This window comes from Notolepis coatsorum (assembly GCF_963971535.1).
Source record: "Notolepis coatsorum genome assembly, chromosome: 13".
Taxonomy (NCBI): domain Eukaryota; kingdom Metazoa; phylum Chordata; class Actinopteri; order Aulopiformes; family Paralepididae; genus Notolepis; species Notolepis coatsorum.
Window position 1 is genome coordinate 8,537,283 of NC_140177.1, and position 72,089 is coordinate 8,609,371.

General features: G+C 44.3%; 1 protein-coding gene across 1 annotated transcript; it reads left to right on the forward strand.

Moving 5' to 3' along the window:
• The first annotated feature begins 3,760 nt into the window (after nt 1-3,760).
• ago2 (argonaute RISC catalytic component 2) lies at nt 3,761-54,781 on the forward strand. The gene is made up of 20 exons (XM_084326934.1): nt 3,761-3,847; nt 5,845-5,895; nt 7,889-8,069; nt 8,181-8,301; nt 10,214-10,395; nt 13,596-13,732; nt 23,118-23,252; nt 26,880-26,967; nt 29,162-29,309; nt 30,606-30,725; nt 32,995-33,117; nt 34,955-35,088; nt 37,502-37,686; nt 40,283-40,442; nt 46,658-46,748; nt 47,640-47,834; nt 48,786-48,920; nt 50,074-50,175; nt 51,897-52,096; nt 54,646-54,781. The coding sequence occupies exons 1-20, from the start codon at nt 3,826-3,828 to the stop codon at nt 54,752-54,754; spliced, it is 2,619 nt and encodes an 872-aa protein (XP_084183060.1). The 5' UTR covers nt 3,761-3,825; the 3' UTR covers nt 54,755-54,781.
• The last annotated feature ends 17,308 nt before the right edge of the window (nt 54,782-72,089 follow it).

The window sequence follows — 72,089 nt, forward strand, 5'->3', positions numbered from 1 at the left end:
TCGAAAGAGTGCCTAAGCTTAACCGGTGTAGAAACAGGCGTCGGCCAATAAGAGAGCGTCTTGCCAGAAATGCGGCTAGGTTTCGTAATCACGCGGACGAGGCTGTTTCGGGCGCGCGAGTGCATTTCTACCAAAGGTAGCCGCATTTCTGGCAGACGCTCTCTGATTGGCCGACGCCAGTTTCTACACTGGTTAAGTTTAGGCACTCTTTCGAAGTTGGTTAAGGTTAGAGTTTGTCTTAGAGCAGGGCGATAGAACGCCAGGTAGTTTGCAGGCTGTTTGACGTGGAAATGGGCAAAGACACAGCTCGTCACGGATTGGGCAAACATGTCACATGACCAGAAACGTCTGCCAGAAATGCGGCTACGGAAAGTATAGTAGGGAGCTCAGCGGCGCGTGCGTATGACGTCACCACCAGTCCTCTTGTAGCCTCCCTCAGCGGCGTTATTTCTAAACCTAGCCGCATTTCTGGCAGACGCTCTCTGATTGGCACTGACTGACGCTCTCTGATTGGCCACTGACGCATTTGCCCAATCGCGTGACGAGCTGTGTCTTTGCCCATTTCCACGTCAAACAGCCTGCAAACTACCTGGCGTTCTATCGCCCTGCTCTAAGACAAACTCTAACCTTAACCAACTTCGAAAGAGTGCCTAAGCTTAACCAGTGTAGAAACAGGCGTCGGCCAATCAGAGAGCGTCTTGCCAGAAATGCGGCTAGGTTTAGAAATAACGCCCCTCAGCGAGTAGGGTATATCTGCAGAGCCGCAAGCCCAACGTCTGGGCGGGGCTTCGGGGCTTGTACTCTGTGTTGTTTCCTGTAAAACCCGAAAGTAGTCAGTTTGTGCTGTTTATTTTTAACCCTAACCATAACCCTAACCCTACTTAACCCTAACCATAACCCTACCTAACCCTAACCCTGAAGACTCTGGCAGAATGAATTAATGAAAACTTCATTTAACAGATTACAGAATGGGTACAATACAGTACGGCTCAATGGATGCAGACCAGAGAAAGACGTTTGTCTTGTTTACATCAGGGGGCCCCATTTTCAATTCATAGTGACATTTATGACATACACAACATACATGACATCATGACATTTATGGGACATACATGACATATACGATATGCAAATATACAGTACTGTTACCCATAGATCCTGACAGAGAGTAATGTATGACACTTTGGTTGGCTCTCGAGCTTTTAAATGTGCTCTATAAATAAATTACTTGACTTGACTCTCGCATTTTTTTTTGTAGCCGCAGTTTGCGAAGACGCTATCTGATTGGCCACTGACGTTTCTTGTCATGTGACATGTGCGCCCAATCGCGTGACGAGCTGTGTCTTTGCCCATTTCCGCCTCGGACAGCATGCAAACTACCTAACGCCTACGATCACTGGTTAAGCTTAGAGTTAGAGTTTGGAATCAGGGCTGGTGTTCTATCGCCCTGCTCTGAATGAATGAATGAATGAAAACTTTATTAACAGATTGCAGAATGGGTACAGTACAGTACAGCTCAATACATACAATTGTTAAGGGGATGCAGACCAGAGAAAGACTTTCGTCTTGTTTACATCAGGGTCCCCCATTTTCAATTCATCGTAACATATATGACATACATGACATACAGATAGACAGTACTGCTACATCTATACATTTATGACATACCAGATTTGCAATTACAGTACTGTTTGTGATACAAAAAGAGTCCAGAAAGAAAAGAGTATATACATTAGGCGTAGAAACTGTACATTGGATTGGGTAGGTGGGGGTGGACTGTACATTGGAGGTGGGGGGGGGGGGGGGGGGGGGTTGGGTAGGAGGGGTGGGTGGGGACTGTACATTGGAGGTGGTTGGGTGGGTGGGGGGGGGGGGGTTGGGTAGGAGTGGGGGGGGGGTGGGGGTTGGGTAGGAGGGGTGGGTGGGGGACAGATCTGGGGGACAGATCTAAGACAAAAGGCGTGTTCGAGATGGGATAGGCGGACGCAGATCTGCGCAGGTTTTACTACGGCCTCGCCAAGCGCGTTGCATGACGGTTAGAATGTTGTCCGACTTGCTCTGAAAATCTGACGAGGCGAGGCGCGGAACTCTCGCGGGAGCGAGCCACGCACAGCCTTCAGAGCGAGGCTCCACAGTACCTCTCACTCGGCTGCTCCCGGCTGGGAAGCGACTTGCTACGGTCGCGCAAAGCACCTATTCTCGAAGACACTCTGATGTCACGAGACCGCCGCCATCTTGGTATAGGGGGACCATACGGATTTCTACCATCAAATCCATGCATTGAGCTCCGTTTTTATTACATGTTTTATCACATTCTTGTTCATTTCATAACATTTTCATACGATTTGTTTTGAAAATATTGAGGCCAACATGGCATTTCACTATTTCGAAAGCCTTTCTGGTGATTCTAAGGCGAGATATGAGTCACAGAAGCTCCCCCTGATTACCACGACCACAACATCAGAGCGAGTTAGCCGAACGTTAGCCACCAGCCACTTTTCCCTCTGTGATGGTATAAAACTTCCGATTTGGATTTCTGTTTTTGTCATTAGTATAACGCGTAACACAGCAGCTCTTTGGCATTGTGAAGGACTGAAGAAAAGTCTGCTTGATTGTCTTTAATTTGCTGCTTTAACTATCCGTTGCTCCACTAAATAGTGTACACAATGTACCAGGCGGGGCAGTTTCCCCCCACGCTGCAGTTGCGTAGCAATAACAGACAGGAAGTTGACTTCGAGAATTGGCTCAGAAAAGTTGTCAGTCACCAACCACGTGACAGCCAGGGAGTTATGAGACGTTTGATTGATTGATTGGTTGAAAACTTTATTATGTTATGCGTTATCATCATATCATCATGATAAACTTCAAGCTGTCAGACACACACACACACATACACACATGCGTCGTCTGTTTTGCCTCAATACTGTATATATAATTCTGTTTTGCCTCAATATACATAGTATAAATATATATATTGATGCAAAACAGAATTATTCAGCAGTGTGTTGTGTGTGCGTGCGGCCAGGAGCGAGCAACAAGATGGTACATACATTATGGTATATGAGTATATTCCACTATAGCAGTATATGGTGTGCTGTACATTTGAATCTGATCTAATTTTGCACATGGCCATCGCATTATAATGAGCTGGACAGGTGTGTAATGTGTGTGTGGTGACGTGAAAGCGTATATCTGCCATGCGAGACTAGGCGAGAGGCTCTCGTGAAATCGGCAGTGTCCGCCTTTTTAACTCCTTCCCCGGCTTCACTCGGCTACTCTCGTCTACTAGTCGAGGCAAACCGAAATCCATCTCGAACAAGCCCAAACTCTAACCTTAACCAACTTCGAAAGAGTGCCTAAGCTTAACCAGTGATAGAAACAGGCGTCACACGATTGGGCGCACATGTCACATGACCAGAAACGTCAGTGGCCAATCAGATAGCGTCTCCGCAAACTGTGGCTACGGAAAAAAAATAACGCCTCCCTCTCGCGTAGCCTCAGCGCGCGCCTCTGTGTGGCGTCATCGCGTCATCACGTCCTCCCTCAGCGCGCGCCTCTGTGTGACGTCATTACGTCCTCCCTCTCCTGCCTCAGCGCGCGCCTCTGTGTTCATGTTGGGGGGACGGGGCCGAGCTGAGGATGAGAGAAGCTCGTTTGGATATTAAACAAAAAAAAGCATTTTTTTTTTTTTTTTTTTTTTTTTTAATAAATAATAAACCCCGTAGTTTTATACAGAGAGGTATTTTCCAAATACGCATGTTGTGTTTTCGAGACACTTAGCCTCGAATAAAGTCCACGGCACACACATCGACAAAAATCGACAAAATGTACTCCTCTCCTCCCGGAGGTAAGTTGTGGAAGCTAACGTGTTAGCTCGCTGTTAGCTCACTGCTAGCTCGCTGTTAGCTCCTCTATAGCTCGGCTCGTAATAAACCCGACATGGCGCCGCTAGTTCAACGCTTCTGTTCACCCGGCGACTCTGTTGATTGTTTTGTTATTCATTTGAGTTGTTCTGCATCCAACACTCGACATAGCCTCGCCGGAGAACATGTCGTCCCAGTTTAAACTGCGTTAGCTTAGCTTAGCTCGCAGCGTCCAACAACAACAAGCGGCTAGCTGCTCAGCCTCGCCACCAGCCCCGACCTTGTTGTTGTTAGCTGCTGTTAGCTCACCGCTTATTGTCACATTCCGGACCAATCAAACTAATAGTTTTATATCTATAAATGCACACTGCTGTGTAAAGAAGCGACACGTACCGAGTTAGAAAGCTGTATTGGGTCAAAACTGATCACCTTTCTCCGCCACCGTTAGCTTGTGTTAGCTAGTAGCTCACTTTATAGTTGGCCAGCTTTAGCTGCTCTTAGTGTAACAACATCTAATGTTTAACGTTTAACTTTAGCATCCTGTGGATCATATTGTGACAATGGTCCCATTATATACGAGTAGGCGTGGTTAGAAGACATTCGAACTAATAATAATAATAATAACTAATAATCCTGATGAATTGAAAATGGGGGACCCTGATGTAAACAAGACGAAAGTCTTTCTCTGGTCTGCATCCCCTTAACAATTGTGTGTATTGAGCCGTACTGTACTGTACCCATTCTGCAATCTGTTAATAAAGTTTTCAATCAATCATGAACTGTAATAATGATGGACGTCTTTTGAAATTAGTCTCTCTCAACTGATGTAGAAACATTAGCTACCCTGATATCACTTTAACGTTAAACTAACAGCTTCTTATTTTAGAATGACACGGTACAGACGAAAGTCTTTCTCTGGTCTGCATCCCTTTAACAATTGTGTGTATTGAGCCGTACTGTTTGTACCCATTCTGCAATCTGTTTTCATAAAGTTTTCATTTATTCATTCATTCACAAACTTCTGCCCACCACTAACATTGGTGCATTATGGATACTGCCTCTCTAAACACCTTTAATAATTAACACATACTTAATACATTTATTTGCTCTGTTCTCTTCTTTCATGTTGAAATGGGAAGGATGATGCACTTGCCCTAAATATATTTTCTGTTAACCCCCTCAATACTATTCATCATGATGGCTAGATTAATAGTAATAGACCAATTCCTGGAGAATGGGTGGTTTTGAGTTCGATTGCCAGGTTGCTGTGATGCTTGTGTGTGTGCAATATTGATAAGAGTTTTGAAAAATCGCCCTACTGGTGATCGGTCATGTTCTGTGGTAGATAAGGGAGGGGGACACTTAGGGAAATTAGGCGACAAAGTTTTCTTTTATATATACGAAACAAGTGTACTACATGGAGAGCTGAGCCACGCTTCTCTGCTTTGTCGTGGCTATTTATTATTACTGCACAGCACACATCTCTGAATATCATAATGCAATCTGTAGAACTGTCCTCAACTAAAGAAATTAAGTCAAATAATAGTCTGATACCTTGATTTAATTGACACGTCTGTAAAATTGTCTTTCCGAATTACAATCATGCAGAAGTACCTCCTTTTAAATTGAGTAACTTACCAGAGATGTGTTTTTCAGGAAAATAGGCTTAAGTCATAAGCATCATGGAAAAAGCATAAAGACTCACAAAATCTTGGTTGATTTAAGACCAAACAATACATTCATGAAGAGGGGGTAGACTCCTACTCGCCCTACAAATCTGTGAATTATCACCACGCATCCTGGAAGCCAGCCCTCCCTTGAATTAGTCATAATTGACAAGTGTCAAATAGAACTCCTGTGCGTTGTGTTGTGTGGTGGTTTTTTTTCTTCATACCATCCATGACCAACTATCTCGATGACTATCAGGACTAGGTTATTTGTGAGAATGTGCACAACATCATGTAATTTTTGTCTTCTTTAGCTGCCGAGATGCCTAGTGAAGGCCCCCATTCCTCTGGGTCAGTTGGCTCTGGTAAGTAAAAAAAAAAAATACATATATACATGAATACAGTCGTGGCGTCAAAAGAGAATAGTCCCGCACACTGTAAGTGAAGACTGTGTTCAGGACTATACATATGGGCTTGAAGGCCCACTGTTGGTTTACCTTGGTGCTGTAGTAACTGAAAATACAGCGTTCTCTCCTCTCCTCTCCCGCGCCCTTCAAACATCACTGACTGTGTGCACTAGTCTTAAATACACTACGTCCCTCTGGTGGAAATGAGGGGATTGTTGAAGAAATAGGACAAGGTTGATACATTGCTTCAAAAGGGAACGATTCCATTCAGTCAGTGCAGTACATATACTTGATTCATGACATGTTAACACATCTTATACGTGTTTATGATCATGTTAACTGGATGTAAATATACGATTTTCAACCGTCAACGAATCTAATCAAATTCTATTGTATCGTAACAAAATGTGTGATTACAGAGAATCAAGATTGTATCGTATCATGGTAAAGTTCAAGGTATAATACACCTAGAACTGGGATTCTGAATGAAATACTGCTGCAAATTCAATTATCACCCGATTGACACATTGAATAAGATATTCCTTTATTGATCCCCTTGGGGAAATTTGGGCAGCATGGGAGAGGGGCAGGTATGGGCAGGGTCATGGTAGAAAGACATAAAAATAGGCAATACATATTATATCTGAATATAAAAATAAACAAAAAGAAATTAGCTAATTCAGATGAGGGTTTGTATGCCCCATCGGTTATATTTTATGTTACAATAATTATAGGCAATAAAGAATTTTTATCTGAATATATATATATATATATATATATATATATATACTAGTATGAGTAAAAGTAAACAGTATACACAAGGTACACTATGTCGCTCTATTGGTTGGACTCTTATTATTATTATTACTATTGTATTATGCACATTGTTGCGGGCGAGACCCCCTGCATTTCACTGTATACCTGTATGCTGTGACAAATAAAACTCTTGTATCTTGTATCCGTCCATGTATGTTTTGGTGGTTACATTTCCACTGGATGTTGGTCTTTATGGGTGTTAGTTAGTCCCTTTGGGTAGGATTTTTGGCAGAGCTGCAGCATAAAGATAACATACCAAAGGGAGTGGGCGCTGAAGGTTCAACCCCGACTCCGCTAAGGTCTCGCTGCTGCTCGCATGTGACGGAGTCGGGACTTTGTTTGTTCACTTGTGGCCAAGCAACGGCAAAAAGTCTAGCCTTGTGTTCCACTCGGTCTGAGCACGTTGAGGATGAGACCTCTTTTGACCTTCTCGGGCCGTGAGCGTCTCGTAAATGGTTTCTCATGTCACTAAATGGCTTTCAGTGAGTGGCCAGTAGTCGGGATGTCCCGGTAGGACAGATCGGAATCGCAGCGAATCGCACCACAGAGCATATTCTAATTGATCGGTATTGACTATATTAAGCCTGATCAAATTTGGAATGGATCCTTTTTTGTTAAAACATAAAATGAAAACCATTAGGGGAAAGCTGTGATGGAGGGTATTTCTTCTTTAAGCAGAGCTATTGAATTTCCAAGCATATTTGACCTACATTGGATTGGTTTACTAACTTTAAATATACTTGAAGTGTGCACTGTGCTGCTATATCATCTAGGTCAGGACAATACACATATCAGATCAGGACTCTGTATCGCCAGATACGTCATATATTAAAATACTGTTATCAGGGGTGGGGGGGGGGGGGGGGAGCATCCCTAGCCAGTAGCCGTTGTGACATCATCATTATAGAATATTCAGTTCCCAAAATGTTAATCTCGAAAAGGGACTGACTGATTCTACTCTTCTTTTGTTTTGTGAAGGAAAGTTCCCTCCTCGTTCGTTGGCCCCCCAATGGATTTGAGATGATCTGGAATCTGAAGGAATAACCCTAGGAAACTTGACGCTCTGATGAATGAAAGCCATCGTTAATAACCTCATGACTTGTTGCTGCTTCTCCTCCCCTCTGACCCCCCTCAGACCCGCCATCTCCCCCAGTGCCAGAGTATGTGTTCAAGCCCCCGTCGCGGCCAGACTTTGGTACCATGGGCAGGACCATCAAGCTGCAGGCCAACTTCTTCGAGATGGAGATCCCCAAACTAGAGGTCTATCATTACGACATCGACATCAAGCCAGAGAAGTGCCCCCGGAGAGTCAACCGGTACACACTCTTTACATTTCATGCCCTCTTTACACCATCAAATGAGAAATAAAATCAACAATGTCCTCTGCAGAATGGCGATTAATCTGTTTTCATTCTTGTTTTTGTCAGTGAAATTGTGGAGCACATGGTCCAGCACTTTAAAACGCAGATCTTTGGGGATCGAAAGCCAGTGTACGACGGGAGGAAGAATCTCTACACAGCCATGCCCTTGCCCATAGGTCGAGACAAGGTATGTCCTCTTTGGCTGGGAACACAAAGCAATTGACCCATCTCAAGCCCCGCCCTCTTTTCTTGATCCTCTGGTACTGTCTTTTACTATCATGCACCTTGCTAAGTAATCTTCCTTACCTATATTACTACCTACTATGCTAATGTGTCTATCTATACTACTATGCACTCAACACTGTAGCACTCAAGTTCAACACTGTTTGACGAACATTAATGTTACTTGTTGCCAGAGTTGTACCCCTTCCCTCCCGCTGACCCTGTTGTACAGAACTTGTGAGTCGCTTTGGGTACAAGCGTCGGCTAAATGACTAAATGTAAATCCTCCAATCACAACTGTCTCTTCCCTTGGGGCAAAGGATGGAAACAAACTTGGTTTGGCTGAGGGTTTGCGATCGGAGGATCAAGAAAAGTGAGCGGGGAAACACGTTCCCTTAATTTCAAGGAGTTTCCACTTCTTTTTGCTTTCGCCCATGTTGTTTTCTTAAATTATGTTTTTGGTAGATTTTTATTTGTTTGTACAACCGGGCAGTCCGGTAGAGACAGAGGAAGAACGGGAGACAGAGCGGGGGGAAGACATTCGGCAAAGGGCGCCGGGTCCGGGAATCAAACCCGGGTCGGCCGCTTCGCGACGCAGCGTGTTACATGGGTCGCCACTTGGGTGCCCTCGCCCATGTTGTTTAACCCTTTCTCTACCACACTACAGAAGGTTAACCTTTCACTACCACACTACAGAAGGTTAACCTTTCACTGCCACACTACAGAAGGTTAACCTTTCACTACCACACTACAGAAGGTTAACCTTTCACTACCACACTACAGAACGTTAACCTTTCACTACCACACTACAGAAGGTTAACCTTTCACTGCCACACTACAGAAGGTTAACCTTTCACTACCACACTACAGAAGGTTAACCTTTCACTACCACACTACAGAAGGTTAACCCTTTATCTACCACACTACAGAACGTTAACCTTTCACTACCACACTACAGAAGGTTAACCTTTCACTACCACACTACAGAAGGTTAACCTTTCACTACCACACTACAGAAGGTTAACCTTTCACTACCACACTACAGAAGGTTAACCTTTCACTACCACACTACACTACAGAAGGTTAACCCTTTATCTACCACACTACAGGCGGTTAACCCTTTCTCTACCACACTACAGGAGGTTAACCTTTCACTACCACACTACAGAAGGTTAACCTTTCACTACCACACTACAGAAGGTTAACCTTTCACTACCACACTACAGAAGGTTAACCTTTCACTACCACACTACAGAAGGTTAACCTTTCACTACCACACTACAGAAGGTTAACCTTTCACTACCACACTACAGAAGGTTAACCTTTCACTACCACACTACAGAAGGTTAACCCTTTCACTACCACACTACAGACTGTTAACCCTTTCACTACCACACTACAGGCGGTTAACCTTTCACTACCACACTACAGAAGGTTAACCCTTTCTCTACCACACTACAGGCGGTTAACCCTTTCTCTACCACACTACAGAAGGTTAACCTTTCACTACCACACTACAGAAGGTTAACCCTTTCACTACCACACTACAGAAGGTTAACCGCCTGTACTGTGGTAGTCAATCAATCAATCAAATGTATTTATATAGCACGTTTAAACATGACGCTTGTCAACCAAAGTGCTTCACATAGCTAAGCTAAGTACAAAGAAAAGTATAAAATAAACTGAAAAATAAAATAAAATCAACGGATAGACAAAGGAAAAACAAAACAAAGGGTGAAAGGGTTAACCGCCTGTACTGTGGTAGTGAAAGGGTTAACCTTCTGTAGTGTGGTTGTGAAAGGATGAGCTACTTTGGTAGTGAACGGGTTATCCTGATGACTCACCCCCCCCCCCCCCCCCCCCCCCCTCACACACAGGTGGAGCTCGAGGTCACCATCCCCGGCGAAGGCAAGGACCGCAGCTTCAAGGTGGCCATCAAGTGGGTGTCGATCGTCAGCCTGCAGGCGCTCCACGAGGCGCTGGCGGGGCGGCTGCCCAACATCCCCTTCGAGACCATCCAGGCCCTCGACGTGGTCATGAGACATTTGCCCTCTATGAGGTCAGCCTCGCTCCCCTGAACGCTGGTTTATTATACGGGTGACGGTTTCTCTCGAGTAACGGTGCTTGAGCCGCGTTGTGTCCGATACTCGTACGTGGGGACAGGGAGCAGATACCGAAACCAGTCGGTGTTGTATTGGTAGAATCTCCCCCAAGTACTAAAGTCGGGCACCGAGGGCCAGTTTGACCGGTCTGGCAACGCATTCCCTGGTTACTTTACTATCATGTCCCAGAATAAAGCCTGGGATGTCAAAATCAACTATTCCAACAATAAAACATATGAATTGAAAATGAACACTAATAAATGTAAGTCATGGAAATTGTGCTATTTGCGATGGAATAGTTGGGGAAATGTCCTGGTCCTGGTCCTGTCTCAAACCCTTTTCTTGATCCTCCAATCGCAACTGTTGCTTCCCTAGTTTGTCAGTTGGAAGCAACAGTTGTGATTGGAGGATCAAGAAAAGAGGGCAGGCTTGAGATAGATGTGTCACTAGGAACTAGTGATGCACGATATATCGGCCGCAGATATAATATAGTTTTTTTACACATCGGTATCGGTCCGATATCAAGATAGGGCTGATATTAAAAAAAAACGTATATATATTTTTTTATATTTTATATATATATATATATATATATATATATTTGTTTTGGCCTTAAATAGTTTCAAAATATCAGTCATTTCTGAAAATAAGTTACAAAAGGGAAAAAAATAAAATGCCTTTTGGAAAATAGCTCATTATTTGATTATCATAAAAAGGTGTTTTCTATACAGAGATATCGACATCGGTAAATATCGGTATCGGCCAGAACAGCAATATTAATATCGGTTATCGGTATCGGCCACAATTTCCCCCCATCGGTGCCTCACTAGTAGGAACCCTGGTGTACAAGGATCAGACGAGCTCCAGGGCTGCTTCCTCAGGGTCCACCAGTCAGGTAACACACAGACCTAGGGTCAGACGAGCTCCAGGCTGCTCCCTCAGGGTCCACCAGTCAGGTAACACACAGACCAAGGATCAGCAGAGCTCCAGGGCTGCTCCCTCAGGGTCCACCAGTCAGGTAACACACAGACCTAGGGTCAGACGAGCTCCAGGCTGCTCCCTCAGGGTCCACCAGTCAGGTAACACACAGACCAAGGATCAGCAGAGCTCCAGGGCTGCTCCCTCAGGGTCCACCAGTCAGGTAACACACAGACCTAGGGTCAGACGAGCTCCAGGCTGCTCCCTCAGGGTCCACCAGTCAGGTAACACACAGACCAAGGATCAGCAGAGCTCCAGGGCTGCTCCCTCAGAGTCCACCAGTCAGGTAACACACAGACCTAGAGTCAGCAGAGCTCCAGGGCTGCTCCCTCAGAGTCCACCAGTCAGGTAACACACAGACCTAGAGTCAGCAGAGCTCCAGGGCTGCTCCCTCAGAGTCCACCAGTCAGGTAACACACAGACCTAGGATCAGCAGAGCTCCAGGGCTGCTCCCTCAGAGTCTATCAGTCAGGTAACACACAGACCTAGGATCAGCAGAGCTCCAGGGCTGCTCCCTCAGAGTCTATCAGTCAGGTAACACACAGACCTAGGATCAGCAGAGCTCCAGGGCTGCTCCCTCAGAGTCTATCAGTCAGGTAACACACAGACCTAGGATCAGCAGAGCTCCAGGGCTGCTCCCTCAGAGTCCACCAGTCAGGTAACACACAGACCTAGGGTCAGCAGAGCTCCAGGGCTGCTCCCTCAGAGTCCACCAGTCAGGTAACACACAGACCTAGGGTCAGCAGAGCTCCAGGGCTGCTCCCTCAGAGTCCACCAGTCAGGTAACACACAGACCTAGGGTCAGCAGAGCTCCAGGGCCTTTTTCTTGCGCACAGACACGGAGAATAGAACGTGCACCGGGCGCAGCTGGTGATTACCGTTTGCTACCAGGGGTGTAACGATGCGACCTCACAACGATTAATTTAGTTTACGATTATTCAGGCAGCGATTCAATGCATCATGAAATCTCTTCATTTGACCACGATTCGATTCATTTTCGGAAAAAATGTCTTCCCCCAAAAATGTTGAATACACGAATGTGGCTGGGGGGGGGGGACTGATTCACTCAGCATGAATGGACTATAGGTCAATAAAAACAATACACACACAAAGAAAACATAAAAAAACGTTTTTTTATTTCTTTCGATTAATTTAGATTATAATCGATTCTAACATTTTCAAATCGATGCAGTTGAATCGTCACATTAGAATCGCTGCATTTCGATTAATCGATGCATCGTTACACCCCTATCTGTTACCTCAGCTAGCGTTACATAAGTTACACACATCACTGCTCGTGGCCCCCCAGGGGCCCCGGCGCTGCTGTTCATATCTCACTCGTGGTTAAGACCCGCTGCTCGTACAAACCAGGTTTGTCGGAAACTGACCAAAATGAGCTTCTCCTCCTGTTTTGCTGTCGATTTCGAATCGATTCGTAATCCCTCCCCTCGGTTGATTTGATTGGTCCGTCGACAACAAGAAGGGGACATTGAAGTCGGCGCGCTCCGCGGCTAAAGTTTCAAACAGAGAGCGGTCTGAACAGCGCCGCTTCAGAACCCTGAGGCGTGTAGTTTGTGCGGCCGTTCAAACAGGCGCCCAGCGGCCCCAGTGGGATCACAACCTTTAGTTGACGACGCTCCTGATATTTCATTTCAACCTTTATTTAAAATCGTAAGCTTCTGAGGGTTCCCTCATTTACAGAAACGACGATTGTACAAAATGTAAACGGTATGTAATACAAGCGATATTCACAGAACACCAGAGTAAAGATAAAAAACTTTAAAAAATAATTTTAAAAGATCAGCTAAAACAGTTACAGGTAGTCACACAATGGTCTGAAATCATATGTTTAAACATACCAAGGGAAGGGAGAACCTCCACTTTCAGAGAGAGTTGAAGGACATTCCATGAGTTATAGAGGCATCAAATGAAAAAGGCTGACTTCCCTCGATCAGAACAAACTCGAGGGACCCTAAGAACCATCCGGCCACTCGAACGAGTTGAATAGGTTCCAATATTCCAATCTTAACAGTGAAGAGATATAAACTGGTTGCACACGCATCAAACACCGCTGGTTATATCGTTCTTTCTGCCCCTCTTGTTCGACCTCCTCGTCTGCTCCCCGTGACCACCTGTTCTGCTGTGTGTCCCCCCCCCCCTCTCTCTCTCCGTGTCACAGGTACACCCCGGTCGGCCGCTCCTTCTTCACCCCGTCGGAGGGCTGCTCCAACCCCCTGGGCGGGGGCAGGGAGGTCTGGTTCGGCTTCCACCAGTCCGTCAGACCGTCCCTCTGGAAGATGATGCTCAATATCGACGGTAGGTTTTTGTCACCGACTGTAGTGGAGAACGGGTCTCGTTGTTGTCACCGACTGTAGTGGAGAACGGGTCTCGTTGTTACTGACTGTAGTGGAGAACGGGTCTCGTTGTTGTCACCGACTGTAGTGGAGAACGGGTCTCGTTGTTACTGACTGTAGTGGAGAACGGGTCTCGTTGTTGTCACCGACTGTAGTGGAGAACGGGTCTCGTTGTTGTCACCGACTGTAGTGGAGAACGGGTCTCGTTGTTACTGACTGTAGTGGAGAACGGGTCTCGTTGTTGTCACCGACTGTAGTGGAGAACGGGTCTCGTTGTTACTGACTGTAGTGGAGAACGGGTCTCGTTGTTGTCACCGACTGTAGTGGAGAACGGGTCTCGTTGTTGTCACTGACTGTAGTGGAGAACGGGTCTCGTTGTTACTGACTGTAGTGGAGAACGGGTCTCGTTGTTGTCACTGACTGTAGTGGAGAACGGGTCTCGTTACTGACTGTAGTGGAGAACGGGTCTCGTTGTTGTCACCGACTGTAGTGGAGAACGGGTCTCGTTGTTACTGACTGTAGTGGAGAACGGGTCTCGTTGTTACTGACTGTAGTGGAGAACGGGTCTCGTTGTCACTGACTGTAGTGGAGAACGGGTCTCGTTGTTGTTACTGACTGTAGTGGAGAACGGGTCTCGTTGTTACTGACTGTAGTGGAGAACGGGTCTCGTTGTTGTTACTGACTGTAGTGGAGAACGGGTCTCGTTGTTGTTACTGACTGTAGTGGAGAACGGGTCTCGTTGTCACTGACTGTAGTGGAGAACGGGTCTCGTTGTTACCGACTGTAGTGGAGAACGGGTCTCGTTGTCACTGACTGTAGTGGAGAACGGGTCTCGTTGTTGTCACCGACTGTAGTGGAGAACGGGTCTCGTTGTTGTCACCGACTGTAGTGGAGAACGGGTCTCGTTGTCACTGACTGTAGTGGAGAACGGGTCTTGTTGTTACTGACTGTAGTGGAGAACGGGTCTCATTGTTGTCACTGACTGTAGTGGAGAACAGGTCTCGTTGTTGTTACTGACTGTAGTGGAGAACGGGTCTCGTTGTTGTTACTGACTGTAGTGGAGAACGGGTCTCGTTGTTGTTACCGACTGTAGTGGAGAACGGGTCTCGTTGTTACTGACTGTAGTGGAGAACGGGTCTCGTTGTCACTGACTGTAGTGGAGAACGGGTCTCGTTGTTGTCACTGACTGTAGTGGAGAACGGGTCTCGTTGTCACTGACTGTAGTGGAGAACGGGTCTCGTTGTTGTCACTGACTGTAGTGGAGAACGGGTCTCGTTGTTACTGACTGTAGTGGAGAACGGGTCTCGTTGTTGTCACCGACTGTAGTGGAGAACGGGTCTCGTTGTCACTGACTGTAGTGGAGAACGGGTCTCGTTGTCACTGACTGTAGTGGAGAACGGGTCTCGTTGTTGTCAGCGACTGTAGTGGAGAACGGGTCTCGTTGTTACTGACTGTAGTGGAGAACGGGTCTCGTTGTCACCGACTGTAGTGGAGAACGGGTCTCGTTGTTGTCACTGACTGTAGTGGAGAACGGGTCTCGTTGTTGTCACTGACTGTAGTGGAGAACGGGTCTCGTTGTTACTGACTGTAGTGGAGAACGGGTCTCGTTGTCACTGACTGTAGTGGAGAACGGGTCTCGTTGTTGTCACCGACTGTAGTGGAGAACGGGTCTCGTTGTCACTGACTGTAGTGGAGAACGGGTCTCGTTGTCACTGACTGTAGTGGAGAACGGGTCTCGTTGTCACTGACTGTAGTGGAGAACGGGTCTCGTTGTCACTGACTGTAGTGGAGAACGGGTCTCGTTGTTACTGACTGTAGTGGAGAACGGGTCTCGTTGTTGTCACCGACTGTAGTGGAGAACGGGTCTCGTTGTTACTGACTAGTGGAGAACGGGTCTCGTTGTTACTGACTGTAGTGGAGAACGGGTCTCGTTGTTGTCACTGACTGTAGTGGAGAACGGGTCTCGTTGTTGTTACTGACTGTAGTGGAGAACGGGTCTCGTTGTTACTGACTGTAGTGGAGAACGGGTCTCGTTGTTGTTACTGACTGTAGTGGAGAACGGGTCTCGTTGTTGTTACTGACTGTAGTGGAGAACGGGTCTCGTTGTCACTGACTGTAGTGGAGAACGGGTCTCGTTGTTACCGACTGTAGTGGAGAACGGGTCTCGTTGTCACTGACTGTAGTGGAGAACGGGTCTCGTTGTTGTCACCGACTGTAGTGGAGAACGGGTCTCGTTGTCACTGACTGTAGTGGAGAACGGGTCTCGTTGTTACTGACTGTAGTGGAGAACGGGTCTCATTGTTGTCACTGACTGTAGTGGAGAACGGGTCTCGTTGTTGTTACTGACTGTAGTGGAGAACGGGTCTCGTTGTTGTTACTGACTGTAGTGGAGAACGGGTCTCGTTGTTGTTACCGACTGTAGTGGAGAACGGGTCTCGTTGTTACTGACTGTAGTGGAGAACGGGTCTCGTTGTCACTGACTGTAGTGGAGAACGGGTCTCGTTGTCACTGACTGTAGTGGAGAACGGGTCTCGTTGTCACTGACTGTAGTGGAGAACGGGTCTCGTTGTTACTGACTGTAGTGGAGAACGGGTCTCGTTGTTGTCACCGACTGTAGTGGAGAACGGGTCTCGTTGTCACCGACTGTAGTGGAGAACGGGTCTCGTTGTCACTGACTGTAGTGGAGAACGGGTCTCGTTGTTGTCACCGACTGTAGTGGAGAACGGGTCTCGTTGTTACTGACTGTAGTGGAGAACGGGTCTCGTTGTCACCGACTGTAGTGGAGAACGGGTCTCGTTGTTGTCACCGACTGTAGTGGAGAACGGGTCTCGTTGTTGTCACTGACTGTAGTGGAGAACGGGTCTCGTTGTTACTGACTGTAGTGGAGAACGGGTCTCGTTGTCACTGACTGTAGTGGAGAACGGGTCTCGTTGTTGTCACCGACTGTAGTGGAGAACGGGTCTCGTTGTCACTGACTGTAGTGGAGAACGGGTCTCGTTGTCACTGACTGTAGTGGAGAACGGGTCTCGTTGTCACTGACTGTAGTGGAGAACGGGTCTCGTCACTGACTGTAGTGGAGAACGGGTCTTGTTGTTACTGACTGTAGTGGAGAACGGGTCTCGTTGTTACTGACTGTAGTGGAGAACGGGTCTCGTTGTTACTGACTGTAGTGGAGAACGGGTCTCGTTGTCACTGACTGTAGTGGAGAACGGGTCTCGTTGTCACCGACTGTAGTGGAGAACGGGTCTCGTTGTTGTCACCGACTGTAGTGGAGAACGGGTCTCGTTGTTGTCACTGACTGTAGTGGAGAACGGGTCTCGTTGTTACTGACTGTAGTGGAGAACGGGTCTCGTTGTCACTGACTGTAGTGGAGAACGGGTCTCGTTGTTGTCACCGACTGTAGTGGAGAACGGGTCTCGTTGTCACTGACTGTAGTGGAGAACGGGTCTCGTTGTCACTGACTGTAGTGGAGAACGGGTCTCGTTGTCACTGACTGTAGTGGAGAACGGGTCTCGTCACTGACTGTAGTGGAGAACGGGTCTTGTTGTTACTGACTGTAGTGGAGAACGGGTCTCGTTGTTACTGACTGTAGTGGAGAACGGGTCTCGTTGTTACTGACTGTAGTGGAGAACGGGTCTCGTTGTCACTGACTGTAGTGGAGAACGGGTCTCGTTGTCACCGACTGTAGTGGAGAACGGGTCTCGTTGTTGTCACCGACTGTAGTGGAGAACGGGTCTCGTTGTTGTCACTGACTGTAGTGGAGAACGGGTCTCGTTGTTGTCACTGACTGTAGTGGAGAACGGGTCTCGTTGTTGTCACTGACTGTAGTGGAGAACGGGTCTCGTTGTTGTCACTGACTGTAGTGGAGAACGGGTCTCGTTGTCACTGACTGTAGTGGAGAACGGGTCTCGTTGTCGTCACTGACTGTAGTGGAGAACGGGTCTCGTTGTTGACTGTAGTGGAGAACGGGTCTCGTTGTTGTTACTGACTGTAGTGGAGAACGGGTCTCGTTGTTACTGACTGTAGTGGAGAACGGGTCTCGTTGTTACTGACTGTAGTGGAGAACGGGTCTCGTTGTTACTGACTGTAGTGGAGAACGGGTCTCGTTGTTACTGACTGTAGTGGAGAACGGGTCTCGTTGTTGTCACTGACTGTAGTGGAGAACGGGTCTCGTTGTTACTGACTGTAGTGGAGAACGGGTCTCGTTGTCACCGACTGTAGTGGAGAACGGGTCTCGTTGTTGTCACTGACTGTAGTGGAGAACGGGTCTCGTTGTTACTGACTGTAGTGGAGAACGGGTCTCGTTGTTACTGACTGTAGTGGAGAACGGGTCTCGTTGTTGTCACTGACTGTAGTGGAGAACGGGTCTCGTTGTCACTGACTGTAGTGGAGAACGGGTCTCGTTGTTGTTACTGACTGTAGTGGAGAACGGGTCTCGTTGTTGTCACCGACTGTAGTGGAGAACGGGTCTCGTTGTCACTGACTGTAGTGGAGAACGGGTCTCGTTGTTACTGACTGTAGTGGAGAACGGGTCTCGTTGTTGACTGTAGTGGAGAACGGGTCTCGTTGTTGTTACTGACTGTAGTGGAGAACGGGTCTCGTTGTTACTGACTGTAGTGGAGAACGGGTCTCGTTGTTACTGACTGTAGTGGAGAACGGGTCTCGTTGTTACTGACTGTAGTGGAGAACGGGTCTCGTTGTTGTCACTGACTGTAGTGGAGAACGGGTCTCGTTGTTACTGACTGTAGTGGAGAACGGGTCTCGTTGTCACCGACTGTAGTGGAGAACGGGTCTCGTTGTTGTCACTGACTGTAGTGGAGAACGGGTCTCGTTGTTGTCACTGACTGTAGTGGAGAACGGGTCTCGTTGTTGTCACTGACTGTAGTGGAGAACGGGTCTCGTTGTTGTCACTGACTGTAGTGGAGAACGGGTCTCGTTGTCACTGACTAGTGGAGAACGGGTCTCGTTGTTGTTACTGACTGTAGTGGAGAACGGGTCTCGTTGTTGTTACTGACTGTAGTGGAGAACGGGTCTCGTTGTTGTCACTGACTGTAGTGGAGAACGGGTCTCGTTGTTACTGACTGTAGTGGAGAACGGGTCTCGTTGTTGTCACTGACTGTAGTGGAGAACGGGTCTCGTTGTTACCGACTGTAGTGGAGAACGGGTCTCGTTGTTACCGACTGTAGTGGAGAACGGGTCTCGTTGTTGTCACTGACTGTAGTGGAGAACGGGTCTCGTTGTTGTCACTGACTGTAGTGGAGAACGGGTCTCGTTGTTGTTACTGACTGTAGTGGAGAACGGGTCTCGTTGTTGACTGTAGTGGAGAACGGGTCTCGTTGTTACTGACTGTAGTGGAGAACGGGTCTCGTTGTCACTGACTGTAGTGGAGAACGGGTCTCGTTGTCACCGACTGTAGTGGAGAACGGGTCTCGTTGTTGTCACTGACTGTAGTGGAGAACGGGTCTCGTTGTTGTCACTGACTGTAGTGGAGAACGGGTCTCGTTGTTACTGACTGTAGTGGAGAACGGGTCTCGTTGTTACTGACTGTAGTGGAGAACGGGTCTCGTTGTTGTCACCGACTGTAGTGGAGAACGGGTCTCGTTGTCACTGACTGTAGTGGAGAACGGGTCTCGTTGTCACTGACTGTAGTGGAGAACGGGTCTCGTTGTTGTCACTGACTGTAGTGGAGAACGGGTCTCGTTGTTGTTACTGACTGTAGTGGAGAACGGGTCTCGTTGTTGTCACTGACTGTAGTGGAGAACGGGTCTCGTTGTCACTGACTGTAGTGGAGAACGGGTCTCGTTGTTACTGACTGTAGTGGAGAACGGGTCTCGTTGTTACTGACTGTAGTGGAGAACGGGTCTCGTTGTTGACTGTAGTGGAGAACGGGTCTCGTTGTTGTTACTGACTGTAGTGGAGAACGGGTCTCGTTGTTACTGACTGTAGTGGAGAACGGGTCTCGTTGTTACTGACTGTAGTGGAGAACGGGTCTCGTTGTTACTGACTGTAGTGGAGAACGGGTCTCGTTGTTACTGACTGTAGTGGAGAACGGGTCTCGTTGTTACTGACTGTAGTGGAGAACGGGTCTCGTTGTTACTGACTGTAGTGGAGAACGGGTCTCGTTGTTGACTGTAGTGGAGAACGGGTCTCGTTGTTACTGACTGTAGTGGAGAACGGGTCTCGTTGTTACCGACTGTAGTGGAGAACGGGTCTCGTTGTTACTGACTGTAGTGGAGAACGTGGAGAACGGGTCTCGTTGTTACTGACTGTAGTGGAGAACGGGTCTCGTTGTTGTCACCGACTGTAGTGGAGAACGGGTCTCGTTGTCACTGACTGTAGTGGAGAACGGGTCTCGTTGTCACTGACTGTAGTGGAGAACGGGTCTCGTTGTTGTCACTGACTGTAGTGGAGAACGGGTCTCGTTGTTGTTACTGACTGTAGTGGAGAACGGGTCTCGTTGTTGTCACTGACTGTAGTGGAGAACGGGTCTCGTTGTCACTGACTGTAGTGGAGAACGGGTCTCGTTGTTACTGACTGTAGTGGAGAACGGGTCTCGTTGTTACTGACTGTAGTGGAGAACGGGTCTCGTTGTTGACTGTAGTGGAGAACGGGTCTCGTTGTTGTTACTGACTGTAGTGGAGAACGGGTCTCGTTGTTACTGACTGTAGTGGAGAACGGGTCTCGTTGTTACTGACTGTAGTGGAGAACGGGTCTCGTTGTTACTGACTGTAGTGGAGAACGGGTCTCGTTGTTACTGACTGTAGTGGAGAACGGGTCTCGTTGTTGACTGTAGTGGAGAACGGGTCTCGTTGTTACTGACTGTAGTGGAGAACGGGTCTCGTTGTTACCGACTGTAGTGGAGAACGGGTCTCGTTGTTACTGACTGTAGTGGAGAACGGGTCTCGTTGTTACTGACTGTAGTGGAGAACGGGTCTCGTTGTTACTGACTGTAGTGGAGAACGGGTCTCGTTGTCACCGACTGTAGTGGAGAACGGGTCTCGTTGTTACTGACTGTAGTGGAGAACGGGTCTCGTTGTCACTGACTGTAGTGGAGAACGGGTCTCGTTGTTGTCACTGACTGTAGTGGAGAACGGGTCTCGTTGTTGTCACCGACTGTAGTGGAGAACGGGTCTCGTTGTTGTCACTGACTGTAGTGGAGAACGGGTCTCGTTGTTGTCACTGACTGTAGTGGAGAACGGGTCTCGTTGTTGCGACGGAAACGGAAGAATAGAATAGAATAGAAATACTGTAATCATCCCCGAGGGAAATTTGGCACTACAAACTCGCTCCCAGTAAACATTTAGGTAGACGGAACAAAGTCACGGATAAGAATAACAAAAGAAAATTGCCTAAGAATGAGATAATAATAATATTAATAAAGTACGGTCCAGGATTTACATTTTGTATGTTGTGTAGGGCTGTCCCCGACTAAGGATTTGGATAGTCGACTATGATTGGCCAAAATTTGCCGTTAGTAGACTATTAGTCGACAAAAAAAAAGAAAAAAGTATAATATTTTTGTTTTGTTTTATCATTCCATTTGGGCTGTGGGGGGTGCTTAATGTCTGAAGGAGTCGACTGAAGGCGTCTTGTCCTCTGTGAAAGCATGCAATTGGTCCACTGATGGATACATCTTGATATTTGTCTAGTATAGTGTGTTCATTAGATGGTGAAATCCTCTTTCAGTGCCTCTGTGCCTGTTTTCGTAGGCAGTTAGCCTCTGGTATGCGTGCCATTAGCGTTAGCCACGCTTCTAGGCCTCTTTTCTTTTGGAAAGAATGATAAAAAATTAAAAAAAAATTATAAATATATTTTTTATTTGATTTTTGTATTCGACTAAGAGGTTTGGCAGTCGACTACGGCTCCTTTCGACCAATTAGTCGACTAATGGGGGTCAGCCCTAGTAGTTATGTATATACATTCTAGTGTGAAGTCTACAGTAAGTGTAATATTGAACAATGTTGTTTTAAAAGTAAAGAGGGATGAATCTCCTGTGTGTTTCTCTTTTGGACTTTGGATCTCCACGGGGGATTTAATTCTTCGCATGTGGTGTGCGTTTAAAAAAAAAATTCATATAGGTTTCACTGTAATAGACGATGAGAATAAACCTTCATTTGTACGGCACTTTTCAAAACCAGGTTACCGAGTGAGTGGACCGTGGTTCACAGAGAACATAACAAACGAGAGCGTCTGTAGAACAGGACGTCACACACAGCCACTCTGCCTCGCGGCACAAACAGACCAGCCGAGCACGTGGGCACTCGCCGCCTGGCACACAGAGTCCGACTTCAGAGCGGGCGAAAGTGCACGGAGGAGGAAGGCACGTTTACATTGGAACAGCTATGTCCTATAGTCTATATGCGAAGTCAGTCCCCGTTTGAAGATTTTTGAAAGATTTCCAGTTCTATTGTCCATTTTGCATGTATAACCAGTTATTATATAATTAATTAGAATGTTAGAATTCATTTTAGAATGATGACGACCAGTGTGTCTGTACTCCTGAAAAAGTCTAGTAGTATGGTTTATTTGTATTGGGAGAGATACAGACGCATTAGCTGGTTGAACAACATCTATATGTGTGGTAATAATGCAGATAATGGGTCTCATTCTCCAACAGACTTACGACAAAAAGGCCTTTCTCTTAGGGCCATTTGAGACCTTTTCGGGCAAGACATGAATATAGACAATATATTATAATATAATATTAATTATATATGTTTTATTGGGACGGTTGGTGAATCCCAAAATTGGCCCCGAAAAGGTCTCAAATGGCCCTAAGAGAAAGCCCTTTTTGTCGTAAGTCCGTTGGAGAATGAGACCCATTGAGTGTATTTCTTGTGAAAATGCGCGTGGCGCACGCCTCGGAAGCGAAAACGATCGCTTCCACCCACGCGGTGGGCACAGCTCCGTCCGTTAACATGGGAGCGAAAGTGAAGCGCTGGTCGCCCGCCTGCCTTGGCTTGCGGCTGGTGTGCCGAGGCCCTCGCCCTCCTGCCTCAGTGCCTCGCCCTCCTGCCCTGCTCGGGGCGCAGGTCCAGAACACTGGGGTGCAGGAGCCTGACCCCCGCAGCCACGGCATCGTGTAACAGAAGGCCTCGCTGTGTGCTGTCGTATGTGCTGTTTTGATATGATGTCGTCGTGTGTACTGTCTGATGAGCACAGCAGTGCTGTGAGAAGGAAGTTCCCCGTGGTGGGACTATAAACGGTATCAGCGGGGTATTAAAGTATTACATTCATAATTCTCAACGAGGAGTGGGTTAGAACGAGTGGTAACCCGGGGATCATGAGAGGAGTGTGTGTGTGTTTCTGTGAATCACAGAGCTGTGTGTTCGTTGTGTGTGTTGCAGTGTCGGCCACTGCGTTCTACAAAGCCCAGCCCGTCATCGAGTTCATGTGCGAGGTGTTGGATTTCAAAAGCATTGAAGAACAACAGAAGCCCTTAACGGACTCCCAAAGAGTAAAGTTTACCAAGGAAATCAAAGGTAATCAAAAGCATTTGATGTGTTTCTCTGTTTGGTTACAATTCGCTGGCTTGTTTGTTTGTGAGGATCTTTTATTGCACGGTCGTTTGAAGATTTAACTGTCTTTATATGAACTCACGGTTTGTTTTGTTTGTTTAATTTGTTAATTTCTTTTAAGATGTGAAACATCTATTGATAGGTAGCTTGACACGCCAGACCCATGGAACGTACGCAAGCTAGCTCTCCACTGGGTCTCAAAGCAGCGCATAAACAAATGGCTCAAAGCAGCGCATAAACAAATGGCTTGCAGGCAAAAATGATTGTCAATAAAAATCAATTTGACTTAACCGTGGTGACGTGTCGGTGTCTTGTGTCTCTTGCCGCAATTAATTCCTGGCGCTGTGGTTACAGTAAAGTACAAGAAAAAGATGATTTTGCGCCCCGCCCCCCCTGCCCTCTGTACTAACAGCTGCAAGGCAACGCTTGCGCATGTCGGCTATTCTAAACGCCCCCCCCCCCCCCCCCCCCCGCTGACTGTGACGGTTGCCTTGGTGACACGCAGATAAATGGAGAAACGGTCTTTTTCTTGTACTTTTTTAATGTAATCACAGCACCAGGGATTCATAGCGGCATGAGAGACAAGACGCCAACACATCACTACGGTAAGCCACATCCACTTCACTCACCAGCCAGCCACGCTGTCTTGTTTGTTTCTCAATGCGCTGCTTTCAGACCCAACGGACCGCTAGCTTCATGCGTACTACATTCCATAGATGGGGGTCAGCAGCGGAGACCCAAAGGCACTGCACTTTTATTTTTAATTTTAGATTAGATTCAAATTGTCACCGTACAGCACGGGTACAGTACGACGTAGAGACGGTCGGCATCCAACCAACCAGAGTGCAAATGTAACGGCAAAGTGCAATATTCAATGTACAGGTGATTTTAAAACTGGATACCAAAATATATAAATGAGTAATGGTGCTAATCGGATGTATGTACAGTGTTATAGTATTATTATGTACAGTGATGCAGGTATAAAGACACTATGGTAGTAAGTCATACTAGCCAGCAGTATGACTAGTAAGAGTAGGCAAGCGATGTGTACAGATATAGTATCTTAATCTACAGATATGTAAAAATTAGGGATGCTCGATATTGGCTTTTTTACCTATACCGATATTGTCAAACTCTTAATTTCCGATACCGATATCAACCGATACCGATATATGCAGGGTTTCCCCCCCCAAAAAATGGAATAATTTCAGGTAATTAACATTACATATCTCTTGTTGTGGAATTAACACAACATTATGCATACTTTTGACAACAAATAAAATCAGAATTTGTTCTTACTTGCTTGCCTGGGTAAATAAAGGTTATAGAAATGTAATGTTTTTTTTTTTTTGAAAACCGATACCGATATTTTCCGATATCACATTTTAATGCCGATATCGGCCGATAATATCAGACATCCCTAGTAAAAATTATTATATGTAATGCAGACATGTGTTGACATATATATATATATATATATATATATATATATATATATATTAGTGCTGTCAGGCGATTAAAAAAATTAATCTAATTAATTACAGGATTTGTAATTAATTAATCTAATTAATCGCATTTTAATCGCATAACCATTTTATGCCTGATATTCTATATTCTATAATCATATTTCAAATTGCATGTGTCCGGATGGCAGAATTCAGTACTGTATCTACAAAACCTTCTGTTTAATCATCTTCCATCTATTAATTTGCTTAGATTTTTCAGGTCTGGTCAATTTGAGCATGGTGTTATTCACAGTCAAAGATAACAAAAAAAATATTGATATTCTCATTTGGTTCATTACAATTTACTCAAAATAAAATTTTCATTCAATCAATCACAGCGCAGATTGAGTGATTGAATGAAAATGTTATTAACAGATTGCAGAATGGGTACAATACAGTACGGCTCAATACACACAATTGTTAAGGGGATGCAGATCAGAGAAAGACTTTCGTCTTGTTTACATCAGGGTCCCCCATTTTCAATTCATAATGAATTGTAAGTAAGGGTGCAACTTGCACCGTGCAATCCATTCTTTGTGGATCTAGCCCACAGTATTTCTGACACTGGGAATACATTCCCTGAGATTCATAGATGTCCCTAGAATCAGATACCAAGAACATGCAAATGGGCCATATTAAAAAAAAATCTGTAAATGTGTATTCTACATTCTTATGGAATGAATGAGATACAAAAAAAAATTTTATAAAAAAAAAAAAATGTAATTAATTTTGAGTTAATTTTCATAACGCGATAATTTTCTGTGTAATTAATTAATTAATCTAATTAACGCGATAAACTGACAGCCCTAATATATATATATATATATATATATATATATATATATATACACACACTTATTATAAATATATATATATATATATATACAGCATTATTGTACATGTTCTATGGGTTATATGCAGTTGTATAAGTAGGTGTATAGAAAGAGCAGGAGAGAATGCTTTGCTGCTACGTTGTGTCCGAGAGTTCGCGGCTAACGGGACCTCTGTGTTGTGACGCCCTCCTCCCCCAGGGCCCTATTCCCCGTACCTGGTTCAACTAAGTCGATCAAGAGTCCCATTATCCAGATTCAATTAACCCGATGTTTGAATCCGGGATTTTCCTGTTCCTCGAACGCTGATTCAGTCTTGTTCATTCGAACCAGACTTGAGACTCAGGATAATTGCGCGCGGCCGCCTCAGCTGAAAAGACAGCAGGTGTCGATCGCAGAAATCCTGATTTTCTAACGGCATTGATTGATTGATTTAAAACTTTATTAACAGATTGCAGAATGGGTACAATGTAGTACGGCTCAATAGCCTCGCTGACAAGTTAAATGCATAATCTATAGGCTAATTTTAAGTCCCTCATTATCCCAATCAATCAGATTATATTTCTTTAAACGTGCCTGCTGGCAGTAGGCTTATGGAATGAATAATCAAATGAGATCTTGCTAGCGAAAATAATTAGTTCAACTCTTTCAGAATAAGGATACGGCTCTCTTGTCCATTGATGGATGTATGGTGGATGTTTTATTTGTCTGGCACTGTGGTGTGATGGTTGGTCCTTATGCCTCTCACACGGACGACCCGCGTTCGAATCCCCCCTTTTTCTATTTTTTCTTTTTGCAATGTAAATGCTTCAATTTGGTGCACTTTGAGAGCTATATAAAGAATGACATCCTCAATGCATGTAGATTTATAATATTTTAACTTAAAACTAGGCTACTTTTGCGTATAGTCATTAATATTATATTCCAAAAAAATTATATTGGAAACGCGGGGTTTCGAACTAGGGTCGTCCGCTTGACAGGAGTGAGCACTAGCCGTTGCACCACTGTGCCAGACGGGATATATCCATTGTGTATCCATCAATGGACAAGAGACCTGTGTTTCTAATATTTTTCTTTTGAATGAAGTTTTATCTCTTTATTCTCAAATGCATTAATGTGACGTCAACGGCTCATTCAATTGCTCAAATCCGTCAAACAGCACATCTCATCAGACACCCACGTGTCTGATGACGTCACCCACTGTGGACACTATCACTAACCTCTGACCTCTGTGTTGTGACGCCCTCCTCCCCCAGGTCTGAAGGTGGAGATCACCCACTGTGGACAGATGAAGAGGAAATACAGAGTGTGCAACGTGACCAGAAGACCAGCCAGCCACCAGACGTAAGGCCGCGCCCCTCTACTAGTTCCTTGTTTATAAGTTTGTAGTCATGTTTGTGGAGCCAGGTGTGTAGAGTGATGGGAGAGAAATGTGGGCGATGATGAGTCACACAATTAGTGTCCAGTGTCCACATCATATCATTCAAGTGCAGGGTTATGGTGCGTTTGTCTGTCTGGGTCTCTTAATATGTCATGATGTGCTCTGTCCTTGTGTCCATGACTGTATTGTGACCTGTATCCCTATCGTATGTTCTATGTGCTTTTGTTGTGTTTTTATTCTAATGTTATTTATCTTGATTTTATTCTGTTTTTTATTGCTAACCCTTTTTCACACAGGATTTTAGCCTGTACCTTCTGGCAGGGGCACTGCCAATGGAAATGAGCCTTTTGGCTAAAATTGGGTGCATTTACATTTGTAAAATGTTTTATTAATGTACACTGTCCCCCTTGATCAAATTAAGTAAACCTAACCTAACCTAGAGGCTCCGGAAAGTGCCGATTTATTTTTGCACATAAATCTCACCACGCATCAAAAAAAACGCTAAACCGTTTTGCACACATGAGTTATTGAGAGTAATTGAGTTTGAATATGGCCGCCGGTGATGTCGTCAGGGACAATGAATTATTGTGTTGTGCTAATTGCAGCTCAATTAAATGATATGGTAGCAGTTCCTATGAGACTATTTTTCCGTCTACATAATTTCCTGTTGCTGTAATTAACACAACGCAAGGATTCAATGTCTTCAATAACATTACTGGGGGCCATAGTCAAACTCATTTACTCTCAATAACTGTCAAACTAAAGGAATGTGTGTAAAACTGTTATTGGATATGTGTGGGATGCGTGTAAGATTATGTGCAAAATAAATCAACATGGTGAAGTGTCTCTTATGCCTACAAACAACATGACGTGTACCAGGCCAGTTAGGGTGCCTTGTGCATCTTGTGTATACTTTTACTCTTACTCATAGTATATATTCAGATTCAAATTTTTTATTGCCTATATTTATTGTAATGTATAATATAATCAATAGGGCGTACAGACCCTCATCTGCACCTTTTTGTAGCATTGCCTAGCGGTCCGTTGCGTTGTGGTCCGTTGCATAGTGCTGTGTAGTGTTGTGTAGTGCTGTGTAGTGCTGTGTAGCGTTGCGTAGTGCTGTGTAGCGTTGTGTAGTGCTGTGTAGCGTAGTGCTGTGTAGCGTAGCGTTCCGTAGTGCTGTGTAGCGTAGTGCTGTGTAGCGTAGCGTTCCGTAGTGCTGTGTAGCGTTCCGTAGTGCTGTGTAGCGTAGTGCTGTGTAGCGTAGCGTTCCGTAGTGCTGTGTAGCGTTGCGTAGTGCTGTGTAGCGTAGCGTTCCGTAGTGCTGTGTAGCGTAGCGTTCCGTAGTGCTGTGTAGCGTAGCGTTCCGTAGTGCTGTGTAGCGTAGCGTTCCGTAGTGCTGTGTAGCGTAGCGTTCCGTAGTGCTGTGTAGCGTAGCGTTCCGTAGTGCTGTGTAGCGTAGCGTTCCGTAGTGCTGTGTAGCGTAGCGTTCCGTAGTGCTGTGTAGCGTAGCGTTCCGTAGTGCTGTGTAGCGTAGCGTTCCATAGTGCTGTGTAGCGTTGCGTAGCATTCCGTTGCGTAGCGCTGTGTAGTGTTGCCCAGCTCTGTGTTGTGTTGTGTTGCATTGCGTAGCGTTGTGCAGCATTGCGTAGCGCTGTGTAGTGTTGCGTAGCGTTCCGTTGTGTAGCGTTGTGCAGCCGGGAACCAGCAACACTAACCCTGATTGTGTGTTTAACCCTCTGTGTTCTCTCTCTCAGGTTCCCCCTGACTGCGTGTTTAACCCTCTGTTCTCTGTGTTCTCTCTCTCAGGTTCCCCCTGACTGTGTGTTTAACCCTGTGTTCTCTCTCTCAGGTTCCCCCTGACTGTGTGTTTAACCCTCTGTTCTCTCTCTCAGGTTCCCCCTGACTGCGTGTTTAACCCTCTGTGTTCTCTCTCTCAGGTTCCCCCTGACTGTATGTTTAACCCTCTGTGTTCTCTCTCTCAGGTTCCCCCTGACTGTGTGTTTAACCCTCTGTTCTCTCTCTCAGGTTCCCCCTGACTGTATGTTTAACCCTGTGTTCTCTCTCTCAGGTTCCCCCTGACTGTATGTTTAACCCTGTGTTCTCTCTCTCAGGTTCCCCCTGACTGTATGTTTAACCCTGTGTTCTCTCTCTCAGGTTCCCCCTGCAGCAGGAGAATGGCCAGACGATTGAATGCACAGTAGCGCAGTACTTTAAAGACAAGTACAAGCTGGTCCTGCGGTACCCTCACCTGCCCTGCCTCCAGGTGGGGCAGGAGCAGAAGCACACCTACCTGCCCCTCGAGGTAAACCTTCACCTTCATTCCGGGTCCCTGATACGGGGCGACAGTGAGGTAGAGCATAGGTAGGTAGGGAGGTAGAGCAGTCGCCTGGCAATCCGGAGGTTCCCGGTTCGATTCCATCTCCTCCCGGGCAGCGTGTCGATGTGTCCTTGAGCAAGACACTTAACCCCTAACTGCTCCCGATGAGCAGGTCGGCACCTTGGTGTGTGAATGTGTGAGTGAGCGGGTGAATGTGAGGAACAAATTGTAAAGCGCCTTGGATAAAAGCTGCTATATAAATGCACCCATTTACCATTTAATACAAATCTGTGAAAAGTGTTGGAAAGTTAACAACTGTCAGAAGTCTCGAACATCTTGGGAATTGCATTTAGCCAAAGTCTGGGAAAAGTGTAAACGACAACAACAGTAAAAATATGGGTGTTCAGTCCTAGTTCACACATGTAGCTCCACGTTTGATGTCGTACCCTCTGGCATTTGTTGTTCTGGGGGAATAATCTTTTTTTGATCCACTTTTTCTCCCATTTTCTATATTTTCTCCCATCCCAATTTCGTATCATCCAATTCAACCCTCCCCTGTCACGAACGCTGTTTCTTGCCTCCCACAAGCCGGCTGCAATGTGGACTAAGTCATACATAGCACAAGTCCCCTCCGGTACTCGAGGTAACAGCAGTCGCATCTTTTCACCTGCGCGGCGCGATCTTTCAGCGTCAGGGGTCTGGGCTTTGGAGGGGCGCCGCCCCCATCGCTTCTTGATTCTACTGCGCAGGCGCACCAACCGACCTGTAGGAGTCGCTGTCCACAACGCCCGATCCCCACCCATCAGTTTCCCACCCCCTAATACGGCCAATGTGTATTAGTACGGACGACCAGCTAAACTGAAAGCAATGTGGAGCGCTGGGCTCGAACAGGCGAGCCCAGCGTCTCCAGTATTTGTGGTGAGCGCCTTGCCCACTGCACCACGTAGCCGCCTGGGGGAATAATCCTCAGGCAGGACGATACGGCCTTGTTGAAATTAATAATATACTTTTATTTGTATAGAACCTTTTATACCAGAAGTGCATCCCGGCGTGCTTCACAGCAGCAGAACAGAATGAAAATTAGCATAAAGACGTAGACGGAATAAAAGCAATGCAGAGAATAAGAAAAGGGTTAAAAGCAACGCAGGTATTGACAATACAAATATTGACTCCCACTTTCCTCCTGTGTAGGAAGTAGGAATAGTGTTCTATATTACATGGAGTGCCATTATTAAAGGTCTTCACCCAGGGCGTTAACGCTGTGTCCTCTCGTCTGTCCAGGTGTGTAACATAGTGGCCGGCCAGCGCTGCATCAAGAAGCTGACAGACAATCAGACCTCCACTATGATTCGTGCCACAGCCCGCTCTGCACCCGACCGTCAGGATGAGATCAGCAAACTGGTGAGTTCCTCTAAAGACGCCTCTCCCAGACTCTGCCCCAGGGCGTACAACCTCTCCCAGACTCTGCCCCAAACTGAAAACCATCCCAGACTCTGCCCCAAACTGAAAACCATCCCAGACTCTGCCCCAAACTGAAAACCATCCCAGACTCTGCCCCAGGGCGTACAACCTCTCCCAGACTCTACCCCAAACTGAAAACCATCCCAGACTCTACCTCAAACTGAAAACCATCCCAGACTCTACCTCAAACTGAAAACCATCCAAGACTCTGCCCCAAACTGAAAACCATCCCAGACTCTGCCCCAAACTGAAAACCATCCCAGACTCTGCCCCAAACTGAAAACCATCCCAGACTCTACCTCAAACTGAAAACCATCCCAGACTCTGCCCCAAACTGAAAACCATCCCAGACTCTGCCCCAAACTGAAAACCATCCCAGACTCTGCCCCAAACTGAAAACCATCCCAGACTCTGCCCCAAACTGAAAACCATCCAAGACTCTGCCCCAAACTGAAAACCATCCAAGACTCTGCCCCAAACTGAAAACCATCCCAGACTCTGCCCCAAACTGAAAACCATCCAAGACTCTGCCCCAAACTGAAAACCATCCAAGACTCTGCCCCAAACTGAAAACCATCCAAGACTCTGCCCCAGGGCTTACAACCTCTCCCAAGACTCTACCCCAAACTGAAAACCATCCCAGAACCTCCCAAAATCAACATCATTTATTGATCCTCATTGGGGGAAATCTGGGCATCATAGTAGCGTGTGGGAGGGGATGTACAGATATGGGCAGGGTAATGGAAGAAAGACATACAAATTTGATCCAAATATAAACGTGAGAGAATCGGCCTGATTCAATAGGGGGCATCGGTGATGTCCAGCCCCTCATTGACTTCCACTAGCACGTTTAGCATTCTGCTAATAAATAAATAAAACAACCCTAGTGCAAATACTTTTATAGTAGACTGGAAAGACTCCCAGCTTGCCTCAAATCAGATAGGCTTCTAAAAAAATATGGACTATCCCTTTTAACACTTTGATCGCCAGGGTTAAATTCATAATTTACCATCCTTCGCCAGCCCTATTTAACATGGAGAAGTTCCCCTTCTTTGCAGGGCTATAACTTTTTAAATTGTATTGCTAAATTGACATTACTATGGCCCATTCAACGTCCTATATCTATTGTTCAGGGTGTAGCAACGTTATACTTTTTCATTCACATATTCATACTAAAATACGGTCTAAAGTATAAGTATGTTTTTATCGTTTTCTGCAGCATTCTCCAGAACGTGATTTATAGCCCCAAATGCATTATATTGATGATGAAATACAGTTTGATAGGAATCTGCGCAAGATAAAAAATGTCAAATGGACGTGCTTCTAGAAGTTACTAAGTATGATCTGATGATGACCGGATGGGGGGGGGGTCGTTTATAATTCCGTGGCCAACGTTAGATGATTCATCTAGTGTGGGTGATATGATCATTAGAGCAGTTAGTATCGAAGACGTTAAAAAATAACGTTGAATGTTACCGTAGCTTCCTCGCGCTGTTGGGCGATGAGCGTGGAACAGAAATATTCCTATTATGGGATGTAGAAATATTCGATCCATTTCCAGGTTGTATAATAGTATATACGTCCAAATCATGTTGTTTATCGAGTTATTGGTAACTGATTGCTATCCGTTGTGATCAGCTCGAGTCCTGAGACTATTACAGAGTGATCGGACCGAATTGAAATGAGCACCAGCTTTCATTTCCTGTTTCCGCCCTGGGCGATCCACCGATCGGCCACCAGATGGCGCTCTTGAACCGTTGGAGAGTTGAGAGGGGATCAACAGTATATCTCAAGTGTCCGGGGGAGAAATATGATTTCGCTCACAGATTTTTGAAATATTGATATCAAAGACTTGGTACGGCGTCTTTGGCAGAATGAGCATGGCGAGGAAAGATAATAATACTAATAATAATGGATTGGATTTATATAGCGCTCTTCTCTGACTGACTGTTGCTGAAGATGTCGTACGGCGGTTTTGGCGACCATAGTGTTAAAAGCGCCGGTTAGGGGCAGGGGATCCTGCAGATCCCGATGGATCTGCAGAATGGAGGCTGTGATGAAACATTGTTTCTGAATTGACCCATCTCGCCCTCTTCTTCATCCTGTGATTGGAGGATCGAAAAGATGCTCCTACCTATTCTCCTTGATGTGATATTTAAATCCTAACTTCCTTTTGTCTCTTTGTCTGTTCTGTTGTTCTTTGTGTCAGATGAGAAGTGCCAACTTTAACACTGACCCGTATGTTCGTGAGTTCGGAGTGATGGTGAGAGACGAGATGACTGAAGTGAACGGCCGAGTCCTCCAGGCGCCTTCCATCCTCTACGGAGGCAGGGTAATGTCTCCAATGTATTTACTTTATCCTCTACAGGGTAATGTCTCCAATGTATTTACTTTATCCTCTACAGGGTAATGTCTCAACGTATTTACTTTATCCTCTACAGGGTAATGTCTCCAATGTATTTACTTTATCCTCTACAGGGTAATGTCTCCAATGTATTTACTTTATCCTCTACAGGGTAATGTCTCAACGTATTTACTTTATCCTCTACAGGGTAATGTCTCAATGTATTTACTTTATCCTCTACAGGGTAATGTCTCAACGTCTTTACTTTATCCTCTACAGGGTAATGTCTCAACGTCTTTACTTTATCCTCTACAGGGTAATGTCTCAACGTCTTTACTTTATCCTCTACAGGGTAATGTCTCAACGTCTTTACTTTATCCTCGGGTAATGTCTCAACGTATTTACTTTATCCTCTACAGGGTAATGTCTCCAACGTATTTACTTTATCCTCTGATAAAGTTATCTGAAATCTATTATCTGAAATGATAAAAAAAAAAAAAAAAAAAAAAAAAATCTAACCCTGACTAACCTTACTGTCATGCACTTGTCCTAATAAACTAACCTACACTGTAACACGCAACACTTGATGAACATTGTTACTCAGCTGATAGAGTTGTACCCTTCTTGCTGTCTTGTCGTACAGAACTTGTAAGTCGCTTTGGATAAAAGCGTCAGCTAAATGACTAAATGTAAATGTAAATGTAAATGTCTCCAACGTATTTACTTTATCCTCTACAGGGTAATGTCTCAACGTATTTACTTTATCCTCTACAGGGTAATGTCTCAACATATTTACTTTATCCTCTACAGGGTAATGTCTCCAACGTATTTACTTTATCCTCTACAGGGTAATGTCTCAACGTATTTACTTTATCCTCTACAGGGTAATGTCTCAACGTATTTACTTTATCCTCTACAGGGTAATGTCTCAACGTATTTACTTTATCCTCTACAGGGTAATGTCTCAACGTATTTACTTTATCCTCTACAGGGTAATGTCTCAACGTATTTACTTTATCCTCTACAGGGTAATGTCTCCAACGTATTTACTTTATCCTCTACAGGGTAATGTCTCCAACGTATTTACTTTATCCTCTACAGGGTAATGTCTCCAACGTATTTACTTTATCCTCTACGGAGGCAGGGTAATGTCTCAACGTCTTTACTTTATCCTCTACAGGGTAATGTCTCAACGTCTTTACTTTATCCTCTACAGGGTAATGTCTCAACGTCTTTACTTTATCCTCTACAGGGTAATGTCTCAACGTATTTACTTTATCCTCTACAGGGTAATGTCTCAACGTCTTTACTTTATCCTCTACAGGGTAATGTCTCCAACGTATTTACTTTATCCTCTACAGAGTAATGTCTCAACGTATTTACTTTATCCTCTACAGGGTAATGTCTCAATGTATTTACTTTATCCTCTACAGAGGCAGGGTAATGTTTCAACGTATTTACTTTATCCTCTACGGGGTAATGTCTCAACGTATTTACTTTATCCTCTACAGGGTAATGTCTCCAACGTATTTACTTTATCCTCTACAGGGTAATGTCTCCATGTAGACCCAGCAGTCTAATGTGCATCTGATCACATTATCTGCAACATATACTTTTATCGTCGGTCTCCGTCACATGGGTTGTGATGCAGGAGCATGCGTTCACTGAAAACTATGCTATAAACAACCGCATCAGAAACGCAAACAATCAAAGCAACGAGCACAACACACTGTTGTAACTCCACCGTTCAGGTTTGACCTTGCTGTGTGAAACATGGTTAATATACACATACATTAACTGTGCCGGTATTTCCTCTCGTTCACAGAACAAAGCAATAGCTACGCCGATCCAAGGGGTCTGGGACATGAGGAACAAGCAGTTCCACACCGGCATCGAGATCAAAGTGTGGGCCATTGCCTGCTTCGCCCCCCAGAGGCAGTGCACAGAACTGCTGCTCAAGTACGTGTTGTGACGTTACCGCCGTAGCATTGTGTTTGCTCAGAACAGGGTGAATCTGCAGAGTTGCTCAGAACAGGGTGAATCTGCAGAGTTACTCTGAACAGGGTGAATCTGCAGAGTTACTCTGAACAGGGTGAATCTGCAGAGTTACTCTGAACAGGGTGAATCTGCAGAGTTACTCTGAACAGGGTGAATCTGCAGAGTTACTCTGAACAGGGTGAATCTGCATTTCTCTATGATGCCCCTCTAGCTCATGGAATGAACTCCAACGGTCCTTAAAGCTGGAGATTCTCCCTTCCGTTGCAGAGTTTAACACCTTAATCTCTAACCTTTGTCAATCAAGTTGTACGTGTTTTAGTTGATTTGTTATCCTCGCTTTGCCTCGACTTGTTGTCTTATTGTTATATGCTGTGATTTTATGAATTATTTTGCTCACGTACACTCAACGTGAATGTAAATGAGGGAAACCTCAGTTGCCTTTTCGAGTTTAAAAAAAGGTTTGAAATTAAATGATATACCTAGGATACAGTATTTGAGACTTATGTCTGAAATGGGATTCAAATATTTTCAATAATTTGGAATTGTTCTTGATCTCAACGTTGCCTGTTGTTTTTAGTATACAAATGAAATCATTCAGAATTCCAAGTATTGCAAATTCGTTAAAGGCATGTCTGATCTACCCAAACAACAGTTCCCGTATGGTTTGATACCATATTTAGCCGATACCAAGTACTGATCTAATCCATTACTTTTAATGAACAGTATAGACTTGGGCAAAAATTGGACAAACATGATTGACACAGAATACACACGTCTCCATTAGAGAGAGTTAACGTGTCAAAAACGCAGCAAATCAAGTCACGTGATTTCTGGCTTGTTAGGCGCGTTTCTTGGTATCTGATTTTAGTATTGGGGAAATGATACAATACCAATATTATATTTTAGCCTGGTATCTGGCCGATATCCCATACCGGCATCTTTACATCCCTAATATTTTACACCATCGTACAGTTCAGTGCTGCGAACGCCAATTGGATTATTTCTCTCTGTGGTTGTTCATCGCTGAACAGATACCGTGATGTGGATGTCCTTCCTGTCGGCCCTTTGTGTCCACGTTTCGCTCGACCGCTTTCCGATAGGGAGGTGTAGTCTGACGTCACTTTGGACCGCCCACGCGCTCCACCCGTTTAGGGATTCATCATTGGGAAAATGTATTATCGGCTATTGTAATATAAAACATTTCCATTTTTGCACAAAATTAGTTCCCTTCTATCACTAACATTATTGTTTAAGCATTTTCGGTTGAAATAAAATTTGACGTAATTATTTTTTACGATTAATTGCGAACATATACGCACAGAAAGGTACACCATGCAAATGTTAATGCTTTATTTGTTTTAAACAAGACCATTTAGAAATGGGCAATGTGGAAATACATTGCGTTTTCAAGAGGGTGGACCGCGGAGAAACAGCAATGATGTAACCACTACACCTCCCTATAGACCAGGAAGTAACCACTACACCTCCCTATAGACCAGGAAGTAACCACTACACCTCCCTATAGACCAGGAAGTAACCACTACACCTCCCTATAGACCAGGACTTAACCACTACACCTCCCTATAGACCAGGACTTAACCACTACACCTCCCTATAGACCAGGAAGTAACCACTACACCTCCCTATAGACCAGGAAGTAACCACTACACCTCCCTATAGACCAGGAAGTAACCACTACACCTCCCTATAGACCAGGAAGTAACCACTACACCTCCCTATAGACCAGGAAGTAACCACTACACCTCCCTATAGACCAGGAAGTAACCACTACACCTCCCTATAGACCAGGAAGTAACCACTGCACCTCCCTATAGACCAGGAAGTAACCACTACACCTCCCTATAGACCAGGAAGTAACCACTGCACCTCCCTATAGACCAGGAAGTAACCACTACACCTCCCTATAGACCAGGAAGTAACCACTGCACCTCCCTATAGACCAGGAAGTAACCACTACACCTCCCTATAGACCAGGAAGTAACCACTACACCTCCCTATAGACCAGGAAGTAACCACTACACCTCCCTATAGACCAGGAACTAACCACTACACCTCCCTATAGACCAGGAAGTAACCACTACACCTCCCTATAGACCAGGAAGTAACCACACTACACCCCCCTATAGACCAGGAAGTAACCACTACACCCCCCTATAGACCAGGAAGTAACCACTACACCTCCCTATAGACCAGGAAGTAACCACTACACCTCCCTATAGACCAGGAAGTAACCACTACACCTCCCTATAGACCAGGAAGTAACCACTACACCTCCCTATAGACCAGGAAGTAACCACTACACCTCCCTATAGACCAGGAAGTAACCACTACACCTCCCCATGTGGTTCCTCAGAGCGTTCACGGACCAGCTGCGGAAGATCTCGCGGGACGCCGGGATGCCCATCCAGGGCCAGCCCTGCTTCTGCAAGTACGCCCAGGGAGCCGACAGCGTGGAGCCCATGTTCAAGCACCTGAAGTACACCTACCAGGGCCTGCAGCTGGTGGTGGTCATCCTGCCCGGCAAGACGCCCGTCTACGGTGAGCAGCGCTCTAGGTCCAGGCAGCCACTCCTCCCGGCTCATCCATTTTAACCCTAACCCGCCCTGGATATATACATATAATAAGAAAGAAGAAAAGGCCTATTGTGTATTATTAAAAAGTTAAACAGACCATTACAACATATAGACATTAATAAAAGATATATTACTAGGGGTGCACGATATTGATTGTTTGACCCCGATATCGATACCGATAACTTTCTGCTCCTCAAGGTCGATACCGATAACCGATATATATATTTATTGTATTATAATTTTTTTTTTATGTATATTCCTGTAGTGTTGACCTAACCAGATTTATCATGACATGAGCGTTACTACGATGAACAAAACAAAGCCAAGAGAACAGTTTTGACTCTTCAAATAAAGTGACTATATTTATTTTTCCAAATAAATATAATTTGAGTCGATCACAAAATTCACAATCCGTCAATGTCATTAACAATGTGTTTCCCTGAACAATGAGTGAACTAAAAACCAACAGGTATTGTGCTTTGTCAGTAGGGATGGGTACCGTTCACATTTGACATTTGACACGTTCACGTTTTCAGCTTGCCATCGCCCCGACTGCTTTGTTGTTGAATCAAGTCAAATCCTAAGTAAGCATATATTGTGCCCAGCGTTTCCGTTAGCCGGTCATTACCGGTATTTGACCGGCAAAATCTGTTGAAGTCCGACATATTTAATCTCTCCGGTCTTAATGTCCGGTGAAAATAATTCCCTCTAAGCACAATTTGATTATTTGAATTGTATTAAAATAGGCTAAAATTAAATAGCCTATGCGATGAACGAAACAATCATTACATGATTTGTTTCATCGTTGCTTCTAATAATGACAACGACGTTGTCAGTGAGAGCTTACTGCTGGGTGTGCGAACTTTTGTGAAGCTGCAGAGCCGGAGCAACAGCAGCACAATGCAGTACTCCAGCAGTACTCCAATTCAGCCATTTTCAATTCAATGTTGGGTGGGGGGCGCTGTTGTGCGGTTCCCAGAAAAGAGCCAATAACAGCTGAATCTGCTGCTCTGCATCGACATACTCTCGCAAATAAGTCATTGGGAGGTGGAGAGAGAGAGAGTCGTCACGCAGACCCACGATAATGTTGCCGTCTCTCTCTGCCAAATTTCTCAGTTCTTCGCTTGATATAATTAATACAAATGTCCAATATAACGGAATTCGTTAGCTCATAAAAATGTGATTATAACAGACTGTTGTTTAATAATGTCGGGCGACTGCCCACAGACACCTATTTGATTTAAAGTCGGCAGCAGCACGAGTCTCGGGACTTATTTTATTTGGAATATAATGACTTTATACGCAAAAGTAGCCTAGTTTTAAGTAAAAATATTATAAATCTACATGCCTTGATGATGTCATTCTTTTGTTTTGTTGTCATTCTTTTGCCTATCAATTGTTTTTAAGCTCAATAAACTCTGACCGGAATGTCTCTCATTTGACCGGTAGATTGAAATCTACCGGACACTGAGGCCGGCAACAATTTTTTCTAACGGAAACCCTGATTGTGCCTGTGAATGTTGACATGAAAAGAAAATATTTTAAGTAAAAAAAATAAAAAAAATATTTTAGCGGAGCTATCAATAATTGTATCGGGATGACGTCATAATTGCTGATATCGGCCCGATAATTATCGTGCATCCTTGTATTACATTGTAATTTGTACTGAAAAACTACAGTAGAACATGATATGATCATTTGTCTGCTTCCAGAACTAACACCTAATTTATACTGAAGACGTTCTGCTGAAGGCTGCAGCGAGCCCACCGAGCTCTACTAGCCTACTAGCTGAGCCTACCGAGCTCCACAAGCCTACTTTACTAGCTGACCAAACATGTAACTGTGCATCAAATCCACGCAAGCTGACGTGGACAGTGCAGAGCTGTGATTGGCCGCTGCCCTGGGCTGGGCGGGGCTGTGTGCACGTTCCTCTGACGTATTTCCGTATTTACCATTATATTTTTATTTTATCATCTCAGGAGCTCTGTCGTAGCGTCCCATTATCGATCGTGATTAGCTACATTTAGTGGTGCACGATATATCGGCCGATATGGTCTTTTTATTATTGATTATTTATGTTTTGGTCTTAAATTGTTTCAAAATATCAATAATTTCTGAAAATAAATTACAAAAGTAAAAAAATAAACGCTTTACCGACATCGGAAAATATCGGTATTGGCCAGAACAGCAATATTAATATCGGTATCGGCCACAATTTTCACATCGGTGCATCACTAACTACATTACATGGACCAAATTGAAGAAAAAACTGGCCGTGGAGGCTTCCCTCGACACCAACCGCTGAAGTGCCCTTGAGCAAGGCACTTAACCCCCAACTGCTCGCTCAGTGTCAGGCTGTGGTTGTACTGGGCAGCTCCCAGGTGTGAATGGAATATAAACGTGAAGCAGGGTGTTGCTGAAAAAGAGCACTTGTGCTCAGAACCTACCCTGGTAAAAAAATAAATGTCGGTCTAGCTCCCGCGCCGCAAAATCTGGGGGTGCCAGCCGGCGTCGGAGCGTATATATCTCGGCCTTACCGCTGTGTCTCTTGTCTCGTGTAGCGGAGGTGAAGCGGGTCGGAGACACTGTGCTGGGCATGGCCACCCAGTGTGTCCAGGTGAAGAACGTCCAGAAGACCACTCCTCAGACGCTCTCCAACCTCTGCCTGAAGATCAACGTCAAGCTGGGCGGAGTCAACAACATCCTGCTGCCGCAGGGCAGGTGAGTGTCCTCTGTTCTCACGGTGCTTCTTAGTGCAGCAGGTGAGTGTGTCTCTGTTCTCACAGTGCTTCTTAGTGCAGCAGGTGAGTGTCTCTGTTCTCACGGTGCTTCTTAGTGCAGCAGGTGAGTCGGTGTCTCTGTTCTCACGGTGCTTCTTAGTGCAGCAGGTGAGTCAGTGTCTCTGTTCTCACGGTGCTTCTTAGTGCAGCAGGTGAGTCAGTGTCTCTGTTCTCACGGTGCTTCTTAGTGCAGCAGGTGAGTGTCTCTGTTCTCACGGTGCTTCTTAGTGCAGCAGGTGAGTCAGTGTCTCTGTTCTCACGGTGCTTCTTAGTGCAGCAGGTGAGTCGGTGTCTCTGTTCTCACGGTGCTTCTTAGTGCAGCAGGTGAGTCAGTGTCTCTGTTCTCACGGTGCTTCTTAGTGCAGCAGGTCAGTGTCTCTGTTCTCACGGTGCTTCTTAGTGCAGCAGGCGAGTCGGTGTCTCTGTTCTCACGGTGCTTCTTAGTGCAGCAGGTGAGTGTCCTCTGTTCTCACGGTGCTTCTTAGTGCAGCAGGTGAGTCAGTGTCTCTGTTCTCAAGTTCAAGTTCAAGTTCTTTAATAGTTGTCATACAGAAGTACAGAATACTTTCATACAAAATGCTTCTTACTGTTACGCTCCAGAGACTGTGCTAGACAAGATAGTATCAAATAACATAATAACATAATATAGCATGAATTTAGAAGAAAAAAATGAGGTCACAGTGTTCGGTATAGACATATGTACAATGTTCTGAGTTACCATATAATATACAATACACAATACTATGCAGTGTACTAATGTACAGTACTATCTAGTGCAAAGCAGAAATGGGATGAGGTACAATTTTAGGTACAATTTACAGTAAGGTGTACGAGTTGTAGTGCAATCCTTCATCCATAAATATAAAGTGTGGGGAGTGGGTGCTACAGTGTGTTTGTTTAAAGTGGGTGTGTGCTATAAGTGTGTGGAGTGGGTGCTACAGTGTGTTTGTTTAAAGTGAGTGTGTGCGTGTGGATGTGTGTGCTATGTGCGTTTGGTGGTTGTTGTTGTGTAGTGTTCATTCATTGTTCGTTTAGCAGCCTGATGGCCTGGGGATAGAAGCTTCTTCTGAGTCTTTCTGTGCTCGCCTTGAGACTCCTGTATCGCTTGCCTGACCGCAGCAGTTCAAAGAGGCAGTTGTTCGGGTGACTGGAGTCTTTAATGATTCTCTTAGCCTTGCCCTTGCAACGCTTGTAGTAAATGTTCTGGAGGGTGGGGAGCCCCCCTCCAATTGTGCGTTCGGCTGAACGTGTCACTCTTTGTAGTCTGCTTTGGTCTTGTGCAGTGCTATTCCCAAACCAGGAGGTGATGTTGCCGGTCAAGATGCTCTCTATTGTACATGAGTAGAAGTTCTTAAGGATCTTCTGGCTGACTTGGAACTTCCTTAGGCGCCTGAGGAAGTAGAGGCGTTGTCGTGCCTTCTTCACAACACTGTTAATGTGTGGTCCATGTCAAGTCCTCGGATATGTAGGCTCCGAGGTACTTAAAGCTGTTGACTCTCTCAACCGGTGCCCCGTCGATGCTGAGGGGGCTGTAGTCCTTGACCCCCGACCTCCTGAAGTCCACAATCATCTCCTTTGTTTTGCTGACGTTCAGGGAGAGGCTGTTTTCCTGGCACCATCCCGCCAGGACCTTGACCTCTTCCAGGTAGGCCCTCTCGTCGTTGGCAGAGATCAGGCCCACCACCACTGTGTCGTCAGCAAATTTGACGATTGTATTGCTACTCCGCTGAGCCACACAGTCGTGTGTGTACAGGGAGTAGAGGAGGGGACTCAGAACACAGCCCTGGGGGGCCCCTATGTTGAGGGTGATGGATGAGGAGGTGCAGTTGCCTGCTCTCACCACCTGGGGTCTGCCAGTCAGGAAGTCCAAGACCCACTGGCAGAGGTCATAGCCCAAGCCCAGGTCCCTGAGCTTGGCTATGAGTATGGAGGGGACTATGGTATTGAATGCCGAGCTGTAGTCGATGAATAGCATTCTCACATAGTTCCCCTGCCTCTTGTCCAGGTGTGATGCTGCTGTGTGCAGCACATGGGATATGGCGTCCTCCGTGGACCTGTTGGGGCGGTATGCAAATTGCAGGGGGTCCATGTTGACGGTGCTTCTTAGTGCAGCAGGTGAGTCAGTGTCTCTGTTCTCACGGTGCTTCTTAGTGCAGCAGGTGAGTCGGTGTCTCTGTTCTCACGGTGCTTCTTAGTGCAGCAGGTGAGTGTCTCTGTTCTCACGGTGCTTCTTAGTGCAGCAGGTGAGTGTCTCTGTTCTCACGGTGCTTCTTAGTGCAGCAGGTGAGTCAGTGTCTCTGTTCTCACGGTGCTTCTTAGTGCAGCAGGTGAGTGTCTCTGTTCTCACGGTGCTTCTTAGTGCAGCAGGTGAGTCAGTGTCTCTGTTCTCACGGTGCTTCTTAGTGCAGCAGGTGAGTCGGTGTCTCTGTTCTCACGGTGCTTCTTAGTGCAGCAGGTGAGTCAGTGTCTCTGTTCTCACGGTGCTTCTTAGTGCAGCAGGTGAGTCAGTGTCTCTGTTCTCACGGTGCTTCTTAGTGCAGCAGGTGAGTCAGTGTCTCTGTTCTCACGGTGCTTCTTAGTGCAGCAGGTGAGTGTCTCTGTTCTCACGGTGCTTCTTAGTGCAGCAGGTGAGTCAGTGTCTCTGTTCTCACGGTGCTTCTTAGTGCAGCAGGTGAGTCGGTGTCTCTGTTCTCACGGTGCTTCTTAGTGCAGCAGGTGAGTGTCCTCTGTTCTCACGGTGCTTCTTAGTGCAGCAGGTGAGTGTCTCTGTTCTCACGGTGCTTCTTAGTGCAGCAGGTGAGTCAGTGTCTCTGTTCTCACGGTGCTTCTTAGTGCAGCAGGTGAGTCAGTGTCTCTGTTCTCACGGTGCTTCTTAGTGCAGCAGGTGAGTGTCCTCTGTTCTCACGGTGCTTCTTAGTGCAGCAGGTGAGTCAGTGTCTCTGTTCTCACGGTGCTTCTTAGTGCAGCAGGTGAGTGTCTCTGTTCTCACGGTGCTTCTTAGTGCAGCAGGTGAGTCAGTGTCTCTGTTCTCACGGTGCTTCTTAGTGCAGCAGGTGAGTCGGTGTCTCTGTTCTCACGGTGCTTCTTAGTGCAGCAGGTGAGTGTCTCTGTTCTCACGGTGCTTCTTAGTGCAGCAGGTGAGTCGGTGTCTCTGTTCTCACGGTGCTTCTTAGTGCAGCAGGTGAGTCAGTGTCTCTGTTCTCACGGTGCTTCTTAGTGCAGCAGGTGAGTCGGTGTCTCTGTTCTCACGGTGCTTCTTAGTGCAGCAGGTGAGTCAGTGTCTCTGTTCTCACGGTGCTTCTTAGTGCAGCAGGTGAGTCAGTGTCTCTGTTCTCACGGTGCTTCTTAGTGCAGCAGGTGAGTCGGTGTCTCTGTTCTCACGGTGCTTCTTAGTGCAGCAGGTGAGTCGGTGTCTCTGTTCTCACGGTGCTTCTTAGTGCAGCAGGTGAGTCGGTGTCTCTGTTCTCACGGTGCTTCTTAGTGCAGCAGGTGAGTCGGTGTCTCTGTTCTCACGGTGCTTCTTAGTGCAGCAGGTGAGTCGGTGTCTCTGTTCTCACGGTGCTTCTTAGTGCAGCAGGTGAGTCAGTGTCTCTGTTCTCACGGTTTCCCCGGGAGTTTCAAACAAGATGCTCTGGGTGGTTCTGAGGGGGGGGGGGGGGGCGAAAATATTTGCAATAAAAGAAAGCCATTGGCTGTAATTTCTTGCAACTTAAAAACATTCATAAGTACAGTGTATAAGGTTGCACAATAGTTTAGCGGTGAACACGAAAACACGCGCATTCACACAAAGAGGACCGACGTATGGTCGGACAATCATGAGTCTGTTTCAAAGCTGCCCCTCAAGCTTTCACTGGGGGGGGGGGGAAACTAAACTAAATATATTGTTTAACCACATGGTGGCCACGGCTCATTGGCCACGGTGTCATTTAATGATAATCACCTGTTTGCGACCGAGACGATTGAATACTATAACTAAAAGTTATGGCAGGGTAGTGTCTAGATCCCATATCCCGGAAGGACATTTGTTTAATTTGTAGGGAGTGGGGATGGTTATAGTAAGGGATAGGTTCATAAAACACTCGTTCTCACACTTTTAATGTTTTATTGACGACTAAAACTAAAGACTGTTGCAAATGGTGTGATGGCCAACGAGAACGTGAAGGGATGCCATCATGTCAGAGGAGCTGCGCTCTTGTGATCGGTCAAAGATTGACGAGGCATATGGGTACTGTAGTAGTTACCATGGAAACGAGTAAAGATTACAACGTAAACACATTTTTATCAAAGATTAAGGTAAAACATTTACCTTCATTGGTTGTTACAGTATAAGAATTAAATAATGTATACCCCCCTGTCAAAGCTTATAAACCTACACAATGTGGTTTGGCCGTAATACTTGTACTTTTGATCTTCAATGGGTGCCTACAATGTGGAGGGTAGTCACATGTCTATTGAGGTCATTTTAAATTGAACACGGTGAGTTCATATCGGACTGGTTTTAGATGAACAATGCATTTATTTCCCAGGGGAACAGAACTCCAGCTGGTGTGAGACGATAAGAAAATAATGGAACGAGTGGGACGGTAGAAAACCGATTAAAACTGTAACACAAACAAATTCAACTGTAGTTTGGGACAGTTGTGAAATAAATCTCTTAAGCCCTGGTTGTGAATTAGTCAATGACTACTACTGTGTATATGTACTGTATATAGAGGCTTTAAGGCTTCAGTCAAAAGACGTTGGCAGTTGTTTCTTCAAAGTGTTGATCCAAAGTGTTCCTGCGGAGCCCGTTCTCACAGCAGCAGGACCAGCCACACCGCGGCGGGGGAAGCTCACCCCGAGCCCTGGCTCGTGTCTCCTGCCTGGCTGCACGTCTCGGCACACAGGCCAGGCAACACGGAGGCTTTTGTTTATTTATCCGCGGGCCGCAGACCTCCCAAAATGACACGGAACTAATCATGGCTTGTATATAGACGACACGCAGACAGGAGTGGTCACTGGTGGTAGCGGATGTTTGTCAAAATGTAGATAAACTGATTTGTCAGTCGTGCACATTTTCACGCAGGTGTGTGAGAAGAAGCCTGTGGCAGCAGGCCCAGACGTGCCCTCTCTCTGTCTGTGACTCTGGCGGAATGCGTCACGCCCAGGTACAGACACCGGCCTGGGGGCCCGGCACTGCTTTGATCCGGCGTGTCCGTCCGTCATTTACGTCTGATTTGTGGGTTATGCCTGGCAAATTGAGATCACTCACTCACTCACTCACCCACTCACTCACGGACGATCTGGCATGGACGTTTTGTGAGACGCATGCACCGTTGGCGCCGTGGTGGGTCTCTTTCATTATCTTTCGATGAGCCGTGTTGGACAAGGTTGATGATGATGCGTCAAGTCTTTTAGGCAGATTTATGTCCCTCTTGACGGACCGAACTGACGTGTTCGAGCCGGGGTGAACCTTCAGGATATGTCACCGTCCGTCAGCGTAGCCGTTTCTGTAAATGCGCGACTGCGTTAAGTCCTAAAGCAAACCAACGGACAGTAATGTCTTGGTCTGTTTTACCTCAGTGTTGTGATCGATGTAGCCCTGAGCCCTGGTGGAGACGCTGGCTGTCTAGGCCTCTGTTCTGCTGCGAGAAGCAACCAGTGTTGCCCCTTCGTCTTGTTCTTCCACGTCGTTGGATCGGTCTCATCCGTTTGTCTCGACCGCCTTAGGGCCGGGCGGTTAATCCGGTTTCAATTTCAATTATGACTTACTTCCCACGAACAAGAACAATTATTTAGTAGTTTGCAGTAGGTTGTGGCAGTGAGTGCACCACAACATAGTTGGTGATATTTATTTGTATTTATTACTTTTATTATATATAATTATTTATTTAATAAATAAACACTTTAAATTCATAGTCATTTAAAACTCAACGTGCCGGAGTACAGAGACAGAATGACACAAACGGACTGCACTGTATATATTCTGGCCTGTAGATTTCACGACAAGGAGCCCTTTAATGTAAATGTATGTTCTCACGGGTATGTTTTAAATTATTTAATATTATCCTACCCACTATAAGACAACATGGTAGTTATTGTGGTCATGGGTGATGATAAAGTGATGGTGGTGCTGGTGGCTGCCTCACCCGTGTGTTTTCACTCTCGTTGCTCCAGGCCTCTGGTGTTCCAGCAGCCAGTCATCTTCCTGGGGGCGGATGTGACCCACCCACCTGCAGGAGACGGGAAGAAGCCCTCCATCGCTGCTGTAAGTGACGGCGCCCCACAGAGACCCTCTGGCCTCCGCTAGTAACTCACAGAGACCCTCTGGCCTCCGCTAGTAACTCTCGGAGAGCTTTCCCTGCACATGACATCTGGAGGCGGCCGCTTGCCTCGATTCTGTCAAAAAAGAATAACAAACTGATGTCTGCAAGAACTACACTGGTCGTCGCACAACTCCACTACTGCTGCTTTGATTTTAAGAACATGCAATGACCTTACTGGTCCAGAATCTACACCAGCAAGTCAAGGGGTCCTTTATTGTACCCCTTGGGGAGATTCAGGTGTCATAGCAGCATGGGTAATGTTAATAATAGCCCATAGAATAAAGTGCAAACTAATAACGATGATGGTGATAATAGTGTTAACAGTAGTGAGTGAGTGGCAGGATTCAATCAGACGGTAGTAATAGAGATGATAGTATACATGGTCCAAACCGTAGTAACGGTGGCATTGGTGACATTTACAAAAACAAGAGCATCTCTAAATGTAACCTATACAATGTCTGGATGTTACAGAGCGTTCATAGCAGTCAAGTTTAATTAAATTTCTGTTACAGAGCATTCATAGCAGTTGAGTTTAATTTAATTTCTGTTACAGAGCATTCATAGCAGTTGAGTTTAATTTAATTTCTGTTACAGAGCGTTCATAGCAGTCTCACGTTTAATTTAATTTCTGTTACAGAGCGTTCATAGCAGTCTCACGTTTAATTTAATTTCTGTTACAGAGCATTCATAGCCGTATCGAGTTGAATTTAATTAGCCCTCGTATTGGAACTTACAGTAAGACCAGGATCAGTGCTCGGGTCACATGACTACACACCCCCCACTGTGATTCGACGGCGTGACACGTTTTTCCCGTGTGTTGGTTCCTCTCCCAGGTGGTGGGCAGCATGGACGCCCATCCCAGCCGCTACTGTGCCACGGTGCGGGTCCAGCAGCACCGGCAGGACATCATCCAGGACCTGGCCACCATGGTGCGGGAGCTGCTGATCCAGTTCTACAAGTCCACCCGCTTCAAGCCCACGCGCATCATCTACTACCGGGACGGCATCTCCGAGGGCCAGTTCAACCAGGTGAGACACACAGGCGACTCCGAGGGCCAGTTCAACCAGGTGAGACACACAGGAGGCGTCTCCTCCGAGGGCCAGTTCAACCAGGTGAGACACACAGGCGACTCTGAGGGCCAGTTCAACCAGGTGAGACACACAGGAGGCGTCTCCTCCGAGGGCCAGTTCAACCAGGTGAGACACACAGGAGGCGACTCCGAGGGCCAGTTCAACCAGGTGAGACACACAGGAGGCGTCTCCTCCGAGGGCCAGTTCATCCAGGTGAGACACACAGGAGGCGTCTCCTCCGAGGGCCAGTTCAACCAGGTGAGACACACAGGAGGCGTCTCCTCCGAGGGCCAGTTCAACCAGGTGAGACACACAGGAGGCGTCTCCGAGGGCCAGTTCATCCAGGTGAGACACACAGGAGGCGTCTCCTCCGAGGGCCAGTTCAACCAGGTGAGACACACAGGAGGCGTCTCCTCCGAGGGCCAGTTCAACCAGGTGAGACACATAGGAGGCGTCTCCTCCGAGGGCCAGTTCAACCAGGTGAGACACACGGGCGTGTTTCAGAGTGGCGCTGCTGCCTGCCGCGCCCACCACGGCCTCTAGGGGCGACGCAGACGACCGCTCTAGTTTTTTTTTCTTAATTAAAGTTTTTCTTTTTTATTTTCACAAATACAAACATGACGAGAACACAAAAAAAAAACGCTGTAGTTTTAATTTTGATCTATTCGCCTACATTGTACCTAGGTTGTACTTTAGATTGTATATTGTATTGTATATTCCTCTTTCACTAACTCTTTTTACTGTATGAAGCACGCTCTCAGGGGCTCATAAAGAACCAAGCATTTCACCGTAAAGTACATGTATTTTATTGTGACAAATGATAAACAAACTTGAAATTGTAGTCAAACCCCTTTCATTCTCGCGGCGAGTCTTTATCTCTTTTTGGTTTTTGCACTTTTGACCATCCAGGTTCTTCAGCATGAGCTGCTGGCCATTCGAGAGGCATGCATCAAGCTGGAGAAGGACTACCAGCCCGGGATCACCTTCGTGGTCGTGCAGAAGAGGCACCACACCAGACTGTTCTGTATGGACCGCAACGAGAGGGTCAGTGGCCTCCTGGCTCCTTTGAGCTGGTTCCTCTTACACTGTAGATGGATGCATGGATGGGTACCAGGGCTGTACGCTAAGCTTTTTCACTAGGGGCACACTTGCCCCTAAATGAGAAATTTAGGGGCAAAAAATATTTTTTAGAGGCACATTTTTTTGGATGGATGAATGGGTACTGTAGATGGATGGATGAATGGGTACTGTAGATGGATGGATGAATGGGTACTGTAGATGGATGGATGAATGGGTACTGTAGATGGATGGATGAATGGATGTGATTTAAAAGTAGAGTCCCGATCAAATCAAAGTGTATTTGTCACATACTCTGTACCGGTACAATGTGCAGTCAAATGCTTGTTGCAGACTCCATAAGTTTGCTACTATACAATAAAGTGTGAGTAATGAAGTAATAAAGCTAGTATTAACTAGGCAAAATATACAACAGTGGATGGGCTGTCAAATATAATCATAGATGGGTTGTACTGTGCAGTTAGATTAGATGGAACCAGACAGTATGTGCCAAGGATTGGATATTATGTGTTCACAGTATATAGAATTTTATAAATATAAGAATATTGAATAATATAACAATATTGGACATAAGAATACGGCTATGTATATAATGGTATAGAGATATCTTTATTCACCGAAAATGTACAGTATATAACATTTTATAAATAAAGTGGAGAATGTAAGCAATTTAGCCTATTTACAACTGAGTCTGAACTGAAGAAATTATGGGTGTAACGGTACACACAAACCACGGTTCGGTACGTACCTCGGTTTTGAAGTCACGGTTCGGTACGGGTTTTCGGTACAGTGGGGGGAAAGTTTGGCTTTCCATGTTCCACTCAGGGGTGATGTAGTGTGCAGTAACTAATTGTACTGGTAGGGCTGTCAACGAATATTCTATATTGAAATTAATAATCGACTTGAAAAAAAAAGAAATAATAATATTAGATTGTGAAAAAGAAACAGCTCCCTGTGGGTGGTCGTTAGTGGTTAACATACCGTTGTATTAGTTCGGTACACAGCCGTTCGGTACGGTACACACTGAAGCGGTTCGGTACGGATACGTGTACCTTTACACCCCTAGAAGAAATGTACGTCATAAAGCCTCGTTCCTAACGCTTTTGTGTTTTTTGTTCAGGTCGGCAAGAGCGGGAACATCCCTGCAGGCACCACAGTGGACACCAAGATCACTCACCCCTCAGAGTTCGACTTCTACCTGTGCAGTCACGCTGGCATACAGGTAGGGATCCGGTCTGGACTCTGCTGTAATAGGGAGGTGTAGTGGTTACGTCATTGCCGTTTTTCGTGTTCCACCCTCTGTCCAACGCAATGTATTTCCCCATTGCCCATTTCTAAATCGTCTCGTTTAAAACAAATAAAGCATTGACATTTGCACGATGTACCTTTCTGTGCTTATTCATCCACAATCTATAGCTCAACATGAAAATATTTGCAATTAATCATAAAAAAGAATCGCCAAATTTTATTTCAACCAAAAATGCTTAAACAATAATGTTAGTGATAGACGGGAACTCATTTTGTGCAAAAATGGAAAGCGTTTCAATTTCCATGCGGCAGAATTGCTACAATAGCCAATAATCCATTTTGCCAATGATAAATCCCTATACGGGTGGAACAACCAGTGACGTCAGACTACACCTCCCTATTGACCCATCTCAAACTCCCGCCCTCATTCCTTCATCCTCCAACCACAACTGTTGCTTTTAGTGCTTGAAGTGAACTGATGTGATTTGTGCAATGCGATTCGCTCAACTACACCCAAAGATCATCCTATGCTTTATTTGCCCATTAGTTTATAATTGAGGCTAATGTGGCGTAAGATTATGAAAAACATTTAACATTTATACATTTAGTCATTTAGCTAAAAGATATTACATTTAGTCATTTAGCTAAAACATATTACATTTAGTCATTTAGCTAAAACATATTACATTTAGTCATTTAGCTAAAACATATTACATTTAGTCATTTAGCTAAAACATATTACATTTAGTCATTTAGCTAAAACATATTACATTTAATCATTTAGCTAAAACATATTACATTTAGTCATTTAGCTAAAACATATTACATTTAGTCATTTAGCTAAAACATATTACATTTAGTTATTTAGCTAAAACATATTACATTTAGTCATTTAGCTAAAACATATTACATTTATACATTTAGTCATTTAGCTAAAACATATTACATTTAGTCATTTAGCTAAAACATATTACATTTATACATTTAGTAATTTAGCTAAAATATATTACATTTATACATTTAGCTAAAACATTACATTTATACATTTAGTCATTTAGCTAAAACATTACATTTATACATTTAGTCATTTAGCTAGAACATATTACATTTATACATTTAGTCATTTAGCTAAAACATATTACATTTAGCTAAAACATTACATTTATACATTTAGTCATTTAGCTAAAACATTACATTTATACATTTAGCTAAAACATTACATTTATACATTTAGTCATTTAGCTAAAACATTACATTTATACATTTAGTCATTTAGCTAGAACATATTACATTTAGTCATTTAGCTAAAACATATTACATTTATACATTTAGCTAAAACATTACATTTATACATTTAGTCATTTAGCTAAAACATTACATTTATACATTTAGCTAAAACATTACATTTATACATTTAGTCATTTAGCTGAATGCTTTTATCCAAAGCAACTTACCAGTTCTGTACGACCAGTCGGCAGGAAGGGTGCAGCTCTATCAGCCGAGTAACAATGTTCATCAAAGTGTTGAAACTTGGTGCAGTGTTGAGTGAATAGTAGTAGAGACCTATTGGTATAGTAGGTAGTAATATAGGCAAGGAAGATTATTTAGTGGAAGAGTGCATGATAGTAGAAGACAGTAAAAGGTTAGTGTTTATTTATTTTTAATATATGATTTCCTTTGAATGGCTCCTTGCAGGGCACCAGTAGACCATCCCACTACCATGTACTGTGGGACGACAACCACTTCACCTCCGACGAGCTGCAGGTGCTCACCTACCAGCTGTGCCACACCTACGTGCGCTGCACGCGCTCCGTCTCCATCCCTGCTCCCGCCTACTATGCCCACCTGGTGGCGTTCCGCGCACGCTACCACCTGGTGGACAAGGAGCACGACAGGTAAGACGTGAAATCTGAATTTAATGCAATCGGAGAGCCAGAAAATAAAGCTACCACAACCTCAAAGTCGTTCATTTAGAAAACCGGTCAATAAGAACAAATAAATTCCCTAGAGAGCTGGAAAACAGCAATAATCACCCCATTTATAAGTCAGGAGACAAGGACATGGCAAGTAACTACAGGCCGATTGCCATCCTGCCTGTAGTTTAAAAAATCCTAGAGAAGATTGTTGCTGCACAGTTGATGGAATATTTAGAGGCCAATCAATTGCTCCATCCACAGCAATTCGGGTTTAGACCTAAATATTCCACAGAAGCATTGATTGATTGATTGAAAACTTTATTAACAGATTGCAGAATGGGTACAATACAGTACGGCTCAATACATACAATTGTTAAGGGGATGCAGACCTGAGAGAGACTTTTGTCTTGTTTACATCAGGGTCCCCCATTTTCAATTCATCATAACATATATGACATACATGACATACAGATAGACAGTACTGCTACATCTATACATTTATGACATACCAGATTTGCAAATACAGTACTGTTTGCAGCTAATTGTTATCTTATTGAGAGGGTCAAGGGTCTATTAGTCAAAGGACATGTTGTAGGGACAGTGTTTCTGGACCTAGAAAAGGCCTTTGACACAGTTAATCACAGTATTCTTTTGTCTAAGTTAAAACATTTTAAGATGTCCACAGAATCAACACAGTGGTTTAAGTCATACCTGGAGGGGAGACAACAGTGTGTCGAGGTCAATGTGGAGAAATCCAAACTGCTTGCTAACAGCATGGGAGTACCGCAAAGATCTGTACTTGGGCAACTGTTATTCACCATGTACATTAATGACCTACCGCAAAGTTGTCCAGGTGTCAGCTGCCAGATGTACGCTGACGATACCATCATCTATGTGTCTGCTGCTGAAACAGCCTGCATGGCAGCTGACACCTGACCCAGGTGTTACAGAACATCTCGACTGGCTTGTGTTGTCTTTGACCTTGAATGTCAGGAAAACTGTGTATCTCCATACGCAAAAGGCCTATAAATGATTTGCTTGAGGTGCAAATAAAAAATGAAATAATTGCCAAAGTGAATGAGGTCAAGTCTTAGGAATCATATTGGACAAGAACCTAAAATTTGATAAACGGGTACATTATGTATGTAAGAAGGTCAAGCCTAATTTTAACAGTTTTCATTTTATTAGAAGGGATCTGTCAACTAAAGCTGCTCAACTTTATATGCATGCTATGATTCTTTCCCACTTGTCTTACTGTATCACATCATGGTCACAAACCTCACAAACCATACTAAAACACATAACTATAATATACAAACGGGCTATAAAAAGCACGGGTCGTAAAACAATGCGATGGCATCACTGGTATTTTGAGTAAGCAAAATTTTTTCACGTTTTAAAACTTTGTAATTTTCTGTAATATTAGACAATTTTTTTAATGTTTGCACAATCATGTATCATCTTTATTTTCTGGACTGGTGGTTAGACGTTGGAGCTCTAGCAGAGCAAACACAAACTTCCAATAATGGTGACTGTACTGTTCCCATGTGCAAGAGTTCGTTTGGACAGTCTGCCTTCTCCGTTAAAGGGGCAAACTTATGGAACTCTCTGCCTACTGGCTTAAAACTGGAGTCCAATGTCAACGTCTTCAACAGAGGACTCAAAGTATGGTTGAAATCAAAGCAGCAGTGCTCACATGTGTAGATGCGGACTGGTTTTGTTGTTTTGATCATGGACTCTTGTTCTGGTAACTTTGTTCTGATTTGTGATTTAAAATTCTGTATTATACTGTTCACTATCTTTTAGAAAAGCCTCAATGGACTGGTGCTGAGAACTAGCACTCGTGCTATAAACACGCAAAACAACACATCTGGTCTGTCCACTGTGACTTGTCCAATGTAGCTGTGGTGTCCATTTTAAATAAAAGTTTTCATTCATCTCAATCTACACACAATTACTGTTAAACCTGCACTAATCGTTTTCTGACCACTAGAGGGCAGCAATGAGACATAAACGAAGTGCCACTTGTCTTTGTTTAGTCAATTAGTGATCGTAAATACATTGTTAATACATCATGTATGAACGTAAAACTGCCTTAGTGGCACAATCTTGACAAATGTAAGAGATCTGCTGAAAAAAATAATCATCTTTTTCATGCATACGTTACCAGATTCATCAACTGCAATTCAATGGGTAATTCTTCGGCCTTTCCTGGTAGTTGAACAAGGTGACAAATGGGGAAGAAATGACTGCTGCCAATAGCCTATATTTTGAGACTGTATTCAGTTTCTTGAATTAAAATGTTTATGCCAATAAAATCTAAAGAATTACAGGAATACATGAGGGCCGGCATTATTGGACAAAAAAAACGAAAAGTGTGCAAACAAAATCCAGACCAAGCAACTCTTGACTAGCATGTTCTCACAAGTGGACGGCATTGACAGTCCGGTATTTATTCAGTTGAATGAAAGGCCAATATCAGACCCCTGCGTGTAACTTGTGCGTTGTTGTCGTTTTGACCATTTCAGTGCTGAGGGCAGTCATACGTCGGGACAGAGTAACGGGCGTGACCAGCAGGCCTTGGCCAAGGCGGTCCAGATCCACCAAGACACCCTACGCACCATGTACTTTGCCTGAGCGAGCGAGCAGCAGGCCAGGCTGGCATGGGTGAGACCCACCCGGACACGCTCTGCTCCACCACTCGACCCCCCCATTACTGTCAGGTGTGGAGGTCCACACAGTGGTCTCTCTCTCTCTCTCTCTCTCTCTCTACCCAACAGGTGTGGAGGTCCACACAGTAGGGGTGTAAAGGTACACGTATCCGTACCGAACCGTTTCAGTGTGTACCGTACCGTACCGAACGGCTGTGTAGTGTATCGAACGAATACAACGGTATGTTAACCACTAACGACCGCCCACTGTTTTTGTTTTTTTCACAATCTAATATAATTATTATTATATATATTTTTTTTTTACAAGTCGATTATTCATTTCAATATAGAATATTCGTTGACAGCCCTACAAGTACAATTAGTTACTGCACACTACATCACCCCTGAGTGGAACATGGAAAGCCAAACTTTCCCCACACTGTACCGAAAAGTGACTTCAAAACCGAGGTACGTACCGAACCGTGGTTTTTGTGTACCGTTACACCCCTACCACACAGTGGTCTCTCTCTCTACCCAACAGGTGTGGATATCCACACAGTGGTCTCTACCCAACAGGGCTGTCAGTTTCCCCAAATATCCTCAATTGTATTTAAGCCCAAATGTGCAAACCCCCCCCCCCCCCTCTTCCTCCCACCTCCCGACCCTCTTAACTATTAGACTGTATGAGACAAAAAAAGAATTTCTATAAAATACGGAGGGGTTCGGGTGGTGGAGTCTTTTTATTTACATGTTGTAAATTAGTGTGCATTTGTACATTTCGGGGGGGCAAACCTGTTTACAGAGAAAAAGGAAGAACTATTTGTGTGACTTTCATACACTGACAGAAAAAGACTACAATCGATCAGCTAGAGGGCAGTATCAATACACTTGGAGGATTGTTTAGATTTTTTTTTTGAGGATCTTCGTTACAGTTTCTCCTACTACTTTTATTTTTGGTTGGAGGGCCTGGTGCTTGAAAGGAGGAGGGGATATCAAGAAGTTGGTGCCCGTTGCAGGTTATAGGCCTAATCACGTGTTCCTTTTGACAAATATTATTTATCAGCCAATCAAAGCAAAGTGCACTGACCAGATGGAAACTTCAATCGGGACTTCAAGTACTTCATAATATGTCATGGGTTCATGTCTCGAATTCAACACGTACTCCCGTCACGCAGGGCACTATGTGAGGAGTGTCGTTTGAGACGGAGACTCTGTCTTTTCATTTGTGTACAAGCGTTGGCCTTTTTTCACCTTGACGTCGGTATGTCAACAGAATGTCTCGTAAAGGGGAGGTTAGCTGAGCCAAATTGGATGGGGGGGGGGGGGGGGGGTTTGCTATTTTAATAGCTATTTACAACGCCCGTTTTGGTACATCAAAATACAAGGCTTAGATATTATGTTTATCACTTGATTTTATACTCAATACAGATTTAAAAATGTTTAGAATTTGAACGATTTAACGTCTTGTCACCGTAAGAGCAGTAGCATGCAACCCCCCCCCCCCCCGCTAATGAGACCACAGTCTGTTTACATGGCGTCATAGTGAAACAGGACAACTGGCCTACAATCTGGTGTTTTTTTTATTTAATTTTTTTGTCCTCAAATTGACACTGGTGACAACACATTTTTATGGTACAACTGGTGACAAACCAAGCAATTGGATTTCACATCAGATTTGTATACAAGCTGTTTAAACTGCAACACTTATTTTATTGTAGCCGAGGACTTCAAAAATAATGGAGATTGAAAAGGCAGTCGTTTTATGTTTTCCTCTTTAGCTTCTTGTAACTGATTTAACTTGCATCAGTAATCCAATTCCCTCTCTTCCGGGAAACGGACGTACTATTGACCCATCTCAAACCCTGCCCTCTTTTCTTGACCCTTCATCCCTGAGGGGGGAAGCAACAGTTGTGATTGGAGAATCAAGAAAAGAGGGCGGGGTTTGAGATGGGTCCATTGGGACTGGTTCCCAACATGGACAGCTTTTTAATGTACTCTGAGCCTTGTTGATATGAAACACATGATGTAGAAATCTATTAAGTATGGAACCATAGACATTTAGGTATTCGTGATTATAATTTTTTTTCTTCCTGAAAACATGTTAACCCTGTAGCTCTGTTTTATTTTTTTGTTTTTATTTTTTATTTTTTTTGTATGGCAGCAAAACGGTCTTTCTGCCACGTTGGGTCAGAACCGTGTCTGGGTCTGTCATCTTGTCATACAGGCAGTCGGTACAGTAGAATGAGGCCTGCAGTGTTGGCTTTGGTTTCAGCTTTAGGGAAGGGCCTGAGGAATAGCGAGGAGTTGTATTTAAGTGACAAGGATTCCCCAAAACGTATTATTATTATTATTATTATTATTATTATTATTATTTTTTTTTCATCATAGTGGTTGCTCCATGAATTACGAGCACGTGTAGTCGCACGGAAGTTTGGTTTTATGGAAATGTATTTTCTGTTGGGTCTTTATAGCGTAGCGTTATGGGTTATAGGGTATATTTTGAATAAGCTTTTAGGGGAGATTGTTGAAATTATTATAGTGGCAATTTTTTTAAATGACATGGCCCATATATGTACTCTAAATTAACATTGTCTATTTGTATACACAGAACTTAAAATGCAAATATTTTATTGCCTTCCAAGACTGTCCTTCAAAGTTTTACTAATAACCATAAGACATTTTTAGTATCCCATCTCATTTTTCCTACTTGCTACAATTTAAGCCCGGCGTATCGTTCCTATAGTCATGATTGGAGGGAAATATCTATATTTTCGAACTATGCATCATTTTTAACCAAGAGATTTAGCAGTGGGTTTTCTCACAATTGACTTTAGGTCATTTATAGAGGTCTCTAATTTGGGCTTTTTGTTTGTTATTGTTTTTAGCTTTCTTGCGTTTCGTAGTGTTTCGTAGTGCTTATCAATATCCTCTTCATGCCTTTGTAATGGTGTGAAGGATCGTATGTCCTCATTTGTATTGTTGTAGATTTGATAGCACAAAAATAATTGGATATATCCTTTTTAACATATGATCTTTCTTAGCCAAGCAAGATTACAAACTTTTACATGCTATTCAAAACAAATGGAAGCACAAAAAGGACATCTTGGTAACTGGTGCTAGAAGTCTATCCCTTAACACTGTAAAGCCACCTTATATCCTCAAACGGACCGGTCCAAGAGGATTACCGCTTGCCATAAGTATGGTAATAGATGCTCAAGCATTTTTGACAACCTGGTTCTCCCTTAAAGACGGTCACGTTAACCTTCATTTCTCATTACCTGTAAAGTAACTATAGAAAATCCGACTGACTGTGTTTGTGGGGCATTCTGAAAATCAAGTACTTGATATTTACTGTTATATTGTCAATATTGTTATTACCGGTGCTGGTCTCGCAACATGTAAAATTTGGATGCACTTTTTTGATAGCAGACAAGTTGGTATGTTATGAATTCTGCAGATGTTTTTGTTCCGTCAGTGGACGCGGGACGTGTGGGCATGCAGTACGACAGCGGTGTAATTTTGTGGAAATGGCTGTGTGTTCTACCTCTTGTTACCTGTTCAAGTGTTATGGTAACATCACACTGCTGGCCATTTCCTTAGAATTACCCCTGCTATCTGATTAGCAATTTTATTTTATTTTTTCTGCGTTGACACTCTCGTGAGGAAACGCTCGTTATGCATGGTCGGTCGTGTGAACCTGCTTTCTCTAATTATGTAGTTCTTATGTGATATTCATAGGTCAAAATGATAGCGTGAAAAGAAAAAAGGAAAAAAAAGTGGCTTAATTTTTTTCTTCTTTGAGGGAGCTGTACGACCAAATTCTTGAAAATGTGTTTGTGTTCATACATAGCTTTTCCTTCTTTATTTTAGTCTCTTTTTTCATATATATTTTTTATTCACCAATGGAACATCGTTCATTATTCGGCACCTTGCTTTATGTCCAGGAAGTTTAACAACCAATCATACACCACGATTACAATACACCCTTGTAATCACAATAGGTGATTTACGTATACCTTGAGACAAGTTGTTGACATAACCTTAGTTACGCCAGTTGGACCGTTGTTGAGATAATGGTGGGACCGAACAAATTCTGGAAGCTGGAAGCACTATTGGAACATAGATATTCCTTTTTACTCCTTGGGGGGGAAATCAAGGTTTTTATATTACGATGGTTTGGTCACTGATGCAGAAGTAAACACCTACTGGAGCGATGACTGCGCTGGTCGATGTCTAAACCTTTTTCCCCCCTAAATACCTGGGAAACCAGTCAGAACTGCGATGACTCCCATGTTGTGACTGTTGAGGATTTCAGTCAAAGTTTTAGTATAAAAATTGTAGACGTGAACAGTGGAAATCATGTTGGTGATTTATTATTAGCAACCGCGCGGTTGATTTGATCTTTATTTTCTGTTATTTTCTTAAGATCTCTATGAAAGCATGTTGGTGAGCAGAGGACTAATTCACCTGTATTTCAAGACGTAAGAAAATGTGATTTTTAAAAACAATCTTGAGTCTGATTTTTAAAACTAGAAACATTTAAAAACTTTAAAAGACATTAAGTGTAATTGAAAATCCTAATCTTGAGTCAGGAGATCATGAGTTTTGATGACGACGTTTTGTTTTGAATTACTTCTCAAAGTGGTTTATATATATATATATATATATATATATATATATATATATATATGTGTGTGTGTGTGTGTGTATATATTAGCATTGTTTTAACATTGAAGTAAATGGGCGCTTCCATGTCCTTCCGTCCCGTCACGGTCAGCCAATAGGGTGGGCGTGTGACGGACCTCCCAAATATGGACTAGTGGATCGCGGTCTGTCATAGTTGCAACATGCTTGGGGAATGCATACGACAAGGCTACTCGTCAGCTAAATTGTCATTAAGTCGTGTTGATTTTTTTCGACTCTTATCTCTGAACAACTTTATCCTATAGCCTTGCATTTTATTTCCCCCACTGTCATTTGGAATAGAAAAAAAGTTTTGAGGTGAATGTTTGCCGAGTGCGTTGTCTGAGGAGACGTGGTCCGGTTTGAAGCGTGAGCGTCCTTGTTTCAGTGCGAACGCGCTCCTTTGTCCTCATGCAGCCTTTAGGGTGGAAATAATGCAAAAGTCCATCTTCAACTTGTCTCTTAAGAGCTGTGGTTTGATCCTGTGCTTCACATGATCTGTACCAGCACCTTAGAACACCACACTTGTATAACATTGTTTTAGACAATTTCAATCCTTTTTGATAATGTTATTTTTGCACTAAAATAAAATTGACTTTTGGAGCTGTTGCAGAGTTCCGAGTCTTAATATTTAACAGATGGCAGGCTGGCGACTTCCCTCTCATTATGGGGGAACGCTCAGGCCGCGACTTTAACGAGATGCCAGGCTGGTGTTGTCTGACCCGACCGTCTCTCTGACCGTTCACATGCACGTTAATATTCTGGACACAAGCGAATAAGAGGTGGATAAGAGCTAAGGTCCCAAGGGGATCAATAAAGGAATATCTTATCTCATCTTTAGGTTACTGATGGGATGATCGGGTATTGATCTACGTTTTCATCAACGGCAATCGGGACGAGGAATTTATATGCCTCAGAATCCTGGAAAATATCTGCACATCCCAGCAATTATGTCCCAAGTTTCTCTTTATTTGGGATATGAGCTTAAACCTTGCCTATTGTAATCATGGCGTTTACACGCGCAAACCTATTGACGTACATTGAATTCTCAAGTATCCCGGGTAATATCGGGAATAGTAAAGTCCATGTGACCCCCCCCCTTCTACAGCCAACCCATCTGAGCATCTCTCTGTGCACTACCAGTTCAGATCACTACACCCATTGGTCAGGTGGGACTGTACCTGTAGCCAACCAGCATACGGTGGACTACTTTTTAGAAATAGCCTAATGCCTTTAATGTTGTTTTTTAAATTACAATTTCCAGTGGGTTGTTGTGGGTCATATTAACTTGCTTAAACAAAGAGTATAGTCTCACTCTCGAGTCGTGCTTGTGCTGTGGGTGAGGTAGGTAGGAAAGGTGCATTATGCAAAAGGTTTTAAACTGACAGGTGCTGCACAGGATGATGGATTGGAGTCAGTTAGTTATAGACATCATTTTTATATTGCATCGTTTGTTTTGGATGTGATGCCAAAGTAGAGTGAGAGGGAGGAAGTGTGCTGGAAATGACCGTTGTGTCCTCTCACATTGTGTGTCCTCTCACATTGTGTGTCCTCTCACGTTGTGTGTCCTCTCACGTTGTGTGTCCTCTCACGTTGTCACAGTCCTTGCTCAAGACTGCAACGTGCATAGAAAGGTAATCCTTAAATAAGGGCATCATTATAAGTGTCAAGATAGAAGTAGTTGCATATCAGGATTTAGCTAAACCGTTTCCTTTTAGAGTCATTGTTATGAGCCAAATCAAGAATGTGTATATGGAATAAATGAATCATGACAATAGGGGGGCTCACATGTTAATCGATACATTAAAGAAACGGTTCACTTTGTTTAAAAGTTATTTGTCACAAACGGGGGAGTCATTTTAAATCCATCCCAAAACCACCAACATCCTGTCTGTTTTGGCTTTTGGGAAATTGGAAGAAGAAATTTGTGAGCAATGCTAATGGTGGTCATGACTCTGGAATAAAACTGTTGTATGTAGTCAATAATGGAATAAAACTGTTGTATGTAGACCAATGTTTAGGATATTCTTTAATGTATTACGTGCTACATGTGATCGTAGCGATGTGTAGCATGTGACATGCTAACAGACCATGATTGACTTCCACCAGCATTGCCAACAAATGCTAACAATTTCTACTTCCAATATCACGAAAGCCAGAAGCCTGGTGCCAGTACTGTTTGGACGACTGGAAATGACTCCCTGTTTGTGACAAATCAGTCACAGGTGTTTTAAACAAAATGAGCTGTTCCTTTAACCTTGATGAATGTGTTGCTGCTTCACAAGGAGATGAGTGGTGTTTTCCCCAGGATGTATCTGATGAGGCATAAGAATAACGCAAAACAAAACAAATAAAAACTCATGTGAACAGGATCTTTAGTCCGTACCAATTGTGGCATACTTTGCCCTACGGTCAAATGCACACATTAACCTTCTTTTGGTAAAAAAAATAATAATATATATATATCACCAAATATGTGAGGGGCAAAAAGAAACATGTTCTGGAGTTTTTAAAGACTAAAATGTCATATCATAGGCTGATATAACAAAATTATTATAATTTATTTTATAACTCCTAGTATCAATAACATTAATTATTCAGCATGCTAGCATACCGTGTGTGCATGTAGCACAAACCGACCAGTGAACCCACCGAGTTGGGTGCTCCCGCTCTGAGCACACCATGAGGCCGGATGTACGGAATTTAAACGGAGAGAGGTAAAGTCTACATTGTCTGCTTGATAACTTTTTTAAACTAATATGCTCCGATATCAAACGGAGGACGAAAAAATTACTACTTACTACAACTGTTAAATCATGTCCATTACATTACCCTCCTCTGTGCACAGTAACACCTCTCTCCCCTCTGCCTCTTCTGCATCTCTCCTTGAAAAGCTAGTGTGGACTGGCTGTCTGTAAAATCCTCTTGTAGAACCTATTTTCTTAGTGCAAAATGTAACTCTGAATGTACTCACAGCCAGTGTGTTTTATAATATTGTATAGGTTATCCATTAATGACATTTCTATTCATACTTTGATACATGCTCATTTTTATTTAAGAAGAATTGCCCAGAAATGTACTTTTAAGTTTTTTTTTTAATTATTATTATTTAAGTATAGGCAAAATCGGCAAACATATTTTCATAAAATGTTTTTATTCATGGGCTCTCATTGTAAAGGAAATGCAGTGTGATGGATAATTAAAATAGACATTCATGGTCTAGTACTTAATGCAGTCAAGTTGTTGCACTAATATGTATCTTCTAGGCAGTTAAGTGTTTATTTCCTCCAAAAAACATATATAACATTAGAATAAACACAAATACAATAAAACCAAACTATATATATTGTGAGGTTTTGTTTGGTTCCCAAACAACTCCTGGAGGCATCCAGCCATTCCACTTACAGCTTCATTCCATGTACCACCACTAGAACACCTTGTTTAGCTAATCAGTACCTCATTCAGTTGAATTGGGTGTGTTGGTGGTGCTATTGAATAAATCCATATATATATATATATATATATATATATATATATATATATATATATATAATATATTTCTAGAGAGAGACGAGATGAATGCACATTACATGAACCTAACTAGAATACAATTTGATGTTATCGCATTAAATGTTCTTTATTTTTGAGAGCCCCTGATTAATAAAATTGACTTTTTTAAGCTAAGGAAATGGTCTTTATTCACAGACTCCAAAAGTTCGTTTTAATATACTTCCCCCTTTAATGTCACAAACATGGAATTTAGTAATTTTGATTCATAATTGTTTCATTTCTGTAATTTAGCCTATGCAATCGGCTAATAGGGATATATTCTCAGTCATTTCATTGATTAGATATCATCAGCATAGAATCTGACATTGTGCATAATATATTGTCACTGGTTTTCAGTCGGGGGGAAATCAAATCTTCCCGTTCAAATATTTGTTTGGATGTAGGCTGCTGTACTTTTAGAACAAAGCAAAGCAACGATTCACACTGGTGCAGAGTCCTGTTCGTGTGTTTAAAATAAAAAATAAAAATCGTATTCATAATCGCTTGTGTTGAGGTGCTGTAATATAAGAGCTGTATATATATATCACGGTTGCAGTGTAGTGTGATCTTGTTGTTTGCCGTTAGATTATGGCTTCTCTTTTGGTCTTCGGTCTGATATTCATACTCTGTCTTCTAATTTGTTTTTCAGAAATATGATACAACTTTGCCGTAGAAATTGATGGAACAGACATTCCCGATTCACATCAACATTCTCTTGAATCTTGGTCATTGCAGAATGGGAAGTATTTAGGACCTATGTGATGCGTTTGTTGTTCAGTTTGAGATGGGGCAGGGGGTAGTAATTCTGCGCATTAAGTCTCTCTGGTTCCTAGGTCATTATATGAAAACGTGCCATTTCCCATTCTTAATGTTAGTTTTATATCAAGTACTGTTTTTTTCTTTTTCTTTTAGATTTATTTTTTAGTGTTTATCGCTTTTTGCTACTGGGCAGTCCAGTAGAGAGAGAGAGAGAGGAGGAACGGGAGACAGAGTGGGGGGAAGACATTCGGCAAATAACGACGGGCAGTTTTGTCAGAGGGACACAAAATGGCAAGTTTTCGTAGAATGACCCGAGCGCTACCCTCGACATTCTCTCAGTGCTTCCCAAGTTTTTCTCGCACACAGTGGAAGCTGTCAGTCATTAATCCTAGCGGTGTCTTTCTGTTTAGCGAGCTACACAGCTAATATTGTAGCCAAGTTTTATACATAGCAATGTCGACACGTTTTTCAGCGTACCTTGAATAATGTCCAAATCAAATGTTCTTTCCAAATCGAAAAGAAGTAGCATCAGATTCCCAGCCATGTCGAACTCCGCTTTAGTGGCCTAGCTGAATGATTAGATCATTTTACACAGAGCGCCGGCCTATTGTATGATCGTATTCACAGAATAACGGTGCTTAAACTACACAGTGTACTTAACTAATGCACCGGCATTGTTCCCCTGTGACAACATGGCATTGAAATCCATAGAAGCTTAAAAAAAACGTTTGTTTTGAGTTTGGTGGTTTATTCGCTTGTATTTCTTCCTTTTCTTTTTGATTGTACTACTATGTAGCTCTTTTTGTTTCCAGAATTAGAAATTGCTGTTTCTGATTTGCATAACACTGTGTGTTGATTTCAGCAGGCCCTGGCTGTTACCTTTATGAGAGTCCAGTATAATCTTTTTCCTTTTTAACGTTTTTAAGAAAAACTATTACAAAAAAAAAAATACTAAGAATTTTTACTATCGCATTGTTTTTGGTTGAGCATATTTTTCAACTGTTATCACGCCAAGATCCCCCCCCCCCTGTTACCTATAGCTACTACGTGATACTGGGCAAGGTTTTCCAAAGTCTTCACAACTAACGCTGGCCTATACATTGCTGTTTTTCCCACCTCTCTGGTGTATTCAAGTACAATTTCTTACATCGGATTTGCAAACCACTAGGCGGAAGGCTTTGGTAAATCGAATCCCGTTGACGACGCGGAACTTGTCGCGGAGCTTCACCAAACGCAGCCGATGCCAAACAGCTGAACTGAACATGGCATATAAATCGTGCGAGACTTGACTGACGTGGCGTATTTTTTGTATTAAGTCTGAAAAATGATTTAGATCTTCAGATTGCGACTTGGCTGTCTGGTATACCAACTTGGAAAAAACTACCTCAGAGCAGTGTCTGGTGCTAGCGTTGTATTATCCCTAATTTATGAAGGTGACAAAAAGACCAAACAACACTACAAGCCAATACTGTGTGTGTGTGTTGAACAGTATCACTTTACTTCCTTTTAAAACATTTTTTAATAATTGAACATTTCTAATAATGGAGGACCGTTTTATTTAATTTGTTTTTGTTTTTTCCTTCCGTTTGTAAATTTTAGGGGACCAAATTTTGTAATTGGAGCTCGAAAGTGTCATTTATTTTGTTTGTATTGAGAGTCCTCCATTTTCAAAACAAAAGACAAAAAATAAAAGACAAAACCCTGTGATGCTCAGTGGATGGAGTTGGGGCTCATTGACGTGTCAATATGAGCTGTAGTCATTGGCTGGATCTTATATTGACAAATGTGCCATCGAAGTTTACCTATCTCAAGCCCCGCCTTCTTTTCTTGATCCTCCCAAGAAGCAACGATCGTGATTGGAGGATCAAGAAAAGAGGGCCATGGTCTGAGATGGGACAATTACTATTTACCGATGCATTGCTATCAATATTTCTGCAATATATCTTGGTTGTTGGTATTGAATGTTGTCTGTGGGAGTTCAAAACTAAAAAAGAAAACTGGCTTGTTGAAATGGAATAGTGTATGTAGAGCAATAATGTGTGGGTTATGATTTGCGTAGTTGTGATTATTTTGGTAGGTTTCACCAAGTGAGTTTTACAGCGGTGTATTATATATATATATATATATATATATATATATATATATATATATATATATATATATATACTACCTTCAGTGTTGGACTTGGAGTTAGCAGGACAATACTTTGCAAATTTAAGCTATAGCTTAAGTTCCGGACTAAAATTGCAGGGCTGGTTTCCTTGACATAGAATCTTTAAGGAGATCTTCCAAGATTTTAGGTCGGCATTGTTTTGTCCTTGAAGATTTGCCATCACGGTGTGTTTGTTGTCCAGCGTTAGCCTAAATCTTTGAAACCGGCCTTATTTTGAACCAGAATGTAGTCATCTTAATACTGGATATAGAGCCACTCCCAAGTGATCAAATGCCTAAATTTCTCTGCCATGGTACCCAGTAATGCAATAAAGCCAGGGAGTCTGTCGCTCTCTGCCAACGTTAGGGAATTAGAACCGCAATTATGAATTAACCAATCGATACTAAGTTTGAAAAGGGTAAGAATCGTATTTTTGCATGCCACAATTTACAAAGGGAATAAAGAAATGTCAACATATTTTGCAATGTATCCTACATTGTGACTTCTTAGAATATGGCGAGGTGACTGAAAGGTACATACTATGAGGTTGTGTGGCAATTAACTTCAAATTCTTGTCATTTCCTATAGCGTTGAGTTGAAAACATCCGGTGTGTCTGTAGTCGTCTCTGTGTGCCTTCTTTAGGATCTCTGCTCCACCTCCCCCTGATGTCGGGCTGCCATTCCTTTCAGATGTACAGCGCCACATAGAAACAGAATTTCCACTTTAATTATCATGCAACCTTGAGTGTAGAGATGCTGCATAGAACGATCAGTATTTGTGTTTTGCACTTTCAAGAGCAGTCTAAAAAGAAAAGCCCGCTTGAGGTCGGGCAGAAAGTCAAAAGTAAACCACGAGGTATTTTATGCTAACAATAGGAATTATAAGGAATAATATGACTTTGAAGAGTTTTTCTAAAAAAGGTAAAACATATATCTATATATATTCATGAAGTACCTCATAAGCCTGATATATGCTGCATTGACTTTCTTTTCATTTTTCTTTTCCTTTTGCGTACTTCATATTGTCCAATAAGAATAAAAATTTTCCCTTTTTTTTTTTTTTTTTTTTTTTTTTTTTTTTTTTTTTTTTTTAAGGGGGGTTTGAATATCATTTAAGGCTGTGCACATGCCACGACCCGTTAACCCCTTCAGCGCTGTTTATACCTTTTATCAAAATGGAATGAAGGAGTATCTTCGTGGCCAAAAAAAATGATTGATGGATCGATCGTGTCATTTATGCAATTTCTTTTCCAAACACACTTCATCTAAACAGAATGTTTTTAAATTGTGGCCACATAATTTCCCTTGTTCTGTTTATTGTTTGCATACTGTCAGTGTTTGTATTAGCCAAAAATAAATAAGATTGGGTTTAGGCTACAAAGAAGGTTTGCGTCGTACACCAACCGTCTGGCAACTTCCGTGTTGTTCAGTGTGACGGTTGACTCTGGTATTAAAGGGCTGTATCTGCATAACCACGTGTCCCCTGTCCTGACCCCCCCTACCCCCCCCCCCCACACACACACACACCCTGTCCTGACCCCCCCTACCCCCCACACACACACACCCTGTCCTGACCCCCCCTACCCCCCCCCCCCCCCCACACACACACACACCCTGTCCTGACCCCCCCTACCCCCCCCCCCCCACACACACACACACCCTGTCCTAACCCCCCCCCCCCCTACACACACACACACACACCCTGTCCTGACCCCCCCTACCCCCCCCCCCCCCCCCACACACACACACACCCTGTCCTGACCCCCCCTACCCCCCCCCCCCCACACACACACACACCCTGTCCTAACCCCCCCCCCCCCTACACACACACACACACACCCTGTCCTAACCCCCTCTACACACACACACCCTGTCCTGACCCCCCCTACCCCCCCACACACACACACACCCTGTCCTAACCCCCCCCCCCCACACACACACACACCCTGTCCTAACCCCCCCCCCCCACACACACACACACCCTGTCCTAACCCCCTCTACACACACACACACACACACACACCCTGTCCTAACCCCCCCTACACACACACACACCCTGTCCTAACCCCCCCCCCCACACACACACACACACCCTGTCCTAACCCCCCCTACACACACACACACCCTGTCCTAACCCCCCCCCCCACACACACACACACCCTGTCCTAACCCCCCCTACACACACACACACCCTGTCCTAACCCCCCCCCCCACACACACACACACCCTGTCCTAACCCCCCCTACACACACACACACCCTGTCCTAACCCCCCCCTACACACACACCTTTGTCTTAAAATAGCCTTAGACCTACATATGGGGTACATTTTTGTCTAGTATATTTGGCCTTAATAAAAAGTTCAATAAAGTATGCACTAGAAATCCACAACTATATCCCGAAAGCTCGATTCCCATGAAGTCGTCTTGTTAGAATCCACATCACGATGCGTCGCTGCCATGGTATCTACCTCCTATGATTGTAGGGGTCGTCCTGGAACATGCAGTCGCCTTTTTTTAATTTTTTATTTTTTTTTGTAAGGACATTTTAATTTAAGAAAATGACAATCATCCCCAGATTCTGCTGTTTTGTCTTTATTTAGAAAATAAAATTTACATTTTGACTTGATTAGAATAAAACACAAAACATTCACGTTTTTGTCTCCATTTGAAGCAAAACATTCTATATATATATTTTTTTTTGCTTCAATTAAAACGCTAAACATTCACATTTTGACTTCATTCGAATGAAACGCAAAACATTCAAGTTTTTTTTTTACTACTTAATTTGAGGTTGAAAGTAAACACAGTTTCCAGGACACCCACCCCCCCCCCCCCCCCCCCCCCCTTATCTGCCATTTCAGTTTTCTTTCCTTTTCTTTCTGTCATCGCACGCCATGATGAAGGAGCAAAGTGACCAAAGTCTCTCTCGGCATGAAGGCTGCACAGCCCGGTGACTCAGACCTCCCCCTCATTTGTGTCATTTTGAGCTCGCGTCTCTTTTTATTTTTATTTTTTTTAATCTTTTTAACCACAACATGCCAAAACCAGAATTTGCTGTCATTCCTGTTATGGTGAGGGTCTTTATGTTGTCTTTATGCTGAGGGTCTTTATGTTGCTCATTCTAATGTGTTCAGATCCACTGCTAAAGCTCCTTGTTCTTGTTCTCCTTGTAAAATATCAGTGTAAGCTTTTCATTTCTATTTTACATTTTTTGTTTTCTTTTCTTTTTTTGTTAACAATTATGATTACAAACAAGATATGCTGTAAAACCTGTTAGGAAATAATGTGAATACGTATCACTTAATATAGTTCACTCTTTGGCTTGACTGTAAGTTGCGTTAATAAAAATGTAAAGTTTCTCTTGTGATTTTTGCGTTTTTATTAAGAATTTTGTCTTTGTGGAGTGGAAGTATGGAGTAGAAGTATGCATGACATGTGAATTGAACAAATGGACTGCATTTATGTAGCGGCTTTTATCCAAATCGCTTTACAACTTGTGCCTCACTCACTTATTCACACAACGATGGCAGAGGCGAGCCAACCTACTGATACAGTTAGGGGTTAAGTGTCTTGCTCAAGGACACTTTGAATCGGGAACCTTCCGATTACCAGACGACTGCTCTACCTCCTGAACCACTGTCGCCCCACAAGAACAAGGACACACAGCGTCGTTGATACGAAGTGTCTTTCCTATGAGCTGCCACTAGGGGCAGAGTCAGTGAGATACTGAGCTCTTTATTGAATGAGTAAGTTAATGACATCCCCAGTCATATAGATGCGTTTCACATCTATAAAAAAAATTAAAATAATGATAAACCCTGTCATATGATTTTAAATGTCATTCAGATGACTTGATGCATTCCTTTTGTTGTTCTTTTTCACCTTTTCTCCCATATCCCCAATTTTGTTATGCCAATTCCCTTCCTCGTCGCATCTATTCTTAACCCAAACCGTTCATGCGTTTTGCGAATCTGATTGGCCACTGACGTTTCTGGTCATGTGACATGTGTGCCCAATCGCGCGACGCGCCCATTTCCGCCTCGACCAGCAGCAATTGCAAACCCTAACCGTTCTATCGCCATGCTCTAAGACAAACTCTAACCTTAACCAACTTCGAAAGAGTGCCTAAGCTTAACCGGGGAAAGAACTTGCCGTCACACGATTGGTGCGACCAGAAACATCAGTGGCCAATCGGAGCGCAAAACGCGAACGCGGAAGCATGCACCGTTTGGGTTAAGAATACAGGCGTCCTGGTCATTGCGCTGTCCATCTGGGGAGGGTGTAGACTACCACATGCTGCCCTACTGTCCATCTGGGGAGGGTGTAGACTACCACATTCTGCACTACTGTCCATCTGGGGAGGGTGTAGACTACCACATTCTGCACTACTGTCGGTCTGGGGAGGGTGTAGACTACCACATTCTGCACTACTGTCGGTCTGGGGAGGGTGTAGACTACCACATGCTGCCCTACTGTCGGTCTGGGGAGGGTGTAGACTACCACATTCTGCACTACTGTCCATCTGGGGAGGGTGTAGACTACCACATTCTGCACTACTGTCCATCTGGGGAGGGTGTAGACTACCACATTCTGCACTACTGTCGGTCTGGGGAGGGTGTAGACTACCACATGCTGCCCTACTGTCCATCTGGGGAGGGTGTAGACTACCACATTCTGCACTACTGTCCATCTGGGGAGGGTGTAGACTACCACATTCTGCACTACTGTCGGTCTGGGGAGGGTGTAGACTACCACATTCTGCACTACTGTCCATCTGGGGAGGGTGTAGACTACCACATTCTGCACTACTGTCCATCTGGGGAGGGTGTAGACTACCACATTCTGCACTACTGTCGGTCTGGGGAGGGTGTAGACTACCACATGCTGCCCTACTGTCCATCTGGGGAGGGGGTGTAGACTACCACATTCTGCACTACTGTCGGTCTGGGGAGGGTGTAGACTACCACATGCTGCCCTACTGTCGGTCTGGTGAGGGTGTAGACTACCACATGCTGCCCTACTGTCAGTCTGGGGAGGGTGTAGACTACCACATGCTGCCCTACTGTCGGTCTGCGGAGGGGGTGTAGACTACCACATGCTGCACTACTGTGGGTCTAGTGAGGGTGTGTAGACTACCACATGCTGCCCTAATGTCGGTCTGGTGAGGGTGTAGACTACCACATGCTGCCCTACTGTTGGTCTGGGGAGGGTGTAGACTACCACATGCTGCCCTAATGTCGGTCTGGGGAGGGTGTAGACTACCACATGCTGCCCTACTGTCGGTCTGGGGAGGGTGTAGACTACCACATGCTGCCCTACTGTCAGTCTGGGGAGGGTGTAGACTACCACATGCTGCACTACTGTCGGTCTGGGGAGGGTGTAGACTACCACATGCTGCCCTACTGTGGGTCTGGTGAGGGTGTAGACTACCACATGCTGCCCTACTGTGGGTCTGGGGAGGGTGTAGACTACCACATGCTGCCCTACTGTCGGTCTGGGGAGGGTGTAGACTACCACATGCTGCCCTACTGTGGGTCTGGGGAGGGTGTAGACTACCACATGCTGCCCTACTGTGGGTCTGGGGAGGGTGTAGACTACCACATGCTGCCCTACTGTCGGTCTGGGGAGGGTGTAGACTACCACATGCTGCCCTACTGTCGGTCTGGTGAGGGTGTAGACTACCACATGCTGCCCTACTGTCTGTCTGGGGAGGGTGTAGACTACCACATTCTGCCCTAATGTCGGTCTGGGGAGGGTGTAGACTACCACATGCTGCCCTACTGTCGGTCTGGGGAGGGGGTGTAGACTACCACATGCTGCCCTACTGTCGGTCTGGGGAGGGTGTAGACTACCACATGCTGCCCTACTGTCGGTCTGGGGAGGGTGTAGACTACCACATTCTGCCCTAATGTCGGTCTGGGGAGGGTGTAGACTACCACATTCTGCCCTAATGTCGGTCTGGTGAGGGTGTAGACTACCACATTCTGCCCTAATGTCGGTCTGGGGAGGGTGTAGACTACCACATGCTGCCCTACTGTCGGTCTGGTGAGGGTGTAGACTACCACATGCTGCCCTAATGTCGGTCTGGGGAGGGTGTAGACTACCACATTCTGCCCTAATGTCGGTCTGGGGAGGGTGTAGACTACCACATGCTGCCCTACTGTCGGTCTGGTGAGG

Bases quoted from the DNA above. Each gene is read 5' to 3' on its own strand.
- ago2 (XM_084326934.1), top strand. From the start codon at position 3,826: ATGTACTCCTCTCCTCCCGGAG. The intron at 26,968-29,161 runs GTAAGGCCGCGC...TCTCTCTCTCAG, and splicing joins AGACCAGCCAGCCACCAGAC to GTTCCCCCTGCAGCAGGAGA. The intron at 40,443-46,657 runs GTGAGTGTCCTC...TCGTTGCTCCAG, and splicing joins ATCCTGCTGCCGCAGGGCAG to GCCTCTGGTGTTCCAGCAGC.